The sequence below is a fragment of the Rhinatrema bivittatum genome, unplaced genomic scaffold (genome assembly GCF_901001135.1).
Source record: "Rhinatrema bivittatum unplaced genomic scaffold, aRhiBiv1.1, whole genome shotgun sequence".
Lineage (NCBI taxonomy): Eukaryota > Metazoa > Chordata > Amphibia > Gymnophiona > Rhinatrematidae > Rhinatrema > Rhinatrema bivittatum.
The window spans coordinates 66,529-138,617 of NW_021820903.1; the positions used below are offsets into that span (position 1 = coordinate 66,529).

At 44.1% G+C, this 72,089-nt stretch overlaps 2 long non-coding RNA genes across 2 annotated transcripts in view; both read right to left on the reverse strand.

Moving 5' to 3' along the window:
* Window positions 1–981, reverse strand: part of LOC115082269 — a 50,692-nt gene extending 49,711 nt beyond the window's left edge. The window contains exon 1 of the long non-coding RNA XR_003854116.1: window positions 109–981. This is a non-coding gene — a long non-coding RNA (uncharacterized LOC115082269). The remainder of the gene's footprint in view (window positions 1–108) is intronic.
* Window positions 982–24,896: 23,915 nt separating this feature from the next.
* Window positions 24,897–42,832, reverse strand: LOC115082270. The gene is made up of 2 exons (XR_003854118.1): window positions 42,591–42,832; window positions 24,897–25,798 (listed from the first exon to the last, which is right to left on the reverse strand). It is a non-coding gene; the product is annotated as an uncharacterized LOC115082270 (long non-coding RNA).
* Between the last annotated feature and the right edge of the window lie 29,257 nt (window positions 42,833–72,089).

Here is a 72,089-nt window from a genome sequence, read left to right on the forward strand (position 1 = left end):
CTCATAGGGGAGCTGTTCCATTCCCCTTATCATTTTGGTTGCCCTTCTCTGTACCTTCTCCATCGCAACCAGAATTGTACAAAAAGCCTAGAAAACTTGATAAATTACCATTTTAGTCGTACACTGAAACTGCTGAGAGCTGACAGCGACCCGAGGTATTTTCTTCCACCTAAAAGCAGAGCTGCTTCTTTTTCTTTTTCAAATGTTAAACACCTTCTTTCTTCTATCCACACTGGCAAAAAGCTCTTCTGACGTCCTGCTTGGAATTCTGGGCACCAACTAATAGTCACAAATTCTGAATTCTGTGCTCTAGAATATGCAGATCACTGTTAGTGAAATTTCACTCCAGCAGGCTGACATAGACGTTGAAGCTCCTTTACCAACTATAGACAGCATATCATCTGACTAAATATTTTACCAACTTCAACATTTGTCCTAAGCGGATCACAAAAAAAATGAAACCTCAGATTTACATAGCGTAAACATCATAAAGCAATATCAAATTTAAGGCATTACATTATGACAGTAGGAGTTAAAAGTGCAGCAGTTTTTGAAAAGGCTGGACACTGTGATCCTGAGATCACTCAAGCAAGGGGGGAAATGCTTAAATAATTAGATTTTATATCGAAACATTGACTGAAAGTTTGTACAGATTGGTATGTTTTTTGGCTTCCAAGTCTGAAGAATTCAGAATTTCTTTTCCATATTTTGATATGTTGAAATCTGGATTTCCCTTTTAAATAGGATACCTAATGTGTTCTCTTCATAGCTGTGCAGATTTTTTTTTTGTAGTGCATCAGAAACTATGCCAATTTTTCTAATGTACAAGTTTAAGGGGGTGGATAAATCAGTGGAAGTTAACACTTGGCCTGCCAGACAACCTTCAAGTTTTCTGTCATCTCTAATCTAACCAAATTGGTAGTGCAGTAATAATGGGAGATTTCAATTACCCCAATATTGACTGGGTAAATGTAACATCAGGACATGCTAGAGAGAGAAAGTTCCTGGATGGAATAAATGGCAATATTATGGAACAATTGGTTCTGGAACTGATGAGAGAGGGAGCAATTTTAGATCTAATTCTTAATGGAGCACAGGATTTGGTGAGAGAGGTAATGGTGCTGGGGCCAGTTGGCAATAGTAATCATAATATGATCAAATTTGAATTAATGACAGGAAGGGGGATAGTAAGTAAATCTACGGCTCTAGCGCTAAACTTTCAAAAGGGAAACTGATAAAATGAGAAAAATAGAAAAAAACTGAAAGGAACAGCTACAAAGGTAAAAAGTGTGCAAGAGGCATGGACATGGTTTAAAAAAAACCAAACCATCCTAGAAACACAGTCCAGATGTATTCCACACATTAAGAAAGGTGGAAGGAAGGCAAAATGATTCCCAGCATGGTTAAAAGGTGAGATGAAAGAAGCTATTTTAGCCAAAAGATCTTTATTCAAAAATTGGAAGAAGGATCCGACAGAAGAAAATAGGATAAAGCATAAGCGCTGGCAAGTTAAATGTAAGACATTGATAAGACAGGCTAAGAGAGAATTTGAAAAGAAGTTGGCCGTAGAAGCAAAATCTCACAGTAAAAACCTTAAAAAAATATATCCGAAGCAGAAAGCCTGCAAGGGAGTCAGTTGGACCGTTAAATGATCGAGGGATTAAAGGGGCACTTAGAGAAGATAAGGCCATAGCGGAAAGATTAAACTATTTTTTTGCTTTGGTGTTTACTAAAGAGGATGTTAGGGAGATGCCAAATCACGGTGAACCTAGAAGATGTGGTAGGCCTGATTGAGAAACTGAAGAGTAGTAAATCACCTGGAGTGGATGGTATACACCCCAGGGTTCTGAAGGAACTCAAAAATGAAATTTCAGACGTATTAGTAAAAATGTGTAACCTATCATTAAAATCATCCATTGTACCTGAAGACTGGAGGGTGGCTAATGAAACCCCAATATTTAAAAAGGGCTCCAGGGGCGATCCGGGAAACTACAGACCAGTTAGCCTGACTTCAGTGCCAGGAAAAATAGTGGAAAGTGTTCTAAAGATCAAAATCACAGAACATCTAGAAAGACATGGTTTAATGGAACAGAGTCAGCATGGCTTTACCCAAGGCAAGTCTTGCCTCACAAATCTTCACTTTTTTGAAGGGGTTAATAAACATATAGATATAGTATATAATGGATGTAGTGTATTTGGATTTTCAGAAGGCATTTGACAAAGTTCCTCATGAGAGGCTTCTAAGAAAAGTAAAAAGTCATGGAATAGGTGGCGATGTCCTTTCATGGATTACAAACTGGTTAAAAGACAGTAAACAGAGAGTAGGATTAAATGGTCAATTTTCTCAGTGGAAAAGGGTATACAGTGGTGTGCCTCAGGGATCTGTACTAGGACCCGTTCTTTTCAATATATTTATAAAATGATCTGGAAAAGAATACGACAAGTGAGGTAATCAAATTTTGCAGATGATACAAAATTATTCAGAGTAGTTAAATCACAAGCAGATTGTGATAAATTGCAGGAGAACTTTGTGAGACTGGAAAATTGGGCATCCAAATGGCAGATGAAATTTAATGTGGATAAGTGCAAGGTGATGCATATAGGGAAAAATAACCCATGCTATAGTTACACAATGTTCGGTTCCATATTAGGAGCTACCATCCAGGAAAGAGATCTAGGCATCATAGTGGATAATACTTTGAAATTGTTGGCTCTGTGTGCTGTGGCAGTCAAGAAAGCAAACAGAATGTTAGGAATTATTAGGAAGGGAATGGCGAATAAAATGGAGGATGTCATAATGCCTCTTTATCGCTCCATGGTGAGACCACACCATGAATACTATGTACAATTCTGGTTGCTGCATCTCAAGAAAGATATAGTTTTGATGGAGAAGGTACAGAGAAGGGAGACCAAAATGATAAAGGGGATGGAACAGCTCCCCTATGAGGAAAGACTAAAGAGGTTAGGAATTTTCAGCTTGGAGAAGAGACGGCTGAGGAGGGATATGATCTAGATCTTTAAAATCATGAAAGGTCTAGAACGGGTAAATGTGAATCTGTTATTTAGTCTTTCGGATAATAGAAAAACTAGGTGGCACTCCATGAAGGAAGCATGTGCACATTTAAAACTAATAGAAGAAAATTCTTTTTTTCACTCAACGCACAATTAAACTCTGGAATTTGTTGCCAGAGGATGTGGTTAGTGCAGTTAGTATAGCTGGGCTCAAAAAAGGATTGGATAAGTTCTTGGAGGAGAAGTCCATTACCTGCTATTAATTAAGTGGACTTAGAAAATAGCCACTACTATTACTGGCATCAATAGCGTGGGATATTCTTAGTTTTTGGGTATTTGCCAGGTACTTATGGCCTGGATTGGTCACTGTTAGAAACAGGATGCTGGGCTTGATGGACCCTTGATCTAACCCAGTATGGCAATTTATGTTCTTATGTTCTAATCTCGATACCTGTGACCGACTACCATTTCAGACTTGTGAAATATTGTAACGAACTGGCTAAGAACAATTGCAAAGAATTCACTGTAATTAGTTTTATCCAGGATCCAGTAAGTGGCCAATGAAATTGTCAGTCAAAGAATCAATTGAATTAAATAATCAGATCTAATTAACAAAATTAAACATTCAAGTGACGAAAAAATCCTAATGTTCAAAGTAACACTCCCAGTCCCCAAATTAAGAAACTCCCTTGACTGATTGTACAGTCAGTGCTCTTAGATATTTCTTGAAATGGAAAGACTCACAGTCATTGGTTTCCACTGGACACTGTCCTGTGGGAGAGTAAACATGTCGCCAAATAATGCTACTTCATTTACTGGCCAACTGCCAGTCGACCACCTTGCTTTGACATACCTGCCTTTCACTGCCTTTAAATGCTACGGTGCCCTGCTGACCGATTTGTCAACTGACCTCTTGACATGCTATCTCTGCAACTTAGGGCATCAACATGCACCCCTGTTGCAGCTCCTTGTCCGAGCAGGTGGGCCTTTCCTCTCCTGGATTCACTCCTTTGGTAGTTTGTTGCTTGGGAAAGGATGCAGTTTTAGCCAGCTTCACGGCTCTTGCTTTTTGGTTCTTGCTGCTCGCTTCCAGATCACTGGAAAAAAAATGAAAGTATTGGAGACTGCTGCCCACCCTGTCAGCTCACTAACCACCAACTGCCACAGCAAGAATATCATCTGGGTTTTGGTTTGGTTTTTGAAAAGTATTGCAAGATTGCATTACCTGACACACAGCAGGATCTTGCACTGGCTTATAAAGGGAAGAAGGGAAATAATTAAAATGACTGGCCAAAGTTTGCATTGCAGTATATTGCAAACTTTGTTCCTAGAATTTTTTTTTATCTTGCATCCCAGAAAAAGTCGACACATCCATTCTATGAGCCCAATAATAGCATATGGCTTTGGTGCATCTCATGCTGCAAAGAGCAGCATGAGATGGGGAGAAGCAGAAGGACACTGGAGTATGAAAACAGAAATAAACAGAGGATTACATCAGGAAGGAAGCAAAGGGTTGATGTGTTACTGATGTCCTGTTGCGGTTTAATGTAATATATCGATTTGTAGTGTCACTTCAGCATTATATATCGCAAGACCCTCGTGCATGCAGAGAAGTCCTGTTCTCAAAGGCTATCTTTAAAAAGCTATTTAAGTTGGCTTCAAATTTAGGAGCTCACAAAAACTCCTAAACCCAGAGAGTAACCACAAAAAATGTGTTTAAAAGCATAATGTGAGGATGGAATTCAGGAGAGCCAACCACAGATCTCTGCCCATCTTAAATCATCGGGGTGTGATCTTTGATTTATCTATAGCAGTCTGTCATTTTATAGTTTCCAATATGTCCTTCATTTCTATGTGCGAGTCTGGACGCCAGAAAGTTTTAAAACTGATCCTAAAGTACTTACTGGGCAGCAGTGGAAAGCCAGAGAGAGACTGCAACTTTCTTTCCTGCGACTAATCCCACACCAAAAGCACCCGGGAAATCTTTAGAGTTTTATTGCCAATTTTGCTAGGCTGCGCACTGTCTCTCTAGTTTGAAAACTTTGGAATCGCATGGAAGGAGAATCTGCAAACTGATCTTATTTCATTTCTTACTAAGCAGGCAGCCTAACCTCAGGATTAGTAGGGGAAGGTATTATGGATTAACCAAAACCTTTTCTAAGCCCTCTTAACAAAGGCTCTTCCAGTCTTGTTTATGTATCTCTTATTCCAGAGCATTCAAGGTTGTCTTGTCATTTTTTTTTTTCCTATTGAGCGTTCTGGGCAATAAATCCCAGAATGCTTTAGGCAGTTAGAAAACATGCTGCTCCTCAATGATTTGGAACTAATTGGTCATTTTGGTTGCTACCCTATGCAGATTTAAAAGTGTGGTAATCTCCACATGTGCCATTTTGAGCTATGCTTTGGATGGGAGGTCACTTTGTTAAAATGAAGTTGTATGTGTGGGTGTGTTGCTCGGTGATTTCAGAGGATTTGAAATCTTCGGTGGTGCAAGAAACGCCATTGCATTGCTGTCAGACAAAGCAAAAGGACTGAATAAATAAAATGAAACGGCTACAGCTGGATGGGGTTCCAATGGCAAAAACTTTCAGTGCTTGCTTGTTTTTTGTTTTTTTTAAACACGCCAACTTGTTGCAGGAATGTAAATAGAATGAGTTAATCCTATAAAGTCAGCACAGTGTGCATTTGAGACAGTGTCTGCTTCCAGACCTTGAGGTCTGCCAACAGGTCTAGCTTTCATTATATATCCCAATTGCTATTTGTCAGGTATATGTACAGCATGTACATTACAATCCCAACACCATTGTCAGTTTTAATAACTTTCTATAAATAACTTTTTTTTTTTAAATTTACTACTTCTTTTTCAAAATCTTAACTAATCAAGGTAAAGTACTGCTCTTAAGCAATGTGGAAAGGGAAAATCTCAGATAGCACCGCCCACAGAGGTCAGAGCGGATGGCAGTCGCTGATAGTCTTCTCAAGCGTGGGCCCTGAAGCAGCATGGATCACAGTGAAACATGGCCTTGGTGGCGTTCTTTCGTTAAAGATTTTGACTTTCTTGGGCCGGGATAAAGCCATCTGTCCAGATGCTTATAAAGTCTCTTTTGAAGGCATTGAAGTATCGAAGAAATTCGATACTTCCCTGAAAACTACAAAATTTTAAATTTTGTATTGGTGCAGTCTCAGGTTTTCCCTTTCCACATTCCTTAAAAACAGTACTTTATCTTGTTTAGTTTTTTCTCAAAACCTTAATTTTTTTTTTTTTTTTTTACAATTGTTAAATTTACTTATAGAAAGGTTATTAAATTGACATTGGTGTTCTAGCTGTTTGGATTGGTGGCATTATGTACATTAGACATGAGATTTAAGGAACCCGGTAATTTGTGTATTTTGTTGTTTTGAAAACCGGACCTGGTGGTACACCTTGGAGACCACTTAGAGGAGCTAGTGTATCTTGATATTTATTTCAGCACCTTTTATCTGATCTTTCATCCCCAGATAATGCATTCTCCTCCTGGGTGAACTGTACGCTCAGCATTGCCAATAATCATTGCTCCCTAGTAACAAAGACTATCAATCCCAATCGCAAAAATAGAAAACCTTGGTACACACCTCTCCTCAGAAATCTCAAAACCCTACTCAGAGCCTCCGAAAGGTCCTGGCGCAAACACCAATCCCCTGCCACCAAAACCCTCTACTATCAACGCATGCATGAATATAGAAATTCCATCCTGCATTCCAAACGGGATTACTACGCCAAAAAAATAAATGGTCTGCAATACAACCCCAAGGCCCTTTTCACCATGGTTGCTGACCTGACCTCTCCCATACACACACAACAACTAGCTAACTCCTCCACAAATCGTTGCAACGAACTAGCTCTATTTTTTAAAAACAAGGTATCTTCCATCACAGCACAGTTTTCGCACAATAACCTCAATATCTGTCTTCCCAATATCAACTCTCCAGTCTCCCTTTCATTGTTTGAGTCCGCTTCCCCCCTAGAAGTGGAGAACATACTAAAGAAAATGAAACCATCCACTCACCCCTCTGAAACCATCCCCTCTAAACTCCTACTATCCATACACAATGTGATCGCCAAACCCCTCTCAAATATTCTCAACTGTTCACTAGAGCATGGCACCGTCCCAGACTTTCTGAAACAAGCAATTGTGAAACCTCTACTTAAAAAATCCAACCTTGACCCCAACACTCTTTCTAATTACAGACCGGTGTCCAATCTACCCCTCCTAGCTAAAGTTCTTGAAAAGCTAGTGAACTCACGTCTATCCGATCACCTTGAACAGAACAACATCCTCCCTTCCACCCAATATGGTTTCAGGAAACACTTAAGCACTGAAGCTCTGCTCCTCTCCCTACACGATACCCTTATCAAAGGAATCGACTCAGGATCCTCCTATCTCATCGCATTACTTGACATCTCAGCTGCGTTTGACACAGTCAATCACGATGTCCTACTCAACATTCTCAGAAATATTGGGATCACAGGCAAGGCCATTGATTGGATTCAATCTTATCTCCAGAATCGCTCTTTCACTGTCTCAATGGACAATAATGAATCTGACCCCATCATTCTTCCCCAAGGTGTACCCCAAGGTTCCTCACTCTCATCTACGCTTTTTAATATATACATGCTTCCCCTGACCACGCTTCTCACTAACCTGCATATCAAACATTTTATTTATGCTGACGACGTTCAGCTCATTTTCCCATTCTCTGACTCCATCCAAACTGCTTTACATAGCTGGGAATCCTGTCTTTCCTCAATCAACCAACTCCTAAAGGACATGCACCTTGCTCTCAACTCTAACAAGACTGAGCTTTTAATCATATCGAATAGACAACCACTCCCTGACATCCCTCTTGCTTACTCAGCTACCAACTTCCCTTCGCACACTCGCAACTTAGGAGCTATTATTGATAATCACCTCTCATTCAAACCATTCATCAAATCCATAATAAAGGATTGCTATTTTAAACTTCAAACAATAAAGAAACTCAGATCCCTACTACACTTCAACGATTTCCGCACAGTCCTCCAGGCTATTATTTTATCGAAGCTCGACTACTGTAATGCACTCTTACTCGGCATTCCTGCATCACACACCAAGCCCCTTCAACTCCTACAAAATGCCTCCGCTCGGATATTGTCAAACACAAAAAAAAGAGACCACATCACCCCCACACTTATTCAACTACACTGGCTCCCTATACAGTCACGAATTCTTTACAAAACACTCTCGATCATTCACAAGAGTCTAGTAAATTCTAACCTTAACTGGATTAACCCCCCCATCTCACCCCGTTCCTCCAATAGACCCACCCGCCCAGCACTCCAAGGAACACTCCATGCCCATTCTATCAAATCTTTTAAACTCTCCTCTACTATTAACAGAGCCTTCTCTCTTGCCGCCCCCACCCTATGGAACTCACTGCCCCATGATATTCGAATAGAGACTTATACCCCCATTTTCAAAAAGAAACTTAAAACCTGGCTCTTTCGGCAAGCCTACTCCATTTCACCCCCTATTACATAAACCCCCATGTGAATTGTTAGATTGATATCCTGGTATGAACGCCTTTATGTCTGCTGATTCTGTACTGTGCACTTTCATGTATATAGTTCTAGTTATAATTATTATAATCAGCATCTCCCCATTGATGCTTGTTATATCTAAGGGCTCCTCCCGAAGATTATCTATATGTTACTGAGTTCACCATCTTTATTTGTTATATGTAAGGGCAATGCCCAAAGTTTTATGTTCACTGTGAACCGATACGATGTGCGAACGGATATCGGTATATAAGAAATGTTAAATAAATAAATAAATAAATCTATTATCTGGAAACTCCCAATATCTTGAAAATCATAGTCCCCGGGTCATGTTCCCTTATCTAGATATATGTTTGACCCCCAAATATAACCTCCTTTAGATTCCCCAGCTGCAGATACTTTTCCCTTTCTCCCCTGACATGCTCCCTTCCCTCCCCCCACCTCTCCATCCCCGTGGCCGGGCCTAACAAGACTCTTTCAGCCACACGTTTGTCATACCCTCTCCTTTGGCGCCTCTCCCTCCTGTCTGGTTCACAGTCTCAGATCAAGTGTTTAAACTAGAACAAAGGGGAAAGCCGACAGTCGCTCAGCAGCGCATGGTTCGGAGAGATGTATCTTTAAAGGATACTAATGATGCACTAGAATTAGGGCATCCCGACAGTGAGGTTCCAATAATTAGAAAAGTAGTCCAAATGCCTGTAACTAAAAACTCACCTGAGCTAAAAAATTCTAACTTATCCCTATCAATTAAAAAGCAGAATAAAAATACAATCAAAAAACAAACTTTGAAATGTTTGTATGCTAATGCCAGAAGTCTAAGAAGTAAGATGGGAGAATTAGAATGTATAGCAGTAAATGATGACATAGACTTAATTGGCATCTCAGAGACATGGTGGAAAGAGGATAACCAATGGGACAGTGCTATACCGGGGTACAAATTATATCGCAATGACAGAGAGGAGCAGTCGGGAGGAGGTGTGGCGCTTTATGTCCGGGATGGCATAGAGTCCAACAGGATAAACATCCTGCATGAGACTAAATACAAAATTGAATCTTTATGGTTAGAAATCCCTTGTGTATCAGGGAAGACTACAGTGATAGGGGTATACTACCGTCCACCTGGTCAAGATGGTGAGATGGACAGTGAAATGCTAAGAGAAATTAGGGAAGCCAACCAAATTGGTAGTGCAGTAATAATGGGAGACTTCAATTACCCCAATATAGACTGGGTAAATGTATCATCGGGTCACGCTAGAGAGATAACGTTCCTGGATGGAATAAATGATAGCTTTATGGAGCAAATGGTTCAGGAACCGACGAGAGAGGGAGCAATTTTAGATCTAATTCTCAGTGGAGCACAGGACTTGGTGAGAGAGGTAACGGTGGTGGGGCCGCTTGGCAATAGTGATCATAATATGATCAGATTTGATTTAATGACTGGAAAAGGAACAGTGTGCAAATCCAAGGCTCTCGTGCTAAACTTTCAAAAGGGAAACTTTGATAAAATGAGAAAAATTGTTAGAAAAAAACTGAAAGGAGCAGCTACAAAAGTAAAAAATGTCCAAGAGGCGTGGTCATTGTTAAAAAATACCATTCTAGAAGCACAGTCCAGATGTATTCCACACATTAAGAAAGGTGGAAAGAAGGCAAAACGATTACCGGCATGGTTAAAAGGGGAGGTGAAAGAAGCTATTTTAGCCAAAAGATCTTCATTCAAAAATTGGAAGAAGGATCCAACAGAAGAAAATAGGATAAAGCATAAACATTGGCAAGTTAAATGTAAGACATTGATAAGACAGGCTAAGAGAGAATTTGAAAAGAAGTTGGCTGTAGAGGCAAAAACTCACAGTAAAAACTTTTTTAAATATATCCGAAGCAGAAAGCCTGTGAGGGAGTCAGTTGGACCGTTAGATGATCGAGGGGTTAAAGGGGCACTTAGAGAAGATAAGGCCATCGCGGAAAGATTAAATGATTTCTTTGCTTCGGTGTTTACTGAAGAGGATGTTGGGGAGGTACCCGTAATGGAGAAGGTTTTCATGGGTAATGATTCAGATGGACTGAATCAAATCACGGTGAACCTAGAAGATGTGGTAGGCCTGATTGACAAACTGAAGAGTAGTAAATCACCTGGACCGGATGGTATACACCCCAGAGTTCTGAAGGAACTAAAAAATGAAATTTCAGACCTATTAGTAAAAATTTGTAACTTATCATTAAAATCATCCATTGTACCTGAAGACTGGAGGATAGCAAATGTAACCCCAATATTTAAAAAGGGCTCCAGGGGCGATCCGGGAAACTACAGACCGGTTAGCCTGACTTCAGTGCCAGGAAAAATAGTGGAAAGTGTTCTAAACATCAAAATCACAGAACATATAGAAAAACATGGTTTAATGGAACAAAGTCAGCATGGCTTTACCCAGGGCAAGTCTTGCCTCACAAATCTGCTTCACTTTTTTGAAGGAGTTAATAAACATGTGGATAAAGGTGAACCGGTAGATATAGTATACTTGGATTTTCAGAAGGCGTTTGACAAAGTTCCTCATGAGAGGCTTCTAGGAAAAGTAAAAAGTCATGGGATAGGTGGCGATGTCCTTTCGTGGATTGCAAACTGGCTAAAAGACAGGAAACAGAGAGTAGGATTAAATGGGCAATTTTCTCAGTGGAAGGGAGTGGACAGTGGAGTGCCTCAGGGATCTGTATTGGGACCCTTACTGTTCAATATATTTATAAATGATCTGGAAAGAAATACGACGAGTGAGATAATCAAATTTGCAGATGACACAAAATTGTGCAGAGTAGTTAAATCACAAGCAGATTGTGATAAATTGCAGGAAGACCTTGTGAGACTGGAAAATTGGGCATCCAAATGGCAGATGAAATTTAATGTGGAAAAGTGCAAGGTGATGCATATAGGGAAAAATAACCCATGCTATAATTACACGATGTTGGGTTCCATATTAGGTGCTACAACCCAAGAAAGAGATCTAGGTGTCATAGTGGATAACACATTGAAATCGTCGGTTCAGTGTGCTGCAGCAGTCAAAAAAGCAAACAGAATGGTGGGAATTATTAGAAAAGGAATGATGAATAAAACGGAAAATGTCATAATGCCTCTGTATCGCTCCATGGTGAGACCGCACCTTGAATACTGTGTACAATTCTGGTCGCCGCATCTCAAAAAAGATATAATTGCGATGGAGAAGGTACAGAGAAGGGCTACCAAAATGATAAGGGGAATGGAACAACTCCCCTATGAGGAAAGACTAAAGAGATTAGGACTTTTCAGCTTGGAGAAGAGACGACTGAGGGGGGATATGATAGAGGTGTTTAAAATCATGAGAGGTCTAGAACGGGTAGATGTGAATCGGTTATTTACTCTTTCAGATAGTAGAAGGACTAGGGGACACTCCATGAAGTTAGCATGGGGCACATTTAAAACTAATCGGAGAGAAAGTTCTTTTTTACTCAACGCACAATTAAACTCTGGAATTTGTTGCCAGAGAATGTGGTTCGTGCAGGTAGTATAGCTGTGTTTAAAAAAGGATTGGATAAGTTCTTGGAGGAGAAGTCCATTACCTGCTATTAGGTTCACTTAGAGAATAGCCACTGCCATTAGCAATGGTTACATGGAATAGACTTAGTTTTTGGGTACTTGCCAGGTTCTTATGGCCTGGATTGGCCACTGTTGGAAACAGGATGCTGGGCTTGATGGACCCTTGGTCTGACCCAGTATGGCATTTTCTTATGTTCTTATGTTCTTAACCGCATGTGGCTCCATAGTACACTGGGGATCCTCGACTAATATACTGCGACTGTTTGATTTAAAATCTGTTGTAGCCCACATTGGTAAAAGGCAGAATATCAAATCTCTCTCTCTCTCTCTCTCTATATATATATTAAATGACTTGGTGTTATTTCAGTAATTAGACCAAGGGTGTTTGTGTTATAGGATTAGACCACACCCAGGTGATAGAGACACAAAGTAATGCCTCCCATCATAAAGCTTCCAGTTATGTTGTAACCTAGTTGATTGCACTTAATTATTATTACTTTTTTAAAATTCCTTTGTTTATCAGTTTGACATGTATCGAAAACTAATTCTGTGTAGTCTAATCCAGTGGCTTAGTGGCCAGTACTACCTGTTGCCATACGGAGGGACCCAGATTCGATTCCTGACTTAAGAACATAAAAGGCTGCCATACTGTGTCAGACCAAGGGTCCATCAAGGCCAACATCCTGTTTCCAACAGTGGCCAATCCAGGTCGCAAGCACCTGGCAGGATCCCAAACAGTAAATAGATCCCATGCTGCTTCTACTCACCAGACTATGGCCATTTGCATCCTCCAGGGAGAGGGAATTATAGTCCTTGTGCAATAGCAGCACCTAGTGGCCAGATTTAGGACCCATGATTGCCCAGGCACCTGGTCCCCAGCCGAGGACCTTTGCTACAATAACTGGTCCACAGTTAGTTGAGAGGAGATATAAAATAGTCACGAATGAAGGTTCATGGTGCCAGATCCCAGCCCTGGTTCCATCTGAGCAGGAGGAACCTGCCAGGGTCAAAATGAAGAGAATTCTTCCATCTTCGTCTCCATTCTAATTCTCCGACGCTTACAATAAACAAGAAGGCTGGAAGGGACTCGCTGGTATCTGCTGTCAAGCACTTCTTTTGCAGAATCCAAATGGCAGTTCCTTTTCTTGAGCCTGCCTGGTTTCACATAAGTTAGTGTGCATTCTGGAACTCCAACAACGACTCTTTCTTCCTATTTTCCAGACATATGTTTTGAATTGAAGGGTTTTTTTTTTTTTCTTCCTCTTCACTATTGGAAGAGCTGCGAGCCAACTCTCTCCCCGCTTCCCTTGCCAGGAAAACTCGGACCGTTTCTTCATCCGCTGTTCACCAGATCTGATTTTTTTTTCTTTTCTCGTTTGAAAGCCACCTTGCAAGTGTTTCAGACTAATAAGAGAGAGAGAGATTCAGAAATAGAGGGTGGAGACCCTGACGGGGAAAGGTTACCTATGTTCAGAATTCAAACTTAAATGACTAGCGAAACAAACCCACTAATTAAAGTAGTGTAGTATGGTGCTGAGGATAGTCAGATGACAGAAGGAGGAGCACTTCCCCTTCCAGTTTAACAGGATCAAAAGAGAGAGGCACCAGAGACAGGGATGTGCAGGCAGTCTTGGTTTCATGGCGTAGTAAGGCTTAAGAAAAAAGAAAGCCAGAAATGGCAAAATCTGACACAGAAAATCTCTTATGCGAGTAGTTCAGCAGAAACCAGATTTATTTTAAACACCGAAGCGTATTTCTTATTCCCTTTGTGGTGCGGTACAAGAGGCTGTCCCATGGCTGTGGGGTTTCCCACCACAAGAGACATTTAAACACAGAGAGGTCGATGTTCAAACCTGGATAAATCTTTGTTTTTACAAACGCCCTCCCCCCCCCTCCCCCCAGTTCAGCAGGCAGATAATTTACCTGCATAAGAAGAGGTGGAGTTTGGAGGGCCCAGCAAAGCTTTAGCCAGACTGCATTAGATATTCAGCGCTGTCTGGCTCAAGATATCCAGACAAGCCTGATTGGGGTGAAGGCCAGGCCTAACCTCAACCAGATAACTTTATTTGGGTATATTCAGCAGCACTGTTAGCTGGATAAGTGCCACCAGATATCCGGGTAGAGCAGGGGTGGGCAATTCCGGTCCTCGAGGGCTGCAAACCGGTTGGAGTTTTCAGGATATCCCTAATGAATATGCATGAAAAATATTTACATATGACTGAGGCAGAGTGCATGCAAATCTCTCTTGTGCATATTCATTAGGGATATCCTGAAAACCCGACTGGTTTGCGGCCCTCGAGGACTGGAATTGCCCATCCCTGGGGTAGAGTTAGCCAAATCAAGTGTTAGGGTTTAGCTTCTGCTGCTCTCCATGCCACTGGATATTGGGCTCAGGGGAGATTAAGTAACAAGGGGGGCCACATAGCATCTGATGGGGAAGGGAGTGGAATTTGTGTCTTAATATTTCACAGCTCCATGCTCTAGCCACAGCAATTCATGCAAGCTGGCATAAAGGGCAGCGTCTGACTCTATTTTGTCCTCCAAGGGCTATTCTGCTTAATGGCTATTCTGCGTCAGCTCCATGTCTCACCCCCAAGATGCTTTTGTTTCTGTATCTCAAAATGTATCTCTTCATTAGGAGCCATAGGAACATGTGCTCAGCCTTGTTAGAGAGAATTTGAGCAAATTCACATCAAAGAAAACACTGTGACATCAGCCTTGATTGCTACTGTCACGTTTTTAATTATAGGGCTTATAAGGGAGTTGTATGTCTACAGAGGCGAAAGATGCACAAATCTGTCAGAATCCTAGCAAAGCACATTGGGTCAAGCAGGATCGTGGCCTGGGACGTACAGGAGGGTGTTTTTCTTTTTGTCCCGGTTTAGCTGCAGTTGGCTGAAACTCTTATTTTGTTTCTGTTCTTTTTAACTGGCATTTCTTTAGGGCGAGCAGCAGCCAAGGACAGCAGAGAGAAAACAGTCGGAAACGCACCATGATTCCTGTAACGCTGCAAAGGGCATTTTTAGTCAAAGAAAGAAACTAAAGCTCTGTTGATTACAGAAATTGAAGTTCTAAACTTATACGGTCCCTTTGCCTGTTCTGGGCCATAGTAGTGAAACCGTGTTAGTGTCCTACTGTAAAAATGTTCTCAGGGCTTTTATATATCTACTAGATAAGGGAGCCCGGACCGACGTGCCGCAAATGCGCAGTAGAGAGCAGCTCTACCGCACATGCGCGCACGTCGGTCAGAGCGGAGCGTGCCTAAAAAAAATGGCGCTGGGAGGAGCGGCAGCGGTAAAGAGCAGCGGCGAGAAGCAGGAGCGGCGGAAGGAGCGGCGGCGAGAAGCAGGAGCGGCGGCGAGAAGCAGGAGAAGTAGGAGCGGCAGCGAGAAGCAGGAGCGGCGGAAGGAGCGGCGGCGAGAAGCAGGAGCGGCGGAAAGAGCGGTGACAAGAAGCAGGAGCGGCGGCGGAAGGAGCGGCGGCGAAAAGCAGGAGCGGCGGCGGGGTGCGTGAGGGAGGGCCCCCACCTCCGGAGATCTTCGTTGTGGATGTGCTGTGAGGGGAGAGAAGTGAGGAGAGGGGGGAGTGACTGAAGGGAGGGGGGAGGGAGGAGAGAGTGAGGGGAGGGGGGAGTGACTGAAGGGAGGGGGGGGTGACTGAAGGGAGGGGGGAGGGAGGGAGAGAGTGAGGGGAGGGGGGAGTGACTGAAGGGAGGGGAGGAGAGAGTGAGGGGGAGGGGGGGGGAGAGCCTGAAGGGAGGGGGGGAGGGAGGGAGAGAAGTGAGGGGAGGGGGAGTGACCTGGGGGGAGGGGGGAGGAGAGAGTGAGGTGAGGGGGGAGGAGAGAGTGCCTGAAGTGAGGGGGAGGACGAGAGTGATGGGGAGGGGGGAGATGAGTGAGGGGAGGGGGGGAGGAGCAGAGTGACTGAAGGGAGGGGGAGGAGAGAGTGAGGGGAGGGGGGAGAGAGGTGAGGGAGGGGGAGGAGAGAGTGACTGAAGGAGGAGGAGGAGAGAGTGAGGGGAGGGGGAGTGACTGAAGGGAGGGGAGGGAGGAGAGGGGAGGGAGTGAGAAGGGAGGGGAAGGGAGGGTGAGAGGGAGTGGGGGGAGGAGACGAGAATGATTGGAAGGAAATGGACAGAAAAAATGTTATAAAATGTAGCCCGTTGTACGAGCTTAACGGCTAGTATATAATAAAATATACAATACATGAGAAAAGGTTTGTGAACTGCCTAGGATGATCTGCATTTTAGCACCAATTATTTTCAAAACATGATAGATCCTAATCTAAACCCTGATAAAAGAGACAGGTAACCCTATTCAACAACTGAGACAAAAAGGGAGATATTTTGAATATTTATTCAGCAAAAAGATTAAACAATGCACCTTTGTGTGAAAAAGTCTGTGAGCCCTTCATTCAATAACTGGTGGCACCACCTTTTGAGCAGCAATAACAAGGAATTTTGGCCATTCTTCCACCTATAACTGTTTCAACTTCCATTTCGTGACATATGGGGGCTTCCTTGCATTAACAGCTCACTTCAGGTCTTGCCACAACTCTGATAAGTAGATTATCGAAAATTCATTCCTCCTGGTGTTAAATTTGTCTCTTTCCAATCCATTACAGAAAAAAAGCAAAAATGCGGTCCCCTGTGTGCCGACAGTAAAATCCTCTGGGAGGGGAGGAATCTACCCTAACTGGTTTGCATTATTAACATTACACAGACACTGTATAATGAGGTCAGGGTGAGTGTTTATTCACTAGGGATGTGAATCGTGTGCCCTATCGTCTTAACGATCGAAATCGTCTGGCAGGAGAAGAAAATCGTGTTTGGCACGATTTTTTAGTTAAAAAATCGTTAAAAAACTAACAGAAAATGATACAATTTGACACTTTTCAGGTCAGTTAAGGTCAGTTTAGGAATGAATATGTATTCCTATTGGCTGCCCTCTTATTTATTCATGTTACCAAGGTTCCCACTGACAGTATATGGGGGATGGGAAATGGAAACAGTTGGTAGCTTGACAAAAAAAGTAATGTGATCAGTCAATGTGACTAGAACTTGTGCCCTAACCCTGATACCAGGGGTGTTGTGATCTTCCTGCACACAGTGCCCTAACCCTGGCACAAGCTGGAGTCAATGTGTGCAGTAAAGGAGACCTGCCTTTTCCACAAGCTGGAGTCAATGTGTGCAGGAAAGGAGACCTGCCTTTTCCCCAGCTGGAGTCAGTGTGTGCAGTAAAGGAGACCTGCCTTTTCCACAAGCTGGAGTCAATGTGTGCAGGAAAGGAGACCTGCCTTTTCCCCATCTGGAGTCAGTTTGTGCAGTAAAGGAGATCTGCCTTGTCCACAAGCTGGAGTCAATGTGTGCAGGAAAGGAGACCTGCCTTATCCCCAAGCTGGAATCAATGTGTGCAGTAAAGGAGACCTGCCTTTTCCCCAAGCTGGATTCAATGTGCTGTAAAGGAGACCTGCCTTTTCCCCAAGCTGGAGTCAATGTGTGCAGGAAAGGAGACCTGCCTTGTACCCAAGCTGGAGTCAATGGGTGCAGTAAAGGAGACCTGCCTTGTCCCCAAGCTGGAGTCAGTGTGCTGTAAAGGAGACCTGCCTTATCCCCAAGCTGGAATCAATGTGTGCAGTAAAGGAGATCTGCCTTGTCCACAAGCTGGAGTCAATGTGTGCAGGAAAGGAGACCTGCCTTATCCCCAAGCTGGAATCAATGTGTGCAGTAAAGGAGACCTGCCTTTTCCCCAAGCTGGAGTCAATGTGTGCAGTAAAGGAGACCTGCCTTATCCCCAAGCTGGAATCAATGTGTGCAGTAAAGGAGACCTGCCTTTTGCCCAAGCTGGAGTCAATGTGCTGTAAAGGAGACCTGCCTTTCCCCCAAGCTGGAGTCATTGTGTGCAGGAAAGGAGACCTGCCTTGTACCCAAGCTGGAGTCAGTGTGCTGTAAAGGAGACCTGCCTTATCCCCAAGCTGGAATCAATGTGTGCAGTAAAGGAGATCTGCCTTGTCTACAAGCTGGAGTCAATGTGTGCAGGAAAGGAGACCTGCCTTATCCCCAAGCTGGAATCAATGTGTGCAGTAAAGGAGACCTGCCTTATCCCCAAGCTGGAGTCAATGTGTGCAGTAAAGGAGACCTGCCTTATCCCCAAGCTGGAATCAATGTGTGCAGTAAAGGAGATCTGCCTTGTCCACAAGCTGGAGTCAATGTGTGCAGGAAAGGAGACCTGCCTTATCCCCAAGCTGGAATCAATGTGTGCAGTAAAGGAGACCTGCCTTTTCCCCAAGCTGGAGTCAATGTGTGCAGTAAAGGAGACCTGCCTTATCCCCAAGCTGGAATCAATGTGTGCAGTAAAGGAGACCTGCTTTTTCCCCAAGCTGGAGTCAATGTGCTGTAAAGGAGACCTGCCTTTTCCCCAAGCTGGAGTCATTGTGTGCAGGAAAGGAGACCTGCCTTGTACCCAAGCTGGAGTCAATGGGTGCAGTAAAGGAGACCTGCCTTGTCCCCAAGCTGGAGTCAGTGTGCTGTAAAGGAGACCTGCCTTTTCCACAAGCTGGAGTCAATGTGTGCAGTAAAGGAGACCTGCCTTATCCCCAAGCTGGAATCAATGTGTGCAGTAAAGGAGACCTGCCATTTTCCCCAAGCTGGAGTCAATGTGTGCAGTAAAGGAGACCTGCCTTGTCCCCAAGCTGGAGTCCATGTGTGCACATAATGCAATGCACAGGAAGCAATGATGTTACTGCTGGAGTGGTGCACTGCCTGCCTACCTAGGCATTTCACATGCCTGCTAACAAAAATAATAAACAAACAAGTTCTAGTCACATGAGTGATGATCATCACATTACATTTTTTGTCAAGCTTCCAACTGTTTCCATTTCACATCTCCCCAACCATTACCTCAGTGGGAACCTTGGTAACATCAATAGATAAGAGCACAGCCAGCCAATAGGAATACATATTCATTCCTAACTGACCTTCACTGACCTGGAAAGTGTCAATTTGTATCATTTTCTGTTAGTGCGCACTAACTGGGAGTTAGTGCGCACTAACACGATTTAACGATTTTTAACGATAAATCGTTAGAATTTCTATTGTATTGTGTTCTATAACGATTTAAGACGATATTAAAAATATCAGACGATAATTTTAATCGTTGAAAAATGATTCACATCCCTAGAAAATATGGGACCTATATCTGCAACATCTCTCTCCCCGGGCAAGTTTGGGTTTGCATGACCTTGCATCGTAATGATTGCTGGATGAACAGTGTCACCTGGACTTGGTATATCTTGCTATCTTCCGATCAGCAGAGGGTTGACTTTGGGTCGGGGGGGGGGGGGGGGAGGAGGATAGGGGGGGGGGGGGGGACAGGTGGTACTATTTGATGTATTTCATGAATTTGAGTGCTGGGATGTAGAAGAGTACCCACACCCCGGCTTGGGTGCTCATTGTTAAACTTAAACAAATTTAACCATAAAAGCTAATATAATTATTTTAATATGTTTCAAATACCAATAAAATATTTAAAAACATCAGACACATCAAATGACAGTCAACAATTTAAATTAAGAAGGAATACAAAAATTCTCCGCTCTCCATACCTGGGTGATTACCAGTCACCTTGAGATTGTTGTGGATTAGTAGAGGTGGGACACACAAACTCCTTTAGACTTTAGCCGCTGGAAGGATGGGATATGCCAGCAGCTCCATAGCCTTTTTTAGTCTTCAGTTGTTGGTGGGATGGGGTACGCTTGTGGCCCCGCATCCTCCTTCAGTCTTTGGCCACTAGTGGGATAGGACCCTCTTGTAGCCTCATAGCCTCCTTTGTCTCCATCTGCTGGCAGGATGGGATATACTAGTGGCCCCATGGCTTTCTTTGGTTTTTGACCACTGGCAGTTGGGGTCCACTGGCAGTTGGGGGTCCACCGGCAGTTCTCTTGCCGCTGTTCCCGCAAGCTGCTGCCCTGTGCAAGTGCATGGCTTGCACAGTGGGTTGCACCTGCCCAGCCTGAAAGATATCTCTCCTTATCCAGGATAGTCTATTTTTTGTCTTCCTTCTTTGTACGTAACCATTTTGGGTAGGGGAGATACAAGATCCTCACTTACTGTAGTTCTCTCCAGCCCCACTATGCCTAAGCCTCACTACAAACCTTTATAAACCTTTCACTCAGATAATGAGGCATAGAAAATCTAGGTGAAGAATGCAGGCTATGATCCTGGTACCTCTCTAAAGCTAAGTGAGCAAGCATGCTACCATTTGAGCTAATTCTCCTGCCTCTTTTCTGAAAATATATTGAGTAACACATTTTTCATGAGGGTTTTTAAAAAAATTATTATTTTGCTTTCATCTGTCTCAAAAACTATTGAACCAATTTTCTGAAATTATGGCATAGCGAGAGGGATTGGAACTTCCATACCAATTTTGGGGAAATGTCATTTGACAGTCTTGCTAGATTAAGGGGGGGGGGGTGCAGGTGGAGGAATCTGATCATGGTGATGCAGGATCATATGAAGCCAAACAAATGTAATACCGTCAACTAATCAAACCCTGATTCCACTGTCTTTACAGTCAAGGACATGCAATATCATTAATATTTCATTATTGTGCAAATATTTTATTGAATAATACATCCACAAAAGATTTTATAATGGAAATAAAACACTTTTGTAAGCAGCCATATGCCATGAAATGTAACATATCTGTAATCATTATCCAATTAATACATGCCTGGTACACTGGGTTCATCTGTATGATTAAATCTACTCCCTCTGGCTAACAGAAACATTTCTTCAGATCATCCTCTCGCTAATGTCATTACTCCAGGCTGCAAGTTCTCTCTCAGCTTTATTTCTCGAGACTTTGGAAGAGGGTGGCAGGGGATAGGGCGCAGATGAAGCGCGTGAGACAGACCGAAGAGGAAGTGCCCCTGCATTAATGTGCAGCGGACATGCTGAGGTCATGCTGCCAAGAGAGCAGTGTCCTGTCTCTCTCTCTTTCTCTCTCTCTCTCCAAGTCATGCATCAGACAGGAAGATGAAGCTCGGTCCTAATGAGAGGCAGGCATAGAAACAGGCGTAGCTGATTAACCATCCCTTCAAAGAAAACAAGAGAGCGAAGAACAGATGTACTAAGGAGTAATTAGCTCTGTCCTAAACGTCCAAAGTGGCAGTGGGAATTGGTTGCCCACATGGCTTATGTTGGGATATAAAAAAAATATGTTATTTAACAAAATCTCTTCAATAAATGCATTGTCATATCAAAGGTAAAAAAGCTGACACAACCAAGCTCAGTTGTAGTAAGCTCCTATTTACCACGCATACAAAGTTCCCTAAGCTAAGGAGAATATTCTGTATTTGGGAGGGACAGTGTACACCTCTGTTCCGCATTGGATACATTATAAAAAAGCTGTGGCTCACAGGTTGTCTTGAACTAAGTGTATGATTAATGAGTAGCAAATCTATCATAATGCCCTATAAGGTCAACGTGAATTGTGTTCTAATTGTATTTGAAAATACATTTAGTTGAGTCTTTAAACTAGAGCTGGATCATCCAATAGGATGATCCAGCTCTAGTTTTACCTCATTCCATGGCTGGAAGTTCTAGTTCTGATTTCAGACAAAAGGCCTATAAGTTTAGCTATGCAAAGAGGTAAAACTAGGACTGTTGGTTAAAAAAAAGAGAGCCAGTTGAGAACCCCGCTTTAAAGAGGTGCTTTACAATATCTGTCTTATCTAGTGACTGCTCACAAACATGGGTATTGTTGACAGCAGCTGGAATTAACTCCATTCAAATGCACTAAAGAAAAATAGAGAGATTCATTACATTATTTGACTCACTGACTATACTATAACATTCAGTGGGGCGGCTGTATTAATTTGTAGCAGCAAATATGACACAGAACTGGCTGCACCTTATAGACCAACAAATTTATTGAGGCATGAGCTTTCAAAGCTGAAAGTCAATTGCCTAATTAAATAAACAAACATAGAAAGTGCCACCAGCCTCTGTTTTGTCTATACTGTGGCAGAATTCACTGTACAAGGGTTTTACTATATTTTGAAATGTACTTTATGCATTTATCTTGCAATTCAGGTCCCTGGCATGAATCTGTTAAGCTCTGCAGAGGAATTTAAATATACCTTCTCTTTTTCACATAACTGATAACCAAATTTGGGGCAAAAGTTTTTAAGAAAGGCCTGAGGAGATTAAAAGGATCGGAGGTGCAATCAGACTTTCTATCTACTTGACCTATGAAAAATGAAGATGTGTTAGATGTACATAAGTGTGGCTGATCGACTGACCCTTCTGTTTGATGCCCAGTTTTGCTGATATCTGATCATGGAGGAGAATGGTGCCATCATATATGTAGAAAATATTTTTCTAATATTAGACTGGTTGGCCAATGATTCTAAAATTGAGCTACTTTGGTTTAGTGTAAACTATGTTTAACCTCACAGTATGACAATCCCAAGAAATCAGTAAACAGAAAGAGGGTTAAATGCATATGAATGCTGAAGTTCTGGTAGCAGATATCTAAGCAAACATTGATTATTTATTTATCCTGCTGTGTTCTCAGCATTTATGAATGGGCTAAATGAGACATAAGTGGCATTAGTCTGTCCTCCATATGCAAATATGCATGTGGGCCCAATTAATGCAAGCTGTGGACTGGTGGAAGGGAGATGGGGAGAGAAAAGAGCACCAATATGGGGGATCTCTGCCCTCCAAAACCTCTCCAAGTCAAGTCACTCTACCCAACATACACACTGAAACCCCCCTCCCCCTCCCCTCACCTGCAGAAGTCCCTTACTCACTCCCCATCCACCCCATCTCCAGTACCAGGGAAGTAGCAAGAGAAAAAGGAGGAGGAGAAGAGTAACCTACTTGGCTTCCTTTGCTTCACTGGTCCTGGACTGAATGGTTTTGCCGCCCTATAGTCTGACCTGCATGCTGCAATACAAGCTAGATAAATTGAATAGATCATTGCAAATGCTGCAGTAATGAGCTCCTTACTATGGTATTTACATATGTAATTTGGCAGCTGTATAAAAGGCTATGATGTCATTTTTAATGCAGCCATGTAAGTGGTAGTAATGCTGCATTAATGGATCAAAATTATGTGATGCGGCTTAGCAGACAGACCACCAAAGGGCATTTAAAAGATTTTTCTGTGATACAGATGAATTATAAATTATGCTTTTAACACGAGGCTTTTATTTTTATTTGAAAAACAACTTTAGGCCATACATATTTGTAAGCCACATAACTGGTTGACTCAAGCACTCTTTCTATGGTTTCTGGTGTGACTGTAACCAACTCCCCCTGCACATCTTGCTGTGACTTGGGAGATGCCAATCCAACAAGTCACACAGGGATCTCAGCACTGCTCCTGGCTGGAATCAAGTCTCTTACTGAGGTAATAAGCCACACAGCCCTGCACAAAAGACAGAATGGACTCCAACTTGTATTCTGTTGCTGCTACAACACAAGCACAGTTGACAGTTCAATACATCAACAAAATGTCAGAGATTAGCTTCTCTCCACTAATCAACATATTTGGACTAATAAACCATAGTGTGACATCACAAACAGGCATTTGGTATTTTGGGATTGATTCTTTAAATGTAAATGCTTTCAAACCCAATTCTCCTTTCCAACCCAAATGGAAAACAGATTTTCTCACAAAGATTCTTCACATATACCTCTCTTATCATAGGTGCCAGCTCTGTGGGTGCAGTTAGTGCTTAAGCAACCCCAATATTAAGTAAACTCCTTCACTGTGTCCAGAGAGGAGTAATTTGTGTTGAGTTTAGTACTAATTCTGAAAAGTTGGCCCCCATGTCCCTTATGAACACTGTAGTGCATGACTATGTTTCATCAAGTCTCACTTCCTCTGGTAAAAGTCAAATAAAGATTTTTATTTTCTTATGTCTGGCCTTTCCTGGCCTTGCTGTTTGAAAGCCCAGCGAGAATTAGAATTGTACTATTTATACAGTGCCTGTATCAAGCATTCATCCACCTCAGTGCATTCATCCACCGCTTTCATGTTAATGTCCTAATTTACTGTGGATCCTCCTGCTCTGCTCTGCTCTGCTCTCTCTCTCTCTCTCTCTTTCTGTGATTCCTTGTTCCTTTTCTTTTTGTCAGATGCCCTGGACCCCACACACACTAAAACTCCCCCATATTTTTAGGGTGATCATTTAATCCTTCCTCCCTGCACCTGCATATTTCACTTATTCTACTCTTTGGTTTTTAAGCATGAAACACACTTTCCTGTCTCCTTCCTCTCTCTGTTTGTCATCCACAGCTCCCTGCAAACTCCAAACCTCCCTCCTCAAAAATAAAATTATGAGCAAATTCATGGCAACTGGTAAACTCTTTCCACCCATTCCCTAAACCACCTCCCTGTTCCCAAGTCTTGGATACATGATAACTCATGACATAAGCATAGACCACCACTGTTCTCAGTTCCGAAGGCTGCTGCATCACTGGTAGCATGTTTGTTTTGTGAAATTAAATAAAGCTTTTCTGTCCTGGATTTGTCTATCCAGGACTCAGGAGTAATGTAAGGCAATATTTCTTCCACAATGAAAAATGTTGCTCTTGTTCAAAAAAATCAAAATAAAGATAAAGAGAGACAAAAAAAACTATAACATTTATAGCAATGCAACTGTATTTAAATCTTACAACACCTTTGAAACTTAATATAGATCTTATGAATACAATAGTCCAAATATTAAAGGGGTTTCAGCAAGCCAGTAAACATTGTCTGGCCAACAAATACGGGTGATGCTGGATCTCTCTATTATTAACCCCTGAAGTCACTTTTTTTTTTTGTTAATATTTTTAATGCTGTTGAGCAAGCTTCTATTTTATAAAACCATAAAACATGAGTATTCTAGGTTAACTGCATTCAAAACAGTCCCAGCATGTGAGTATCATCCAGAAATCCAAAGTGTCTAAATTCCAACATGATATCCCGACACCAGCTGGTGTTTCTTATACCGACTGCATCAGGGGAAAGTTTAAAACTAGAGAAACGAAAGTAGTTGTAGGGTTGAAACCTCTCCATGTCTAGTGGTCAATGTTGAGCCTGAACCTCTCGTCTTGTACAAATAGTAGTGTCCTGGGTATGTAAATAAGTTACTGTCATGGAGGAACTTAACGACTTGATGACATCAAAATCAGCTGACTCACATCTCTTTGCGAAGGACCAGCTGTGCCCCATCTTCAATATACTTCGCCAGCATGTTGATGTCTTCGCAATATAACCAATGTGATGGTGAAATATCACACAAAGTCCAACTGACATAATGATAAAGTGTCACTCAATATCAGCATATTAATTCTCTCATGTGCATATCAAAATCACAAATCAGGGGACCTGATGATCCATATAATCAATATATATATTGCCAGCATGATGACATCCATGTCCACATCTCAAAGTCGTATGGTGGAAGATCAATTAATTTACATAACTAATTTACATTGTCCACATCCACTTTTCAGAATTACATCCAGGAGGACTAGTTGATCTTTGTAACATACTGTATGTATGTCACCAACCTGATGATGTCCACAAAAAACAACGGATGTCATAATGAAATGTCCCCCCGTGTTAACATTCTGATCTGGTCATATCCATAACAAACTACAAAAAGAAAAAGAAAAGCAATACATGTCATAAATGACAAATAGACCAATCAATGAAGTGTAGCATATATGGGGCTATCCTTCATATATGTCCAGATCCACATTGCTCCCAGCAGGTATAACTGTATTCAAATGGTAGATCCATGATTGTTCCCTCTGCAGTAATCTTGTGGAGAAGTTTCCCCCCTCGCCAATTGGGGAACACTACATCAGACACAGAAAATCTCAATTCATTAAATTAATGTTTTAATTCTATGCAAAGGGCGACTATAGGAGCTGTCAAAGATTGTTTGTTAATATAGTTTTGTTACTAAAGCTCTGTTGTTAAAGCTGGGAATTAGCAATCTGTTATTAGAACTCTGTTGCTAAAGCTGAGAGATAGCAATCTGTTAATAACGGAGTTGCTGGATATAGCAATCTGTTATTATTTAGAATAGTTATGGGTGGATCCTTGGACCAGTGGCAGGTGACCACGCCCTCAGGGGAAATCCCAAGAGGGACCACTGGTCAGGCTTAATGTAGGAGACAGACACACACTAGTTCTTTTATTAGACAATATATTACATAGAAACATAGAAATGACAGCAGAAGAAGACCAAATGGCCCATCTAGTCTGCCCAGCAAGCTACGCACTTTATCCATTTTTTCCCCTTTTTTTTCTCTCCCACCTGTTACTATTGGCTTCCAGTACCCTCCAGCCCTAATTCCCCTCCACCCCACCACCAATTTAGAGAGCAGCGCCGTATCTGCATCCAAGTGAACGTCCAGCTCAATTAGGGGTAGCAACTGCTGTAACAAGTAGGCCACACCCTTACCCCATACTCTTACCCACCCCTGTTTTTATTTTTTTGTTTGTTTTTTTTGTTTTTTGGGGTTTTTTGGAGATAGCAGCCCTCCATCCTTCCGCTCCGTGAAGGTGGAACACCAACTACTGGCCACTGGCATCCCGCTCTGTGAATGCCTCTGTGGCTACTGCCGCTCCTTGCAGTGTTTGAATGCCTCTGTGGCAACTGCCGCTCCGTGCAGAGTTTGAATGCCTCCTCTTTATTCACGCCCTCTAGACTTGATGGATCCACAGTGTTTATTAAACCACCAGAGGTGGCAGTAGTGAGCTGGAAGCGCCCGGCTGGGCTGTAGTCCCTCAGGTACTGGAACAGCGATCCCAAGGTGGCTGAGCTGTAGAGAAACTAAGAAAGTGAGTAGGCAAGACATGCAAAGTTCAGGAACAAGTCCTTGATGGTAACACTTACAATAGTCTTTTGAGGCAGCCCAGGAGTTGGCATGCATTAGGCCCTCAAGGAGCGAGTACCTGGTTCCAGGGAAAGCTCTGAGAGATAGATAGAAATTCATATTATAAGTAACAAAGACTTCTTAGTAAGCAGTATGTTAAACCACCAAAGGAGGCAGTAGTGAGCTGGAAGCGCCTGGCTGGGCTGTAGTCCCTCAGGTACTGGGAACAGCGATCCCAAGGTGGCTGAGCTGCAGAGAAACTAAGAAAGTGAGTAGATAGGATATGCAGAGTTCTGGAACAAGTCCTTGATGATAACACTCACACCCTAGTCTCTTGAGGCAGCCCAGGAGTTGGAATGCAGTAGGCCCTGGGACCAGGAGCGAGTACCTGGTCCCAGGGAAAGCTCTGAGAGATAGATGGAAACTCATTAATGTTGTAAGCAGCAATGACTTCTTAGCAGAAGTGGTATTCAGGAGCTGGTCCGGGACGTGGGCCCTTGAGGAGCGAGTACCGGTTCCGGACTGCGACCTGAAAAGAAAAAGAGAGAGCGAGGCCCCCGAGGAGCGGGTACCTCTAGTGAAGTCTGAGGAGGCAGAGTAGCTAGGTTTGCGGAGAGCAAGTCCCATCCGCAACGATATCCGGAGGTAGCGAATCCCATACCTTGCTAACTCATCTTGTTAGCGAAAACAGAGACCTTAAATATCTGGAGCTGATGACATAATCTCAGGGGGACACCCCTGAGGTTCGTGCCAACGCCTGTACATCAGTTGGGCCGCGCGCGTGCGCGCGCCCTTAGGCATCTGGTCAACATGGTGGCTTGCAGCGTCAAGCCGGTCAGGGAACGCCGGAGGAGGACAGCCTGGAGACACCGCAGCAGCTTGCCTTCCATCAACCCCAGAGGGAGTCGCTAATGAGGTAAGGTGGGCGGAGCAGAGACGTCGGACAGCGACGGACACAATAAGCTTCTATGTTCCACCATCCTAGTGTCTACAGTATGTGTAGTCTTGCCCACATAGACTTTATGGCATGGGCATTTGATCAAATAGACCACCCCAGAAGTTTTACAGTCAGTATCATAATGAAAGACAACCGGATAATCAACAGATGCAATCTATACCCTGTTGGTCTGTAGAGAAACATCACAGACTGAACAGGTCCCACATGGTTTGTGGCCTCTAAATGTCTCTCCTCTAGCAGCTCATATGTGAAGTCAGAATGTACCAACTTGACTTGTAAATTAGAGCCACGGGTGTAAGTGATCTTGGGAGGGTCATGAAACTCAGGATTTAACTATAGCATATGCCAATATTTTATACTGGATTCATGGACCAACTTCACCCGGGCTGAGAATGGTAAAATGCAAGTAAGGTGTTGATCATTTGATGTCGGTCGAGATAGAAAAAGCCATTCCCAGTGACAGTATTTAACATGGAGGAAAGCATGGCAAACCGTGTGTTTGGGGTAGCCCTGTTCAATAAACCATAGTATCATGATCTGTGACTGAAAAATAAAATCTTCTTGAGTAGTGCAGACCGACATAACCTCAAAAATGAATTGATAGGCAGCCTGAGTTTTAGATATCTTGGATGAGCACTATCAAAGCATAGGCTGTTCTAATCTGTAGGTTTGCGAAAAAGGTAATCTGAAAACCAGTTTCAGTTTTAATTTCTTTACAGAAAGGGTGGTGGACATATGGAACAGCCTCTAGTGGAGATGGTGGAGACAAGGACAGAATATGAATTCAAGAAAGCATAGGATAAACACTAGGGATGTGCAGAGTCCAAAAATCTTGTTTGCTTTATTCATTCATTCATTTTGTAGATCATTGTCATTCATCAGACTCATTTGGAACAAAAAAAGCAAGCTCCTTTCTTTCATTAATTTCTTTTGCTTTACCTTGAAATCATTGGGGGTAGTTCCCATCGACTTCATTGTAAAAGGGAAAAAAGGGCCAGGGCCCAGTCTTGATGCCAGGATCTGCTCTGAAACTGGGCCTCATCACCAAGTTATGGGCCTGGGCCTAAGTCTGGGCCAAACACCAGGGCCAGGCCAGAGGCCAGGTCCCATCACCTAGGCCCAATTCCGGTGCCAGAGACCAGCTGAGACTGGGTCTCATCCACAACGCAAAGGCCTGAGCCAAGGCCTGGACTTGGCCATAGACTCCAGGGCCTAGCCCAAGCTGGGACCTGTTGCTGAGACCCAGGTCTGATGCCAGGCCCCGATCAAGGCTGGATCCCATCGCCAATGTTCGGGTCTAGGCTTAGGCCCAGGCTCAAGGCCTAGCCTTGGATGCTCAGGATCAGGCCTTCTGCCATCTTCTTTCTTCTTCTGAAAACGAAAAATGATCTTATCTGCATGAAAGATGTGTCACAATGATACCACTATAGTGCCTTCCTCCAAAGTTGATGGTGCAATTTTGATGTATAGCCATCAAAATGTACAAATGTACAACTAAATGGCATCATCTGCTCTGAAGGAAGGCGTTGCAGCGGCATCACTGTGGCATGTCTTTTAGGCGGATGATGTTATTTTTAGTCTCCAGTGGAAGGCCTGGTCCTGGGCCTCCAGGCCTAGCTTTCAAGCTTGGGCCTGGGCCTATGCCTGGGCCCTGTTGATGGATCTCAGCTTTGGCCCAGGCCTAGGCATCAGCGATGACACCTGGCCTCAAACTAGGGCCCGTGTTGGGTCTAGGCCTGGGTCTCAGCCAGGCCCTGGTGTTGAAGCTGGCCTAGGCCTGAACTTTGGCAATGGGAACTAGTGATGGAACTAGGCTGAAGCCTGGTCCCACTGAAAGCCCGATTTGGTAATAGTGTACCCTATATGTTAGAGCAAACAATTTCCTGCTCGGAGCAGGAGTTAATAGTTAAGTGCTCCTTAAACCAGTACAGAAAAGCAGAAAAAAATGCTTTTCTGTACTGCCTCCTACTTAATATTGTTGCGATATTAAGTAGGAGGAAAAACAAAACTAATTTAACTTAAAAAAAAAAAATGCCAGTAGTGGGTTGCAGGAAATGGACGCTCAATTGACAAGCGTTGTTTCCTGAACCTCCTGGCTGTGCGGCTATACGGTTTTCCTAATCAGCGGATGGCCGATGCCGATTGGGTCCTTGCTAATGTGACCCCAAATTTAAATATTTCATGGCGCCCCCAGGAGGGGCACCTGGGGCTCCACCTGGGGCTGCACATTTTACTTTCTGAATCGCACGGGCATAACTAATAGGGCCATCATCATCCATTTGCATGTTGCTGGCGCTATTAATTTCAGGGGGGTTGTGCTCCTACCATGTGACAGGGACTGACCAATGGCACCGGTAGCCCCTGTGACATAGTAAGGGCAAAGGCTATCGGCGCCATTTTGATTACTGGCAGCCGATGGCCCGAGTGCAGGAGATCGTTCCCGGACCCCCGCTGGACCACCAGGGGCTTTTGGCAAGTCTTGGGGGACCCTCCTGACCCCCACAAGACTTGTCACAAGTCCAGCGGGGGTCCGGGACTGATCCGAAGGCACTGAGGAATGGTAGCAAGGCCCTTTTATAGGGCTGAAGCAGGAACAGGTGGATGACATCATCAGCGAGGGCTGCGGGGCTTTTCCCGCCGCTGGCCCTTTAACTACTGGGGAGAGGCCCGCGCCCGTGCCTATAGTGAGGCCAGGAAGAGGACAGGCTCGTTGGCGGCATCCCTGCTGCGTGGGATGCCTGAAGAACAGCGGCGTTGTCGGCGGCAGCCCTGCTGCAAAGGTGGAAGAAGAGGCAGGCTGCAGGAGTGGCTTCGTGCCGTGAAGAAGAGATTCTCGCTGGTGGCTCTAGGACCGCGGGAGGCCCGGAGCATTGCGGCTCGGCCTGCTGTGGGATGGCATTGGCATTGGCAGCGGCCTGGCTGGCCGCATTTGTAGCAGCAAGTAAGTGGGGGGCACTGCCCGCGGCTCGCGGGCAGTGCCACAACAAATGATGTCGCTATGATAAGCACTGACTGCACTCAGATGAACCCTGACAAAGGTGGTTTTGAGTTCAGCATCGAAGAGGTGCCATAAGTAATTCAGAAACTTTGGAATGGGGCAAGTGAATGGGTCCAAGCCATTCCCCTCGCACCAGACGGAGAACCTCTTCCACTTCAAGCTTTAAGACTTTCTGGTGGAAGGTTTCCTGGAAGTTGCCAGCACTTGAGACACGTTAACAGCAAATCCAGGACTGGAGGACTAAGCGCTCAACATCCAGGCCGTCAGGGCTAGTGCTCACAGGTTCGGATGGCGCAGTGCGCCCCGATTCTGTGTTATCAGGTTGGCCGTAGTCTCCAGAGTGATGGGATCCCTGATAGAAGGAGAGGGAACCAGACTTGTCTGGGCCAGTAGGGTGCCACCAGGATCATGGTCCCCTGGTCCTGCTGGAGCTTCAGAAGAGTTCTCATGAGCAGCAGAATAGGAGGGTACATGTATAGGAGGCCTGTGTCCCAATGAAGGGCAAAAGTGTCTGAGGCTGGGCATGCGTCCATCCTGAAAAGGGAGCAAAGGTCTGCGTATATAGAGTCTAGCCTAGTACTGCGGTTCCTCATGGGGCTCCTCCCCGTGGGAGTGGCCAACACCGCAGCACCCAAGAATCCACTCCAGGGAGGCTTTCCCCGTGGAGACATCGCGCTTGACTGGCGTTCAGGTGAGAGGACTGATTGCGGCAGGTGAAAGATCTTTACCCTTACCTTATCAGAAGAACCGGAAGTGAATTGCTGCTCGATAAAAAGCTGAGAGCAGTGAGATAACATCAGAGGCTTTCCCCGCGGAGACATTGCGCTTGATTAGCATTTGGGTGAGAGGACTGATTGCGGCAGGTGAAAAATCTTTACCCTTACCTTATCGGGAGAACAGGAAGTGAATTGCTGCTCGATAAAAAGCTGAGAGTAGCGGCGCGCAGCCGCCAGCACGCTTCCAAAGCCGCCTGCCAAAGGGGCGCGCCCCTGGGGGAAATTCTGCTGCTCAGATACCGACCCTGTTAGATGGGGAAAAAGTGCAAGATGAAGATCGTCGCTTCCACGCCGGTACCTAAGGAGGTGAGGGGACCGATGGACTCACATGTGAGAAGGGTTAGTCTAGTCTCGAAAGAGACTGTTTGATACATCAATATCTTCGGGGGCCTCCTCGAGTCCTGCCCAAGATCAAGCTTCCAATGTAACTCTTGGAAGTGAAGGGGATAGTTTCAAAGCTACCCCTAACTTAAGAGATGTAACATCTAGAGAATCAGCAGTGGTTTCAGATACAAATAATGCAGAGAAGGGAGAGATGGGAAAGATCGAAAGAGAGATCCCTGTTGAAGGGGATCAGGAAGTAGCTGCATCATCTGAACCTGAAAACATCACACTGCTAGATGTCTGGAGGGTTGTTAAGAATATGGAGGGAAAATTATCCCAGTCCATAGCTCGATCTTCAACTAACTTTATGAAAATTAAAGAGAGGTTGGAAGACCAAGGAAAACAAATAGAAGTTCTAGAAGCTGCAAGTGTTTCCTCTATATCACAAATTTCTTCTTTACAATCTACTGGGACTGCTTTTTTGAAGGACTCATTGACTATCGGCAAATGGAAAATTTAGATAATCTAAGAAGTAAAAATTTACATTTCCTGAATTTCCCAAGTACAAGACTTTTGTCTGCATATGAATTATTCAGGAAATATATTAAAGAGATACTGGGAATATCAAAGGAATTGTTAATTTCTAAAATGTATTATCTTTCAAAACAGAAAAGAGCTGTATTAGCCCCAGAGGGAGGTATAGATACTTTGTCAGAGCAAAATCCTAATTAAACAGCTTTCTTAGAAGCGTCAGTTGATGACATACAAACTAGAGCAATCACACAAATAAACCCACACACACCAACCAGTGTGTGTGGGTTTATTTGTGTAAACAAACCAAAAATACCAATGTACTGGTCTCTTATTAATATAGCACACTGACGCCAAATAAACTTATGTAAGACACTCTAATCACGAGCAGGCAATTATATGATCAACTCGTTTGTCATAGGGGTCTCTGTTACTTTAATTAACAATCCTCCGTGTATTTAGTTTTCTTTGTTTTTTAGGTTTTTTTGAAAAGTTGCCATGATAATTATAGGGAAAACATCCCAACTAAAGTCATATGAATAGTATTGAAACGGATACTTATCCACACTGAAAGGGTCCCAGATAACCCGACATGGCCATGTTTCGGACAGCAGTCCTGCTTCAGGGGAATGTTGGAAACCAATTCAGAAAACCATCTTCATTGTGGCTCAGCAATCCATCTTCATACGGCGCATTTGTCCGTGCCAATCCTTTTTTCAGAGGCGAGCTGGGACCCTTTCAGTGTGGATAAGTATCCGTTTCAATACTATTCATATGACTTTAGTTGGGATGTTTTCCCTATAATTATCGTGGCAACTTTTAAAAAAAACCAAAAAAACAATACAAACTAGAGCAACATTAATTGTTGTTTTTAGTTTGGAGCAAAACAAGTATTTAGTCCTGCAAAAAATACTTTAGAAATAAGGTATTTAAATTTTGTGGGCAAACAATTCAGGTATTTCCTGATGTTTTAAAGAATACCCAGATGAGAAGGAAAATTTTTCTTGGTTTAAAAGAGAGAGTGTTAGCCACAGGAGCTACATTCTTTCTTAAATTTCCTTGTCGATGCTTAATTATGTTTAATAAAAATAAGTTTGTTTTCTTGGAGCCAACACATTTAGAAGTTTTCCTAAATGATAAAGAAGGATGAGAAATTTTTAACAGCTCAAAATGGAAAAAGTCTTGGTCATTGCCTGAAGATGGTTGTATTGGATGTAACTCAAATTGTCTTTTTTCTTTGTTCATTGTAAAATGTATTAAGAAATTCAATAATGATATAAATTAAAAAAAAAAAAATGAATCCACTCCAACACCTCAAAACCATAACAGATTGCTAACTCCATGGATTCGGCTCAGCTCACTGCTTTGCAGGCTATTTCGGGCCTGGCCCAGCGAATCTCTGAACAACAGAATTCGTTGGCTAACTTGACTGTTGCCTTTAATCAGTTACATGCACAGATGAATACACCGACCACTGCAGGTAAAGAAATTACACCGCCAGAAGTGACGGTCAAGACTGCAGTGCCTCTGTCTGCTCCAACTTCTCGAGTGAAGTCTGGAGATGTAGAGGATTTATTAATCAACGTTGCATGCACTTTTCTCTGCAACCTAACCATTTTCCTACAGCTTATGCCAAGACTACCTATACGCTTTCGTATCTGGACGGAAGAGCGCTGGCTTGGGCCTCACTGCTGTGGGAGTGCAATGACCCTATCCTGAATGATCTTGCCGGGTTTCTTGAACTGTTCAAATCTGTATTTGATGACCCTGCCCAGTACTCGACAGCAGGATCAACCTTGGTTCATCTAAGACAAGGTAATAAACCTTTACCAGACTTCGCCATTGAATTCAAGATGTTGGCTTCTGAATTACATTGGTACCCTAGATGCCTGAAGACCCTCTTCTTTGAAGGCCTGAACTCCTAGTTGAAAGATGAGCTGGCGGCTCATGAGATGCCTGAAACCTTAGCAGAACTGATGAAGTTGGCAACAAGGATTGATCACCAACTTCGCGACAAGGTTCAAGAGGTCAAGAGCCCCAGAAGACCACCTCAGGGAGAGACTCGAGTCAAGTCTGTATCCAGGCCTATACCTCCAGGTCCTGTTGCCGGCGAAGAAGAACCAATGCAATTGGGCTGTAGTCATTTGCCTTCTAAAGAGAGATGAACTCGAAAGAGGTTGGGACTATGCATGTATTGTGAACAAGCTGGTCATGCTGTTCAAACATGCCCTATGTGTCTGGGAAACTGGCAGACCTAAGTCCTGTGGGAGGACTCTTCTTAGCTCTAACTGCACCCTCTCTTCCACTCTCTCTTCCAGTATCCTTAATCTGCAGACCTCTAGAATCCCAGACCCTTGCCTTAGTGGATTCTGGGGCAGGGGGAAATTTCATTTTGAAATGCCTAGTGGAACATTTGCAGATCCCCACCACTACCATGACGTCTCCCTCTACTTTTGTCCTCTATTCATGGGGAGCCCTTACAGGGTGAAGTAACCGTGCTTACAGAACCAGTGAGCTTACATACTGGTGCTCTTCATACAGAGACTATTTCTTTCTTTGTGCTAGAGAAGGCCATGCACCCTTTGGTACTTGGGCTACTGTGGCTGCAGAAACATATGCCAAAATTCAACTAGGCCACTTTGGAGCTTTCACTTTGGGGTCCAGATTGCCATGGCAAATGCTTGATGGAAGTCTCTCCAATACCATGCATACCAACTAACTTGTTGTTGCCTTGGTTGCCGCCTCAGTATGCATCTTTTCAAGATGTGCTCTCAAAAGAAGCCGCTGATGTATTACCTCCACACAGATCATATGACTGCACCATCAATTTGAAGCCTAATATGGAACCACCCAAAAGAAGGGTTTACCCTCTCTCTGTGGTAGAGAATAAAGCGATGTCAGAGTACATCCAAGAGAATCTCCAGAAAGGCTTCATAAGACCGTCCAAGTCTCCTGCCGGCGCAGGCTTCTTCTTTGTGGGGAAGAAGGACGGAACATTACATCCATGCATTGATTACAGAGGTCTGAATGAGTTCACCGAAAAGGATCGCTATCCCTTACCACTTATCTCGGAGCTATTCGACAGGTTACAGGGAGCCAAGATATTCTCCAAGCTTGACATCAAAGGAACTTATAACTTAGTTCGCATTCGCTCTGACGATGAATGGCAGACGGCTTTTAATACCCGGGATGGGCACTTTGAATATCTGGTGATGCCCTTCGGCTTGTGCGATGCCCCGGCTATCTTCCAAAACATGAGGAACGATATTCTGCGTGATTTACTCTATCAATGTGTCATTGTCTATTTAGACGACATCTTGATATTCTCCCAGGACCTGCAATACCATCAGGAAGATGTCAAAAGAGTTCTGCAGAGACTTCGCGAGAACTGCTTATACGCCAAGTTGGCTAAATGCGAATTCCACAAGGAATCCGTGCCCTTCTTAGGGTACATTGTCTCAAACAAAGGTTTCCAAATGGACCCTCAGAAGCTTGAGGGTATTCAAAAATGGACACAACCCACTGGCCTAAAAGCTCTAAGACGATTTTTGGGATTTACTAACTACTACAGGACCTTCATCAAAGATTATTCTTCATTGACTGTTCCATTAACAGCGATGACTAAGAAGGGAGCCAACATTGCCACTTGGTCTACGGAAGCTATGACAGCATTTCAGAAGTTAAAAGATGCCTTCTCAAGAAAACCATGTCTCCGCCATCCGGACCCTACACGACGCTTCATTGTGGAAGTCGATACCTCTGACGTAGGTGTAGGAGCCGTGCTAAGCCAGGCCAGTGACTAAGATCTTGCACCCCTGCTCATTCTCAGTGGAGAAGAACTACGGCATTGGGGATAAAGAATTGCTGGCAATAAAAATGGCATTTGAAGAATGGCGCCCCTGGCTTGAAGGTGCACAACATCAGATCACTGTTTACACTGATCACAAAAATCTGGAGTACCTCCGTCACGCTCAACACCTTAACCATAGACAGGTGAGGTGGTCCCTGTTCTTCAACAGATTTGACTTTGTGCTGAAATATTGCCCTAGTGATAAGAATGTCAGAGCAGACGCATTATCTTGCTCTTTTCTCTCTGAAGACATACCTGATGAACCTCAGCATATCATCGACCCGAAGAGAGTTATTCTGACAGCTACTCATCCGTTACCCCAGTGCAAGACCATCGTACCCTGCAATCTAAGAAAGAAATTGCTAGCATGGGCTCATGATTCGAAACTGGCCGGACACCCTGGTCAACGGCGAACACTGGCTAAGCTACAAAATTACTATTGGTGGCCCACCAAGAAGGAAGACACTTTTGCGTACGTAGCTTCCTGTTCAAATTGTGCCAGACAGAAACCTCTGCCCAGACATCCTTGGGGCCTGCTTCAACCCTTGCCAGTACCAGATGAGCCCTGGACCCACATTGCAACAGATTTTGTGGTGGACTTGCCCTTTCTGGAGGTAACAATACCATCTGGGTTACAGTGGATCAATTTTCGAAAATGGCTCACTTTGTGGTTCTCCCTGGCTTGCCTTCAACCATGGAACTTGCTAAACTATTCATCAGTCACATCTTCCGCCTACACGGCATGCCTAAACACATTGTTTCTAACAGAGGAGCTCAATTTACAGTAAATTTCTGGAAAGCCTTGTGTAAGAAATTCGACATCACACTTGACTTCACCTCTGCATACCATCCTCAGTTGAATGGCCAAACTGAGAGAATGAATAGAACTCTCAAACAGTTCCTCCACGCCTATGTTGGTTCACGACAGAATGACCAGGCTGAACTGTTGCCCTGGGCTGAATTCGCCATCAATTCGCATCCAGCATCATCTACTGGATCTACACCATTTCAAGTGGTCTACGGACGACAACCCTTGCCTCCTTTACCACTTCCACTTTCTGTGTCGTCCCCGGCAGCTCAAGCTGCTGCCAAAGATATACAGCAGCTCTGGAGAAAGACTAAAGAAATGCTCCAAAAAGCAGGACAAAGAGTTAAGAAAGGCTGTGGCGCTCACTATAGCAAGGCTCCTGAATTCCAGCCTGGTGATAAAGTCTGGCTGTCTACCAAACATTCAAGACTCAAGCTTCCATCTGCTCGATTTGTTCCACGCTTTGTCGGACCCTTTCCTATTCTCCGACGATTGGGCTCACTCACCTACAGTCTGAAACTTCCTCCAGCTATGAAGATTCATAATGCATTCCATGTTTTACTGCTGAAACCGCTTGTTCTTAGCGAGTTTTCCACCAAGACACCTGAACCTACTCCTGTTGATGCAGAAGAAGACATCGAGTATAAGGTTGATGCCATCCTTGATGTTAGAAAGAGAGGCAGAGTTTGGGAATACCTCCTGTCATGGGAGGGATACAGACCAGAAGAAAACTCTTGGGAACCATTGACTAATATCATGGACAAAGAGATGCTTCATCAATTTCATCGATTGCATCCTCAAAAACCAAGACCAGGTAAGCGGTCTGGAAGGGGCCCTTTGAAGGGGGGTACTGTTGCATCCATCGGTCTCAGACAGCTTCAACCTCTGTGCCTCACCTTTCTTCCTTCTCTCTCCTCAAGCCTTGGAAAGTTGGCTGCTGCCGCGTCTTCATGCCGCTCTCTCCGGCGTCCCCGAAACAGTAACGGTGTTCACCATGTTTCTCCTGAGGGCCTCCTAGGGTGCGCATGTGCACGCCACTCACGTCTTTATCCATGTCATGGCGAGAACCTCGGGGGCGTCCCCTCCGAGTGACGTCACAACATCCGGGTATTTAGCCTGCCCTTCGTTTGTTAACAAACTGAGTTAGCAAGGATCGTGAATGGATTGGACTGCCTCCGGTCTAAGCTGCTCTGCCACTTCCTTGCTGCCATTGGAAGCTCTCTCTGCCCTTCGGGGTAATTCATCACTAACCTTGGTACCTGCTCCTCGGGGGCTCTTATGCTTTCTTTCAGGTACCTGTCTGGGATATAGGGTACTCGCTCCTCGAGGGCCTGCTCTCCCTATCTTGGTGCCTACAATTCATCTACTTCTGCCTGCCAGGATCTTCATCTATACAGCTATCTACTTCAGTGAGTAACTAACCTTGTCAGTCTGTCTCACCTTCGGCTTCAGAGCTGCGAGTTGTCCCTGCATCCGGGACTTTCTCTACTACCTTGCGCAGCCTACCATCTACCTGAGTGTGGGACTGGTCTCCTCTGCTGAGGACCCCTGGACTACTTCTATTGGGTTACCTCACTGCTGCCGCCCCTGGGCAGTACCACCAAGCTGTATAATAAATACGAATTCTCTGTGTCTGCGTGTATAGAGACTAGCCTAGTACTGCGGCTCCTTATGGGGCTCCTTCCCGTGGGAGTGGCCATCACCGCAGTATCCAAGAATCCACTCCAACACCTCAAAACCATAATACAAAATTTTTCACTTGGCCATTATTCCAGATCCGGAGTTTGGCTGGGAACCCCAAGGTAAATTTAATCTGTTTTTGAAATAAACTCGTGCACAACGGAGAAAAGGATTTGCAGAGTGCTGCCACTTTCGCTGAATAATCCTGCGTAACTCGGATCTGGTGGCTTAGGTAGTGAATGACTGGCTGTTTCCTGACAGCCTGCGTGATTTTGGCTTTATGTGCAAAGTTTAGTATTCTGGCGATGACAATCCTATGGCGATCTTCCGCACCTCGCTTCAGGCCTAGCCTATGGGCCTGCTTGACAGTGAGTTTTCCCTTCAGGTCAGGTAGTTGTAATGCATCAGGCAGCCATGTTTGCAAAATATCTGTAGCTTTCCTTCCTGCCTGTTAGCGTCATCTTCTAACAGGGAAATTTGCCCCTCTGCTTGGTCCATCCGCGGGCCCAGCTCCGCCAGAGCTGATTTTACCTCTTCTAATTGGGAGCCAATATCTGCTAATTTTTCTTCCAGGGCCGAATGTATAATGTCTTATTTCTGAGAGCAATTGGTCATTGCGAGACTACTCTGGGGGGATACTTTTCTCTGCAAGGGTTCCGGCTGCCATTTTGTCCTCCTGGGTTCGTTGTTTGTCTTTGTCCCGTCTCCCACCTCTTATCGGTTTAGACGGGGGTGTTTTGTTCATAAAGGACACTATCGACATGAGCAAGTTGTTACCTGAACAGGCCGGGTAATCATCGGTTTTGGGTGGTGCGGCATCCGGAGCTATGCAGAGCTCGTCCAGCCTAGCCCAAGCACATCACGTGACCCTCCTTGGCTTTTTTAAGAGCCGACTCCAGTACAACTGACTGATGAGGGAGGTGGTGTCATTCGAACCCTAAGGCTTGCTGTATCAGATAGGTGGCATCCGCCTTCCTATTCATGGGAGGAATCAATATCGGGCGTTCCCACATCCCACTGTCTCCTTTGGGGCATCGACGAACTGGAGCACTTCCAGCATCTTATGGCAGGCATCCTCTTCTGTGAGGAGTTGGAAGGGGATGGCTTCAACTGTAAAGGAGAGATGCTCCAGAGGAGACCGACGCTTTTCTTCTGGTGGCGAGGGCTCCGAGAGATCACCAGAACCTTCAGAAGAGGTCTCAGAGGAGTCATCTCCCCGAGGGTCATATGGGCCTTCTTCCTTGCTGAAGTCCCCGGGGGGGCTTGCATGGGAGAGTCCTGCCTAAATCCTGAGGCCTGAGCACAGAAGGTCCTGGCGATACTGAGGGCATTGAGGGTACTGGGAGCCCCATCGGCAGTGATGGCGCTGACGGCCGTGAGAGACCTGATGTCCCTGCCTTCGGCTTTGGGAACTGTGGTCTCAGGATCAAAGGACCAGACAGTATTGATGGCCACTGCGTGTTCTCATTCTCGGAGATCCCCGTGATGGGAATTGGTCCCAAGGAAGGCATTGGGGCCACTGGGGAACCAAAGAGCCCCTGGGCACCGGTTGCGTCGGAAGGACACGGAGTAGGACGTCCAGACTCTCGAACAGGGGCGCCAAGAGAGATGGCACAGGCTCCGGCACTGGTATAGGGCCAGCGCCAGTGGTGGCTTGACGCCCTGCAGGGCTTGGAGCACCGCACTCTGCACCCTGTGGTCCAACTCCTCCTGGAAGTCTGGTTAAGACAGGACTGATGGAGAGGGTTGAGGTTTCACCGGAGCCTCCACAAAACCCCGAGGAGGCTTGGCGCCCATCACTGCTAATGGTGGGGAATGCCTTGGACTCTTGGGCCTGTCGGAGAATGGGGCCTCCTCGCCATGGGGTCTCTTTGGTGGCAGCATGGCTACCACTGGTGCTGCACCGGAACCGGAGTTGTGCGCCGACAGCAACTGGTGTCGATGCTTATGGGACTTCCCACAGTGCTTGGTCCAGTCTTTCCCTGGCACTGCGGAAGCTGAGGATCCCGAAGTCCTGAAGAGCACTGAAATCAGTGAGGGTCAATCACCGGCTCCTCACTTCTTGGATGAACTCGCTGGGGGCATGGACAGGGGCAGGGTATCACTCGGTTCCCCTCAACCCCCAGGCGTCAGAGAATCCAAAGCCGGCGTGGATGAAGTGGACTTCTTCGGCCTAAAACGTTTCTCCATTTTATTGAGCCAAGCACAATGGCCTTTGAGGGTCATCTGATCACACAGCTGATACCCTTGGACTTTGTGCGATGCCCCCAGGCAGAGGATGTAGACTTCATGCGGATCTGTGATAGACATGGTCCACGGGCACTGGGGGCACCGATGAAAACCGGACGATGCCATAAAAGTAATCCGGCGAACAAAGGTAGAAGTAAAAATACCTACAGCGCCGGGAAAAGCACCGACCAGAGAAGGGGGACCTGACGTAGGATGGGTTAAAAAAAAAAGCTGTTTTAAGCACAAAATATACTTGAAGAGCAGAGCTCCAAAACCAGTGAGGCAACTATCACCGAGGAAAAAAAGAGACTAAAGGGGAACCGTGCATGGATGCGTGGATGCTGGGCATCCTCAGTGTGCTAGTCAAAGTTCTAGAAACTTTGACAAAAGGTTTCTGTGCTGGCCTCCACCCGATGATGTCACCCATCTGTGAGGACTACCATCCTGCTGGTCCTAGCAGAAAACACTAGTCAAGGAAGATTTTTGATTAAGGAAGTATTTTTCTCTTTTGTTGTGAGGAGGTTTTTAAACCATCCCTTCCCACTGGGAGCCAGGCTGGTATAGCAGGTTCTCGATCCCTAAGAAATTTCTGCATGAGGAGTCCCCTTCTAAAAAAAAAATAACTAAGGAGACGAAGTAAGACCTGGAGACTCCCATCTGGATCTCCACCCATATGGGACCAGGACACAGGCCTGAGTGTTCGGGAATGTGCTGGAGACCCAGGTAGGACTGTTTTTTCTGTGTTCGAGGAGACCTCCCCAATAGGATTCCCGTTAGGCTGTTGAGAGTGTTATGCGGACTTAAATATCACCATGGGAAGCTCTGCCTAGACACCTGAAGTGAAGGGCACCTACCCAGAGGAGGAACATAACCTGTACCCAACTCAGCTGTATCTTTATTTTTATAGATAAAATGGACTTTAATTTGACTTTTAACAAATCAGTAAACTTATATTTTAACACCCAGTGCCTTGTCCTGCCTGGTTTGTCCCAGCATCTCCTCCCATGTGTATACTATCAATACACACAGGGAATAACACTCCATTGCCTGGGCCATAAGCAAGAACTTCCTCTCAATAAAAAGAATTCACCTCTGGGATAGAGAGTACAAGCCATGGGAGGAGCGCTAGCTGGAGAAGCTCAGAAAATATACATATGTTTCTGTGCCCTTGTGATTAAAAACCCTGGTAAGGGTTACACTTGCATACATCTGCACACACACACACACGCACACACACCCAGAGCAACTATATCACAGTCCCACGCCCCCAGAACAACTGTAGCAAATGCGTGCACACATCTACACACTCGCACAACCCCCAGAGCAAGTGTAACACACACACACACACGCACCCACACCCACCCACCCACCCACACACCCATACCCCCAGAGCAACTACAACGTACCTTTGCTTTTCATAAAACTTAAGTTGCCACTCAATTCTAGACCTGTATTTTTATCATTAAGGACAAATCACTGTTTCCTATTTCCTTTATGAGTGGCTTAGGTTCGTCTATTACATCATCTGAAGGGTCTTTATTCCCAGCTGGTCACCTCATTACAGTGGCTTTGTTTTCCTTTTGTTTTCAAATTTTCCTGCCAGGGAAGTTCTAGCTTCATCTGCAATTACAGGTTTGCCCTCAGATGTTTACCTGAAAAAAATTCAATAAGCAAAGTGTCAAATGGAAAAGGGGAAAGGAATCATTTCCCTTCTTTTCACATTTCTGGCGCTTCAGATATCTGAATTACATTTTCTTAGGAAGGGGAGGGGGAGGGGGAGGAAAAATGGAAGAGAAGGAGGAAGAAAAAGGGAGAGTGAGCGAGAGCACACGGGAGGAGAACCAGAGGACAAAAGGGAAAGATAGGGGAGAATGAGAGAAGAGGTGAAGTAACCGGAACGGAAAGAGGAAGCTACATAAACAGGTGGAGAATGGAAGACAGGTGATTTGGGGGGGGGGTGGGGGTAGATGAAGAAGCAATTAGAAATTTATCTAGAAGGATCTAGCATGGGGCTGACATAATATAACCCTGCCTGAAATTCAGCACACAGTTTCTTAATGTGGGTGCTAAAAAAAAAAAAAAGAAAAAAAACATTAATTCCCGATGCAGTAAGCAAATAGTATGCTAATGCACCGGGAGTTAAAAAATACATGCAAACACAAAAAGGCAGGCACAAACCTGAGTTAGGATGTGCACTCAGCAAGGATCGATCGCATTTTTAACTCACGTGGAGGGGGAGGGAGTCTCTTTGACAGGACTTAAATGTACAAAAATCATATTTTTTGTACATGATAGAGACCTGGGTGTTCTACTAGATAACCGACTCAGCCTCAGCAAGTTCGTAAACAACACCACAAAAGAATGCTTCTATAAACTGCAAGTATTAAAAAAACTAAAACCACTTTTACTCCACAGAGACTTCCGCCTGGTACTACAATTCATCATACTCCCGAAACTGGACTATTGCAATTCACTCCTGCTGGGCCTTCCTGCCAGCACCATCAAACCACTCCAGATGGTCCTTAACGCCACGGCCAGAATTCTCACAAACACTAACAAACGGGATCATATCACCCCCATCCTCCAGCACCTTCACTGGCTGCCGATTAAACACAGGATACACTTCAAAACCCTTATGATGATACACAAGGCCCTTCACAACATCTCCCCTCTCAACCTAACTTTTCCACTCCAACAGCACATCACCAAGAGACCAACTAGAAATGCGTACAAGAACTTGCTACTCACCCAACCGGCAAAATCTTCCCTGAGGAAACGCGCTCTTTCTACGGCGGGTCCCCTACTCTGGAATTCGCTCCCTCCGGACCTTCGCCTAGAACCCTGCCATAGGACATTCAAAAAGAAGATAAAGACTTGGCTTTTCACCCAAGCTTTCCTGGAGAACTAAGACCCAAGGATTTCAAGGACATTTTAGACCCCAATCCCTTTTGCCTAAATCCCTGCCATAGATCTCTCAAAAAGTAACAATAGTCTTAGCTTTTCACCCAAACTTTCCCAGAATCCTAGACCCGAGGAATACGAATACATTATAGACCCCGATCCCTTCTCTTGCTGTACATATGTTTCTTAATAGTTCTACTTTGCAGTTTAATCAGGCCTTTGTTTGTTTTCTGTAAATTCTTTAAATTCTTTATTGTTATGTGTTTCAATGTAAGCTGCCCCCGAGGCAACAGTTATATTTCCTTGTAAACCGGTGTGATATGTATATTATACAGGAACCTCGGTATATAAAAATTAAAAATAAATAAATAAATAAATGTTTTGTGAGCATGAAAGACTTTTATGGGCGCAAAACATGATTTATTCTTGTTTTGTGTGCATAAAATATGATGTAAGCGCACCAAAATGCTTTCAGTGTAAATCATATTTATACGCAGAAAGCCTGCTTTATGTATGCAAAGCATATTTTCTGTGCATAAACCCCAACTACAGGTCCTGGCACTGGAACTCTTGCTTCTGCTCCTAGACTAACACTATAAACTTTACTCCATCTCCAACCAGTGGTAAGAAAACATGAGTAACATACTAACATAGTAAATGATGGCAGATAAAGACCCAAATGATCTATCCAGTCTGCCCAGCAAATTGCTTACTGTAGTAACTGCCGATCCATGCATGTTTACCCCCCCCCCCCCCCCCCGTGCCTTCTGTTAAGGGTAGTAACTGCTACCCTCCTTTGCCTTCTGTTAAGGGTAGTTATAGCCTTTCCATGCAGGTTACCCCCGTGCCTTCTCTTACAGGTAGTAATTGCCGCTCTATGCAAGTTACCCCCAACCTCATGCCTTCTATTAAGGATAGTAACTGCCGTTCCATGCAGGTTAACCCCTGTGTCTTCTATTAAAGACAGTAACTGCCGTTCCATGCAGGTTAAGCCCCGTGCCTTCTGTTAAGGATAGTAACTGTCGTTCCATGCAGGTTAAGCCCCGTGCCTTCTGTTAAGGATAGTAACTGCCATTCCATGCAGGTTAACCCCCGTGTCTTCTATTAAAGACAGTAACTGTCGTTCCATGCAGGTTTACCCCGTGCCTTCTGTTAAGGATAGTAACTGTCGTTCCATGCAGGTTAACCCCGTGCCTTCTGTTAAGGATAGTAACTGCCGTTCCATGCAGGTTAACCCTGTGCCTTCTATTAAGGATAGTAAACCTCTGTTCCATGCAGGTTAACCCCACGCCTTCTGTTATGGATAGTAACTGCCGTTCCATGCAGGTTAACCCCTGTGCCTTCTGTTAAGGATAGTAACTGCCGTTCCATACAGGTTCCCAACCCCCGCGCCTTCTGTTAAGGATAGTAACTGCCGTTCAATGCAAGTTAACCCCCGTGCCTTCTGTAAGGATAGTAACTGCCATTCTATGCAGGTTCCCCACCCCCGTGCCTTCTCTTAAGTGTAGTAACTAATGCTCTATGCAGGTTACCCCCCACCTCTACCCCATGTCTTCTGTTAAGGATAGTAAATGCCATTCTTGCAGGTTACCCTCATTCAGAAATGTTGCATCTAACGTTAGTCAAAGGTTACCCCTTTTCTTCATTTCTATTATCTAGCCATTAGGGATCATCTGTGTTTATCCCATGCCCTTTTTCAATTCCTTTACTTTTCTGGTCTTCACCACCTCCTCCAGGAGTGCATTCCATGCATCTACTACCCTTTTCATGAAGAAATACTTCCTGATGTTTTTCCTGAGTCTTCCCCCTTGGAGTTTCAGATCATGATCCTTTGTTCTACAGCTTCTTTTCCTTCGTAAAAGGTTTGGTTCTTGTGCATAATTTATAACTTTCAGGTATTTGAAAGTTGTATCATATCTCCCCTGTCTCTCCTCTCCTCCAGAGAATACATATTTAGGTCATCCAGATTCCTTTCATAAGGCATCTGGTGCAGACCCCTCTTCACTTTGATTGCCTTTTTCTGGACCGCTTCTAGTACATCTCTACTATTTATGAGATAGGCTAGAAGCGGTCTTCAGAGCTAAACACAGTTCTCCAGGTGAAGCCTCACAAAGACCTGTTCAAAAGCGTTATCACTTCCTTTTTCCTTCTGGTTATGCCTGTTACGAGGAGTGGACCCTTGGGCCGGCTGAGACTGATGGAGTTGCACTGTGGGGACCCACAGTGGGCGTCGCAGCCAGGATGCGGGGCTGAAGAGGTGTTCCGAAGAAGGCGTCACCACTGGAAACCCGAGGTCCCCCCAGGAGGAACCTGTTGGGATCCAGGCCTCTTGGACTTAGGTGTGATCCTATGCGACCAAGGACCAGAGAAGCTGCTGAAGAGGTAATCGAAGGGAGCAGAAGAGCCCAGGAGGCAAGAAGAGACTTCATCCTTGGAAGCCCGCGGTCCCCCTGGGAGGAGCCCTTGAGGACCCGAGCCGCTGGGACTTAGGAGAGACCTCCGGGCAACGAAGAACAGGTTACCTGTAAAAGAGATGAAGACTGAAGATGAAATCCAGGGACAAGCCAATGTCAGAAGTCCGAAGTCTGATACCGAAGCCAGGAACGGAAGCTGAAACCGAAGTCAAGGACGAAGTAGGGTTGGAAGTCAGAAGCCAAAACCAGGGACGGAAGCTGAAGCCAGAGTCAGAGGACGAAGCAGGGTCAGAAGTCAGAAGCCAAAACCAGGGACGGAAGCTGAAACCGGAGTCAGAGAACGAAGCAGGGTCAGGAGCCAGAAGTCAGAAACCAAAACCAGGGACGGAAGCTGAAGCCGGAGTCAGTGAACGAAGCAGGGTCAGAAGTCAGGAGCTGAAGACAACAGGAATCCAAAGCAGCAACTAGTAACTCAAAGAGTGAACCTCGTTGTAAGGCAAGGTCTAGCTGTGGCTGCAGGGTTTAAATAACCCGGTGGCGTCTGATGTCATCGAGGAGGCTGTCCTTCATTTCCCGCGCTGGCCCCTTTAAATCCTGCGCCTAGGGGGCGGGGCCAGCAGCGGAAGATTGGCGGCATCTCCCTCACAGAGGGAACGCTGCAGCGGGCCGCATTTCAGGCCTGGACGGCCGGAGAAGGGTTCCCGCGATCTGGTCTGACCGCAAGGTGAGTGAAAGTCCCGGGGCACGGCCCGGGACCGTAACAATGCCTCTCTCTGTGCCATCCAGCATCCTTCGGGCCTTAGCCATTGCCTTGTCACATTGCTTTGCTACCTTCAGATCATCAGACACTATCTTCTTCGATGTCTCTCTCCCAGTCTGTGCACATCAGCCTCTTGTCCACCATCACATACAGCTCTTTTGGATTATTTGAACACCAAATGCATAACTCTGCACTTTTTGGCATTGAATCCCAGCTGCTAAACCTTTTACCACTCTCCTGCTTTTTTAGATAATTTATCATTCTCTCTGTTCCTATAGGCGTGTCCATTCTGTTGCAGATCTTGTCGTCATCTGTAAAAAGACAAACTATACCTTCTAATCCTTCTGCAGTATTGCTCAGAAAGTTGTTGAACAGAACTGGCCCCAGAACCAACCCTTGAGGCACTACTTCATTTATTACCATTCTTTCTCTTCAGTTAAGCCAGTGCACCTCTTTGACCTCATTTCCATTATATTTGCATGCAAGAGCGCTAAGCAGTATGCACAGTTATAGACACACTTTTTTGTGTGAAAAACTCCTTGGTGCATTGGGAGTAAAGTTTGCGCACAAAAGATTTGTACACAGCTGTTGGTAAAACTGTGCTTTGCCCAGCGCACCTTATTACCTCAGCCTCATAATGTTTAATTCTTTATTTTCTTACCTTGATGCGTTGGGGGTCAGAGAGATGACATGCACAGACTGTCATTTCTATGTCTCTGAGTGCACAGGATTTCCCAAGACCCACGGGGTGGAAAGGAGAGCTGGGATCCTGCAATCCCAGGGGAGGGGAGAGGCCACTGCAGAAGTCTGAGAACCGATGCATGAATTCACCAGAGACAATGCACCATTGAAAGGATAGTAACACCGAAGTTGATGGGAGAAAAGGACCCATCCAGTCTGCCCAGTTATTCCTGTCCTCGCTGCTAAGGATATATCCCAGCTGCCAGACATGGAGCATGACCCTCTTGCAAGATATGTCTCCTTATCCAAAACAGTTTTTGTCGTGTTCCTTCTTAGGTAGACGGGAATACAAGATCCCTCACTTAGTTCACAACTTTGTGTGATAAAAGGGTTTCATGTGTTTCCTGAGTTAGGGTGAACTTTTTAAGACTTCAGTATCTGTGCTGCCAAACTTCGCCAGCACATGTACAATAATTGGAAGGACAAGAGATTAACATGAGCTTTTTTAAGACAAACACAACTTTTTTTTTTTTTTTTTTACAAATCATTGATCTAGTCTCGGGACTGCACAAAGTATGGGATCCTGAGAATCAGTGTTAAATAACAATGAATTAGTGAAAAGCAGTGAACATGAGAGAGGCTGAGAGAGAGGAGTGGAGCAGGAAATGAAAAGTCACTTGACGCAGGCAAAGTAGAGAAAAACTGCATTAGTTTCCAGCAGAACAAAGGGGCTCCAGGTTCATATGTACTTCACTCGTCCATCTGTGGCCTCCTAAGAGTTCAAGATTAAACTGAAAACTAACATTAAACCAGCAGTAGAAGCTATAATTAAACTGCTCCCCCATGCCTGCCTGAGTCACCATCTGCTGAGAGTAACCTTTTATCTGTAGACAGTTGTTGGAGGAATGGAAAGAAAATATCCACTCCACAGGTCTATGCCCTTTTTTTTTTTTTTTTGTACCAGCAGGTAGCCCTTATGGAAATGAGAATCTTACAGAACCAGCAAAACTGAAAGCCAGTAAGGCAGTGGAGCCACGACAGACCCAGTGATCAGTGGTGGATTCAGTACCCCCACCCCGTTGTCCTTAGGCTTTTAGACAGCCAGAGAAAGGGGTGGGAGTTCCTCTCTGAAGTCACAACCATCCCCAGGAGTTTCTTGCATTACCGCAACCTGCTTCAAGGGGGGATTGATACAGGTAGAGTGGCCAGCCCCTGTGACCGCCACACCTAGGCACTTGCTTACTCTGCCTATGGGGAAGTTCGTCCCCACCAATGATACTAAGGGAGATTTGAGAGGTGATGACAGCACTACTGAGCATCTTGTCCAGTCACGCTTTGGAGACAATAATGGTTCCAAAGGACTGGAGCTGGGCAGATGCAGTCTCTCCATACACAAAAGCTGGCATTTGCAGACCAGTTATTCTGACTTCCGTGGAAGGGAAATAATTGGAATCATTGCAAAGAGCTTTGGCTCTCCCCTCCTCTTCTTTTCCCCTTTTGTTGTTACCTTCATTTTTTTCCCCCTTACTTTTCAACTTTATATTTTATTGATTATTTATAATCATTTGTTATATGTTTAGAATAATGCAGTATTTTCCATCGATAAGCAGGCTGAATTAGCCAAGCTATTTGGGGTGACACCACTGACGGCACTCTCATGGACATTCTCTTCTCCAAGTCAAAGTTTTGAACTACTGCACCTGCGCAGCACTTCCCGCGCAAAGTGCGAGACCCATCTCTTCAGTTTGTTTCTTTCCGTGCTCAAGCACGGATGTTTGTTCTTCTCTGAGCATCTCTTCAGGGTTTTTTTTTCTAGTTCTTTTCTTTTTTTTTTCTCTATTTATCGCATAAGCGATTCCCCAAACAGCACTTTTCAGTGCTATAATGTCTGGCCCCAAAAACTGGGCTTTAAATATTGTCAGTACGGACACATAATGTCCATCATTGACAACTATACTTATTGTTACATTTGCCTAGGTCCAGATCATGACCAGGCAAAATGTAAAGATTGTGGCCGCATGTCCCCCAGAGCAAGGAGACAGAGAGCAGCAAGGATCGCCAGCCTCCGGGACTGGGTAGGTGCCTCGTTGGCCTCAGGTAGTTATGCAACTTCACAGAAACGCTCTGTCCACTCGTCGGGACATTAAGTGGCCAGGAGGGCTTCTTCGGAGGAACCAAGGGGTAAGAAGCACCCGATTTCTTCAGGGGTTGAGGTTGCTATGGCACCTAAGAAACCCAAATCTACTCCAGATCCGAAAAGTCCCGAAGCGAATGCGTCGACGGCGCCATCGGAAGACTAATGTGCAAGATGCATCTGTTGCGTTCGTGCCTGTTCTCTCCCTCGCTCCACCCTCTCTACCTTTGTGGCGACTCCCTTCGGGTCTGATGGACAGATGCTGCCGCGGCTTCTCCTCGCGGCTTCTCCCCGGAATCCCCGGGCTGGCCTGACACTGCGGATCCGCCATGTTCCTGATGACGTAGGACACGTGCGCTCCAGAGTTTGTACCAGCTAGGGCGCGAACCTTGGGGGCGTCCCCCTGTAGTGACGTCATCCACTTCCAACTTAAAAGGTCTTTGCTTGTAACTACGAATCGAGTTAGCAAGGGGAATTCTTTCTCTGCCTCCACAAACTTACCAAGGGGTACCCGCTCCTCAGGGGCCCTGCTCTCTATTCTTGATTTCAGATTGCTAAGATGGGATCCGGTACTCGCTCCTCGAGGGTCTACGTCCCTGAATGCTCAGAAGACTCCTTACTGTCTGGAAGCAATCGCAGGCGTGAACACTGTGAGTTTTATTACAGATAGGAACTGGTACTCGCTCCATGAGGGCCTATGTTACTAATTTCTGAAGACTCTCTTCTGTCTAAGACGTTATCGCAGGTACGGAGATCGTGAGTTATTATTGCAGATTGCCTAGATCTTTTTCCTGGGTGGTAGCTCCTAATATGGAACCTAACATCATGAAACTACAGCAAGGGTTATTTTTCCCTATATGCAACACCTTGCACTTGTCCACATTAAATTTCAACTGCCATTTGGATGCCCAATCTTTCAGTCTTGCAAGGTCCTCCTGTAATGTATCACAATCTGCTTGTGATTTAACTACTCTGAATAATTTAGTATCATCCGCAAATTTGATAACCTTGCTAGTCATATTCCTTTCCAGATCATTTATAAATATATTGAAAAGCACCAGTCCAAGTACAGATCCCTGAAGCACTCCACTGTTTACCCTTTTCCACTGAGAAAATTGGCCATTTAATCCTACTCTCTGTTTCCTGTCTTTTAACCAGTTTGTAATCCATGAAAGGACATCGCCTCCTAAACCATGACTTTTTAGTTTTCTTAGAACCCTCCCGTCAGGGACTTTGTCAAATGCCTTCTGAAAATCTAAATACACTACATCTATTGGTTCACCTTTATCCACATGTTTATTAACCCCTTCAAAAAAAATGAAGCAGATTTGTTAGGCAAGACTTCCCTTGGGTAAATCCATGTTGACTGTGTTCCATTAAACCATGTCTTGCTATATGCGCTATGATTTTGATCTTTAGAATAGTTTCCACCATTTTTCCCGGCACTGAAGTCAGGCTCACTGGCCTAACGTTTTCCGGATCGCCCCTGGAACCCTTTTTAAATATTGGGGTTACAATGGCCACTCTCCAGTCCTCAGGCACAATGGTTGCAAATTTTAACTAATAGATCAGAAATGTCATTTTTAAGTTCCTTCAGTACCCAAGGATGCATACCATCTGGTCCAGGTGATTGTCTACTCTTTAGTTTGTCAATCTGGCCTACTACATCTTCCAGGTTCACAGTGATTTGGTTCAGTTTGTCTGACTCATCACCCTTGAAAACCATCTCCGGAACTGGTATCTCCCCAACATCCTCATTAGTAAACACGGATGTAAAGAATTAATTTAGTCTTTCTGCAATGGCCTTATCTTCCTTAAGAGCCCCTTTAAACCCTCCATCATCTAATGGTCCAACCGACTCCCTCACAGGTTTCTTGCTTCGGATATATTTAAAAGTTTTTATTATGAGTTTTTGCGTCTAGGGCCAACTTCATTTCAAATTCTCTCTTCCCCTGTCTTATCAATGTTTTACACTTAACTTGACAATGCTTATACTTTATCCTATTTTCTTCAGATGGATCCTTCTTCCAATTTTTGAAGGATGTTTTTTTGGCTAAAATAGCCTCTTTTACCTCACCTTTTAACCATCCTGGTAATCGTTTTGCCTTCCTTCCACCTTTTTTAATGTGTGGAATACACCTGGACTACGCATCTAGGATTGTATTTTTAAACAATGTCCATGCCTGTTGAACACTTAACCTTTGCAGCTGCACCTTTCAGGTTTTTTCTATTTTCCTCATTTTATCAAAGTTTCCCTTTTGAAAATTTAGTGTTAGAGTTGTAGATTTACTTATTGTCCCCCCTTCCAGTTATTAGTTTTAATTTGATCATGTTATGATCACTATTTCCAGTGGCCCCACCACCGTTAACTCTCTCACCAAATCCTGTGTTCCACTAAGAATTAAATCTAAAATAGCTCCCTCTCTTATTGGTTCCTGAACCAATTGCTCCATGAAGCAATCATTTATTACATCCAGGAACTTTATGTCTCTAGCAAGTCCTGATGTTACATTTACCCAGTCAATATTGGGGTAGTTAAAATCTAGAAGAACACTGGTGCAGGACAAAATTTGTCACCACCAACAGTTTCAATAAACACTTTATTATAATTCCAACAGAGATAAGTGTGTCAGAGTGGAAATGGCAACTCCGTAAGTCTGATAACAGTAATTTTATAACGATCCCCCGACACGGTCCCGTGTTCCGCTAGGCTGCATCGGGAGGGACCAAGGGTACGATTATAATCTTTAACAGTGATAGCCGGAGCGCTATCGTACCCTTGGTCCCTCCCGATGCAGCCTAGCGGAACACGGGACCGTGTCGGGGGATCGTTATAAAATTACTGTTATCAGACTTACGGAGTTGCCATTTCCACTCTGACACACTTATCTCTGTTGGAATTATAATAAAGTGTTTATTGAAACTGTTGGTGGTGACAAATTTTGTCCTGCACCAGTGTTCTTCTATACTTGCGGATGTGCAAGGTTTTGCTTCTTCCTTACTTGGTAGTTAAAATCTCCCATTATTATTGCACTGCCAAATTGGTTAGCTTCCCTGATTTCTTTTAGCATTTCATCATCTGTCTGACCATTTTGTCCAGGTGGACAGTAGTATACTCCTTTCACTATACTCTTCCCCAACACACATGGGATTTCTACCCATATAGATTCTACTGAGCATTTAGTCTCTTGTATGATCTTTATCCTGTTGGACTCTATACCCTCTCAGACAGTGCCATACCCCCACCAAGTTGATCCTCCCTATCATTGTGATATAATTTGTACTCTGATATGGCACTGTCCCACTGGTTATCCTCCTTCCACCAGGTCTCTGTGATGCCAATTATGTCAGTCTCATCATTTACTGGTATACACTTTAACTCTCCCATCTTACTTCTTAGACTTCTGGCATTGGCATACAAACATTTCAAAGTGTGTTTTTTGTTTGTATTAATAGCCTGCTTTTCAGTTCTTAGGGATAATTTGGAAATCTTTAGCTCAGGTGATTTTTTACATATAGGACTACATTTGCTTTTATTAGAACCTCTCTGTTGGGATGCCCTAACTCTCCTGTTTCATTAGTATCCTTCAAGGATACAATTCTCCGAACCATGCACTGCTGAGTGACTGTCGGGCAGACGGTGTGGTTGGGCAAGGCGGGGAACATATTGGTTTGTCCAGTAAGGAAGGCTCAGGATTTTGTTAGATTGCAGCCTGCAGCGGGTGGTCCTTTTATAGTGCATGAGGATGGGTCTCCTTTGACTCATTTTCAGTTTGCATATGCATATGCATATGCATATGTCATATGTCAGTCTCATCATTTACTGGTATACACTTTAACTCTCCCATCTTACTTCTTAGACTTCTGGCATTGGCATACAAACATTTCAAAGTGTGTTTTTTGTTTGTATTAATAGCCTGCTTTTCAGTTCTTAGGGATAATTTGGAAATCTTTAGCTCAGGTGATTTTTTACATATAGGACTACATTTGCTTTTATTAGAACCTCTCTGTTGGGATGCCCTAACTCTCCTGTTTCATTAGTATCCTTCAAGGATACAATTCTCCGAACCATGCACTGCTGAGTGACTGTCGGGCAGACGGTGTGGTTGGGCAAGGCGGGGAACATATTGGTTTGTCCAGTAAGGAAGGCTCAGGATTTTGTTAGATTGCAGCCTGCAGCGGGTGGTCCTTTTATAGTGCATGAGGATGGGTCTCCTTTGACTCATTTTCAGTTTGCAAGGATGCTTTCATTGGTCATTTCGAGTCTGGGATGGAACCCTAGGGTATTCAAGACCCATTCTTTTCACATTGGAGCAGCTACCACTGCTGCGGAGCAGGTCATGGGTGTGAAGGATATTAAGCATATTGGGAGATGGAAGTTGGGGGCTTATGCAACTTATATTTGTTGAGGGGTGGGTATTGAGAGTCCATCCATTTTGTGACGGCTTGGTATTACCTCACATACTGTTTCACAATGTTGCAGGATACGTGGGATTTAACATTGTTTTATGTTTTTTGCAGAGTCACGGGAGGGCTTTATGGAGTTTGGGTGTGCCTGGGTCATGGGTCACTTGTTATAAATTGGGCATATCATAGGGCACTGTCCCGGTCTTAAGGCATACATTTGGGCCTGGAGGCTGAGAAGTGTCAGCTGATCTGGATGGGTCTCCGCGGAATGAAATGGGGGCAATTACTTCCAACGATTTTCCATCAGTCAGTGTGGAGATGGCAGCTGGAGCTTCTGGTCATCCATTTGGGCAGTAACAATGTGGGAAAGGGGTCTTGCTGGGACTTTATTATGGCAGCAAGAAAGGATTTAAGGTTTATAGTGAACCTTTTGAGGGGTGCTAAATTTGGTAGGTCCAATATTATTATTAGGGCTAAGTTTAGAGAGTCGCCTTTATGGAAGTGAGGTGTTAAGAAGATTAATAAGCAAATGTGGGCGTGGTTGGTAGCCCAAGGGGGTGTTTTGATTAAGCATGAGTGGTCTTGGGATGATTGCTTGGGTTTGTTTTGACATGATGGGGTGCATTTATCTGATGTGGGGATGGACCTTTTTAACAACTCGCTTCAGGAGGATCTCCAATTGGCTTTCAGGTTAAGCCAGTAGGCTGCAGTGGGGGGACAAGGATGTTTTGGCATCCTTGTTGTGGCGGATAACCCAAGCCAATGGGTCGCAATGTATGGCACTTTTGATTGTGTTGCAGGACTGGGGGGGGGGGGGGGTGAGCCCGTGTAGCTGGGGGGGCTGATGGCAGTGAGGTCACTGCATGAATTGCTGGGTCTCTATTGCTGGGATGTGACCTAGAGGCCTATGCTGCTGGCGAAGGTCCTCTGTTGGGGGTGGTGGTGACGGTAGAGGTCAGTGTGGCCACCTCTGGGGTGTGGTGGAGGTCGGACAATAACTGGTGATGAATGTTGGGGGTTTTGGGGGTTGGGGGATATATTATTTGTTAGGTTTGGCTCGGGTTTGTTGTGGTTTAATAAACTGCAGTGTTTGTTTAAACCCATTTTCTGTGTGATGTGTATTTTGTGAAAGAGAGTGAGGGTGGAATGCTTGCCTAAGTTAGTGGAAAGGCTGGGGGTCTTGTCCAACTAGCCGCCTTTAATATGGCAGTGGGTAGGCAATTCTCCAAGCCTCTTTTGTGGGTGTGGATTTTGTGATTAGGAGCTGGTTGCTGGGGCAACTGATTTTTGGTATCTGATTGGTCAGACACGCTTATGTTTGTTCAGGCGGGCTTTTTGTTAACGTCTCTCTCTGACAGTTACCTCACTTTCGCGGTGGTGACCAGGTAGCTTTTTTTCCCTCCCTCCTTCTCTCCCTGTTTGATGTATTGTGGGGTTTTGTTATTGTTTTGGTGGAGCTTATTAATTGTTGCAGTTTGATGGGTAACCCGAGCCAAGGGGTTGCAATGTATGACACTTTTGATTGTGTTGTGGGGGGAGGGGGGGAGCCTGGTAGCTGGGGGGGGGGGGGGAGCTGCTACATGGGCTGCATGAGTTGCTGGATCTCTATGGCTAGGATGTGGCCTAGTGGCCTATGCTGCTGGCAGAGATCTGCTGTTGGGGGTTAGAGGTCAGTGTGGCCCCCCCCTCTGGGGTGTGGTCGTGGTTGGACAATAGCTGGCGACGAATGTTGGGGGTTTGGGGGTTGGGGGATATATTATTTATGTTAGGTTTGGCTCGGGTTTAATAAACCGCGGCCTTTGTTTAAACCCATTTTCTGTGTGGTGTATATTTTGTGAAAGGGAGCAAGGGCGGAATGCCACGGAAGTTCCACTTGCCCATGTTAATAAACTCATGAGTGGGGTAGAATGGGTAAATAAAGGATGGTTATTTACCCTTTCAAACAATACTAAAACAAGGGGAAACTCCATGAAACTAACAACCAGCAGATTCAAAACACATCCAGGGCCAGTGCTAGCTTTTTTGCTGCTCTGTGCAAACAGTTACTGGGCTGCTCCCTCTCCCCCCCATGTCCCCCAGTTCATTCATCTCCCTCCAGTAATATAAATTTCAAAATCTGATATTCCTCCCTACCTTGGTCCACACCCTCTCCTTTGGAATCCCATGGCCAGTGCAGGGGTATTAGATGTTCTAGGAGAACTTTAAAGCCCCTACCCCAGCCCTCGACACACACATACACACTTAAAAATTATGTATTTGTAATAACAGATTTCACATTAAAAAGAACATTCAGAGCACAGACTTCTAAGGTTAAATATCACTTAACAGCAACCTGTACATCATGTTTACATGCACAGTTGTGGCACCAACCAGAAAACCCTGTAAAAAATACCCATATGGTATTAGGCCTATTGTAACATGCGTTGGATGTGAGCTTGACCCTCAGAAAGCCATGAGTGAACAATTACAATAAAGTAAACCTCCTATACCAAATCAGCACTAACTGCCAGGACTCAAACAGTAACCGTCTTGCCTATTAAAAAGTAATGCTGCATTGGAAAACAGCCTTGTTGGAGGTAATCAAGAGACACCGTTTGTGGGCTTCACTGCTTTGGATGCTGTGGTTGGTGAATCTTCTGCTTCTCTCATGAGTCGTCCCCTTCAGCCTCTGGTAAGAGCAACTCAAATCTCTTTGGATTCGCTCTGGTGAGAGTGGACTCTGCAATCAATGGCTGTGCCTCTGACATTCGTCTGTTAGTGAAATCAGAATCAGAACTTTGGGAAGTTCACTTGGCAAAGGCTCCGAGGGATTTGAGTCTAGGATTGTGGACATGGAAAAACACGTTCAGTTCCAAAGGTGAACACTGTTTTTGGTACAAGACAAGAATTCTAGTCATGGGAAAACAGAACAGTTGGAAAACTGTTCGAGGCGCTTAAATTTGCGATTTTTAAGCTTTCCTAAACTTCCTGGGACTTCTATTAGAGACACGCTGAAAATATATTTTATTGAAATCGTTGGATTGCCTGCTGAAGCTTGTCCACTGATTAGTAGAACTTTTTTTTCTACCTACACGTAGAAGAGAAGAGAAGAGAAGAGAATGGCTAATCCCATTTCACTTAAAGCACCACTGGATATATTAGAGAGTTCTGTTGAAGAGGTCGTGAACAGAGAGACTCTTTTGTATCATTTGTATTTGAGCAAGACTTAAATGTGATGTTAAAATTATGTTTTCGTAAAGCCCATACTCTCTTTTATGGGCATTGTATCTGGATTTATCCAGATGTGATTAAAACTACTCAAGAGAGAAGAAAACATTTTCTTGTAATGCAGCCGGAGGTTCTTTCTTTGGGTGCTACTTTTCTTCTTAGCTACACATGGAAGTGCATGGTTTCATATGCTGGCAATAGAAACCATTTTTTTCTTCCTGATTAGCTTTGTTTCTTTTTGGATCAGAAGAAATCTCTTCTATTAGCAACTGATGGCTCAGTTTAGTTAATTTAATGTATTTCAATCTGTACCACGTTAATGCTTTGTTTCCTTAAATTTTTACTTTTAGCTCTATTATGCCTTTATGTCTACCCCCTTTTTTTATTGTGGTCCATGATTATTATTGGAGATGCTATGAATTAGAATTATGTTCTTATGTTCTAGATTGATCACTATTGGAGACAGGATGTTGGGCTCGATAGACCTTGGCCTGACCCAGCATGGCAATTCATATGTTCCTATATTTTTATGTCTAGGCCTTAGAGCTAGGACTAGGTATTGGGTTTGGGTCTCAGTGCTGGGACCAGGCTTCAGGGCTGGGCCTGGCCTGGGCCTAGGTCTTGGCGTTGGATCTGGCTTTGGCCTAAGCCTTGGGCACCTGGTCTGGTCTGGGCTAGGCCTCAGTTCTTGGCTGCCAGAAGCCCATGTTTTGTTTTGTTTTTTTAAAATGCAACAATATGAAAATACCAGAAACGTTTGGGGTATTTTCGTCAGAGGCTATCTTCAGTTTTTTTCCTTTCAAATTGAACAAAAAATGGCCTCATTTGTTGCATTTTTTGCATTTGTTAAAAACTAATGCATACCCCTAATAGGCAACTCCCTTTAGTCTTGCACCTGTAACCTTGTCAGAAGAGAATAAGATGGATAAATAATTCTTTAGCATATTAGTTTTCTTTGATGAGCAAGGCAGAAAGGAAGATGCACTAAAATAACAAAAATTTGATACTCAGAAGGGAAGTGCTTGGAATAAGTATATTTATATGAGGTAGAATCAAGCACTCTCACTTCTATAATTTGACAATTTTTTTTTCCACAACCGTTTTGATTCTAGACCAGTACCCTGAGAAAGGTTGGTTGTTTAATTTTTTTTTTTTTAGGTCTGTATTGTATATACTAAACCATTACCTAATATTCACTTAATCTCAATCCTGTAAATCACTGGTTTGCAGTAGATTTAATGGTGGATGGTATAAGATGAAGATTGTGCCTTTAAGTCTTGGTGATGTCTTAGGAAGGTGTCTGATGATATAAGGGGGTGAGACTTGCAGAGAGAGAGAGAGAGAGAGAGAGCGAGCCTTTTACTTTGCCAGCTTGCTGTGATTTTTCTCCCTGGTGCAGGGACCAGGAAGGGAATTTTTTTGTTGCTATGAAGGGTATTAATCTTACACTCTACTTCTAGCCCAAGGTCTAGCTTACTTTGGAAGAGGCCCTAGGAAAGAGGAGAACAACTCTGGTCCTCGAGGGCCACAAACTTTTTGGATTTTCACGATATCCCCGATTAATGTAAATGAGAGAGATTTGTATGCAAATATATTTCATGCATATTAGTTATGGTTATCCCGCTGTGCGGCTCTGCTAGTTAGCTAGATAAACTTATCCGGCTAAATAGTACTGTATATTCAATGGAGTCTTTGGAGCAGACTACTACAATGATCACTGTATTAAGCACAATAATGTCCACAAATGCAACTGATGAGGCTGCATCTTTCAACAGAATCCTGCTTGTTTAATGCCTTTGCTTACATATGGACCCTTCTGCAAGGCACACAGAGTTTAGAAGCAGACATCCTCAGATACTAGGATGGTGCTCATGATCTGAGCTCCTGAAAGAATCATCCAAAGTTCTGCCTAGATATTTATACTTTACATTGACTAGTAAACCACCCATAAATGTTGATGTGTGGTATAGAAATGTAATAAATAAACATTTATTTATTTTATTCTAAAAACTTTTGTATACCGCTGTTCCAAACTGGAAAGGAGATCAAAGCGGTTTACAACTAAACATCATAATGAGGTGACTTAAAATAAACAGCTATCACAATATCGTCAAATCATAAACACATTAAAAATAAAAAAAACAAAAAACAGATAAAATCTTAAAAATATGAAAAAGTAAGGAAACAAAAAAGACACATTTACACTCTGGAATGTATAATTATATCAGGTATGTGTTGGAAAATCACTGAATGACCTTGTGACAACTCTCTGAAGTACTTTATTTTTTCCAAAAGTTATTTTACTGCTGGAAGACCTCTTTCTATGGTTGTGTGTGTCTTGTTAAAGGAGGCACGCAAACAGCTTCTTATTTCTTCTCCCCCCCCCCCACCTCTTCCACAGTACAACAGCAGGACAGTATCATCACACTCCCACAAGCACATGGCCTTATCATTCAATACTACCATATGCCGTTGATGATAAACCTCTCTCTGGAAAGCCACTTTGCCCAATGATTCTCTGAAATAATTTCCTCCGCTCTGCTACTTTCACTTCTGTTGCTCATTTACTGTCCTGTGATTCTGCAGAGCAAAATCAAATTGGTGCAGGCAATATGGCTTCTGAAGCAGCAGGAAGCCAGGCCAACCAACAGATGAACATCTAGGCTTGAACATAACTCCCTGTGTTGTCATAACAACCGCACGGGTAGACAATTGGGCTGATAGATATTGAGTGATTTTTGCAGTCCTCTGCAATTGCAAAATCTAAAAGTCTTACCAAACCTACACTAGAACACGTCTGAAGCTAATTAACAAGAGGGTGATAATTGGGGGGGGGGGGGGGGGGCGGTATCATGAATCATACACCTGAGATCACTGGGTTTCCCATGGTCATGCATCAAAGTATCCCCCTTCCCTGCAAATGCACCAAAACTAGTGATAAGGTTGCCATGGTTTCATCTCATCTTTGAGACAATTCTTCCAGGAGTAAAATCTAGATCATTCTTGGAAGTGTTCTTTCATATGTTGGGCTGATATTTGTAAGAAAGCTTGTACTGCTTAGTGACCAGTATTGTGACAGTCTGCCATCAAAAGTTAAATTTAAAAGAATGAAAAATACAACACTAATGAATAGGAATCTGAAAATTAGTAAAATAAGCTGCTAAACCAGAAAGTGAGTTTACAATAAAGACAATCTGCAAGACAGGCTTTCTAGACTGTCCACTGCTTACCCTTCTTAAGTTCATCACCTTCATTTCTCCTACTGAAACTGGTAGGGATGTACATTTGTTTGACATGATGGGTAAAATGTAACATATGGGACCCTATTTATTTATTTATTTGTTTTTGTATACAGACATTCGATCGAGATATCACATTGGTTCACATGTAACTGAACAGTAAATAAGGCATTGGCTGCTTATTTTTACAGTGTAACTTACAGAATAACTTAGGTTAATTTGCAGAATAATTTAGAAATGTTAACATTTTAAAAGGTGATTTGTAAAAAAAACATTCAACTATTTACAGTGATTATTTACAATTAGAGCATTTAATCCAGTTGATTGGGGGCTGAATATTGCATGTGGGTCAGGGAAGAGGGGTAGCTGGTGATAGCGTGACTTTGGGCGGTTAGCATTTTACAATATGAAGTTGATTTATGGGGAAGATTGGGTAGGATGGAGAGGTTAACAGGGTAGTGCTTGATACACTTGTGCCAAAGGAGGGAGAGGTTTCATTCATGACCCCAAAAGAAATGGAGGAGTCCCACAATTGAAACAAATATTTGCTTAGGTTTCCCATTAATTTCTATAGACCTTTGAAGTCTATGGATCTGCAAAAGGTGAAAGTAACCAGATCTTACCTATATGACCTCACCACCCTACAAGAGCTAAGTCAAGGCACCTTGTGAAAGAAATGACACCGATGACAAATTACAATTGAACATTTTTCTAAACTAGCCTATTGCTGTTATCTGGATCAAGTGAAGTACCTCAGATCAGGGATTTCCTTCTCTACATCCTTGGGGCTAATGCGCACTGTTTGCTTAAGTTATTTCATAATTTTAAAAAAAGTGTTTTGGCTGCTTCTACTCTATTCTGTACTGCATTGATCTGTTTTACTGTGGCAGCCACTAGAGAAAGACAGGCAGTGGCACTTGCTGCTAATTTTTCTCTTCAGTGAGGGGAGGGTCTGGGTGAGGATGGGAGATAGTATGGAGAGTTGGAGCAGAGCTAGTGGGGTTTTTTTTGTCTCCGTCTGTCTGGGCACCAGTGAGATTACTGAGCAATATACAGAGACTGAAGCGAAGAGTCTATAATAGGCTGCCAGGTTTTTTTTGTGTGTGAAGTCAGTACTAGTGCATGGCATGGCACTACACACAGCACAATACACATACATATACACTGTACTCTGTGTGTGTGTGTGTGTGAGAGACAGATAGTTCTCCACACACACAGTAGAGAGGGTATTATGATTGGTAGTACAGTTACAATACCAATAAATAAAAAATTATTTTTAATATCCAAACCCTCAGTAGGCAGTGAACTAAATAAACAAATTCCATCATGTCAGGTTAAAACAAAGAAGGGAATGTTGGCAGAGTTGGCAGGGGCAGCAATAAAAAAAAGGTAGTCCTGCACCTAAATTGAAGAGGAATTTTTTCAAGTTTAGAATGGCAAGAAAAGAAAGCAGTTCCAGGCAGAAGAAATTGAAAATTGGAGAGGATGTACTTACATTACCTGTTCCTCTTTCTGTTGTTTTGGAGCAGAAGGAAACAGTGGGAAAGCCATCCATAACAGACAGTAGCAGGGCAGCAGGTGTAGAAGAAGAGCAACACACAAAACCATCAACACGCTTTTCTTTAGTTACTGCTGCTTAGGCAGTGAAGGCAGTATTTGCATCAACTGATTCTGAAGAAGAATCTTGTATAGCATTTCCTGAATCAGATATTGAAGAGCTACTAGCTAAAGAAAAATTTGGAGGATTAGTTAGTAGTGTCTTAGCCTCAACTTCAATGATGGAGGAGATAGAGAAAACTGAGGATGGTGAGGAAGAGCAAGCATTGCAGCTAGAGAGTGTGAGTGATACCCTGGCATTGTTCCTCAGGGTCTCCCCTCTACTTCAACTCCAGTGCCAGCATTAGCCCCAAGGATGTAGAGAAGGAAATCCCTGATCTGGAGGTACTTCAAACTGAGGGATGGCCCACATTTTGCTCAGTGTATTCAGTGCATGAAGGATATCAGTCAAGGGAAGCAAATGGAGCATCTCACAAATACTGGAATACTGGTGGCAGTACTAGGTTAAGGACCTCTTCTACCACTCCAGGTAAAAGCCAAAGCTGATCCCACAGTCCCTTCTAGCAGTCAGGTGGCAAGTCAGCAGCCCCCTGCCATGCATTCAAAGCAATAACCCACCATGGAGGAAATGGGATGGGGTCCCATAGCACGGTCTTGGGGCAAGAGGCAAGCAGCATGAAAAATTGTAATGAGGAGCATTCGGGGAAATGATTGCCCTTGATGACCAGCCCCTATAGTTATTGGGGAATATGGGATTTAAGTGTCTGCTGCATGTGTTAGCCCCCACTTACAAATAAGGGCTACATTTAGTAGGAAGTTCATTCCCAGCCTATAAAACTAGTGCTGTAGGCACATCCAGGTGCAGCTGGCTAAGGCAGAGGGGAGTAATGTGCATTTCACCAGCAATATCTGGACAGCCATGAATGCTATGCATGCTTACCTCTCCCTGACAGCACACTGATGGGACCTGGCTGAAGCAGGGATAGGCAGTAGCTCTAGTGAGGTCACAGCATCAGGGTTCAGGTGAGCTTTGCTGCTCTCCCAGTTGATGTATTGCCCCCATACCTTGGCCAATATTCTATTAGCCATAAGAGAGATGCTGAAAGTTGGCAGCTAGACCAGAGAGTCAGGAGTCTAAATGCGGGTTTCTTTGTGACAGACAAAGGCTGTGAAGAATGCCCTGGGGCTGGGGTCCAGGACCACAAGAATGTATTCCTGCAGGAGATGATAGAGAAGTGCAGGAAATTAGCAGGACATTTCCATGCGAAGGAGGGCAGCTTCTCTGTGAAAAGCAGGAACAATTCAGAATGCCTCAAAAGTGTCTGATTCAAGATGTTACCACAAAAACAATGCACAAATATCTTATTAAGGGATATGAATATCTTCAACAAATCAACAAGATATCACCTCTAATATGTGATTGTCCATGAACATTGGCAAACGAACATAGATACAGATAAGTTGAAGAGAAGTTGTCTTGTCTAACAAACCTTTGTTCAATTTGGAAAAATAACATATGTCGGCATTTTTGGGTAGTTCGGTGTCTTTTCAAGAAAAGGAAGAAAAATAACTCATAGAAACACCAGTTTGGTGAAGAAAGAGTTTTTTAAAAAAATGTTTTTGATTTGATACACATTCACTATCATTTGTGCACGCAAGAAAAATATAAAAAGAACTTTGATGGATGGGAGGAGGTTGGTTCGTGATTAGAATTACGATACACTGCTGGATGCAGTGATATAATGGAATTATATGAAACCTTCCTCTTCTTTCCAAAAAATTTTTTTTCCTTGGTGAAAATTTAGTTTTTGGCTGTATTAAGACGTAAAAAGACATATTATTGGTTAGAGAATAATTCTCTCAAAAAGATATTTAATAGACAATAATATGATATAATTCACATATTGGAGGTGATATCTTGTCGATTTGTTGATTCAAGATGTTGGCACTCGCTGGAATTTCACCTGTTTTATGATGCAGAAATTAGTAGAGCAGCAGATTCCCCTCCATGATCTGTCTTTGGAAACAGAGATAGGTATGGGTTGCCCCTGAGGCATCATGATTGAATAATAATGAAGCAACTGGTACAAATCCTGAGGTCCTTCAAGGATGCCATGGAGAATCCAAGTTCCAGAAGTGCCACCTGAGTGAGGTCATCCCTATAGTAAATATTCTGGTGGAAAAGCTAGAGGGCTTCCATGAAGAAGAGGGAATGGAAGAAAAGGTGTTGCAGTTTGTGGACTCCTTGCAGCAGCAGCAGGAGGTGAAGAGAGACTGAAACCTCTCACAGAAGACAATACATACATACTTGCTACATTCTGTGACTCATGGGTGAAAGGGAGTTTTGCTCTCCGCTCCCAGATTCTTGCAATCATGAAGGAGATGCTGGTAGCTAAGGTGTATCAAGAAGAGCACCAGAGGTAGAGGCACAGTGGGGGTTTAGCACAGGAAAGAGTGACTAGCTCAGAGAATAGTGCAAGCAAAAGCAGCCCCCTGTCAGCTAGCACTTCCTCCCCCACCTCGGCGTGCCACAGCCATGTTGGCCAAAAAGAACCATTACGCCTGGCACAGGCCATAGCTAAAGCAGCTGGCACTAGAGAGCCTCCAGGGCCAGAATTTGCATTTTTTGGCTGGGATCAGCAAACAGTAACTGTGCTGCCTTCCCCCCCCCCCCCCCAATTCATTAATAATCTGTCCTGGGCCCACCAAACAAATCCCAACTCCCTCCAGCAATTCAAACTTTAAAAACTGACTCCTCCCCCAACCCCTGGGTCTTCACCCCCTGCCCTGAATCCTTGGCCACTGCAAGGGTATTAGGTGTTCTAGGTGGAACCGTATAGCCTTGCACCACCAGCTCTCTCCACATACACAGGTATGCATTTATAATAGATTGTATGTGAAAAATAAAGTATTCTGAGGTAAACTATCTCTTACATTATATATACATGCACTGCGGTCTCTGCAAAAAAGGAACTCATAGGATATAGGATTGCCTTTAAGGTCATCAGCTTTATCAACTTGAGAGCATTTGCATTCTTATATGGACTGCACCATGAAGGACTCACTGAATAATGTATAAGGGAAAAGAAAAACTTGTCATGTGATTGGTGATTAACCAGAAAGCAGAACTTTCCAATTAGATATTCGTTTTGTCTGCACTTTTTCATATGCAGCATGTATTTGCAATAAGGTTTTTTGCCCATGACTATTATGTGATGTGATTAGAGTGTTTATATGTAAAACAATTAATAAAATAAATTTTTTTTTTTGGTAAAAAATACCAGTTTGATAAACTAGTCTATTATGTAATAGTGTTCCATATTTGTAGTGTTGTACATAGTCTGTCTCTCTCTCTCTCTCTCTATATATATATATATATATATATACCTAAACACACAGATATGTTCTCACACACGCTTCCTCTCTCACATACACCCGGGCGTCTCCAGCTTTTCTTTGGTTGGGTTCCACTTGTAGCCCTGGGCCTCTCTCTCTTAATTGTGGCTGCTGGCAGGTTGGGATCCACCAGCAGTCCCATTCTCACCCCTCCCCAAAGCAGGCTCCCAAGTTCTATCTCTCTGTCTCTCTCTCTCTCACACACACACACACACACACACACACACACACAGGCAGGTCCCCATGTTCTCACGAAATACACCCTAAGGAAGGCTCCCGTGCTCTTATACATGCACACACACACGCATACTCCCAGGCAAGCTCCAATGCTCTCTCTTACAACACTCACACCATCCCAGGCAGGGCTCCAATGCTCTCATACACCCACACACACACACTCCCCAGGTAGGCTCCCATGCTCTTTCTCTCTCTCGCATACACACACACATAACTCAGACAGGCTCCCATGCTCTTTCTCCCTCTCTCTCGCATACACACACAACTCAGACAGGCTCCCATGCTCTCTCTCTCTCACACACACACACACACACACAACCCAGGCAGGCTCCCGATCTCTCTCTTACACACACACAATCCAGGCAGGCTCTCTCTTTTCACCAGCAGCTCTAGCAGTGCCTGTTTTACTCTTCCGCTGCTGCTGCTTCTGCTGCTGGTGACTCCATGATGACAATACAAGAGCTGTTCAGTTGCTCTTCCTCCTGTGCCAGCCCACAGTATTCAAAACCTGCAGAGCTAGCACTTCCTCTTTGCTGATCTCATGCATCGCTACCAAACATTACTGCACACATTTCCATGCTTTCAGGCTTGCATGCCCTTGGTGATGCGCGTGCATGTGATGACGTCTGTGGACTGCTGAACAGCTGCTATGCTCTAGGCTCAGCAGTAAATGGTGTAGCAGACTTCTACTGTTTAGTTGTGAGCAGGCCAAATCTGTCCTACACAGTCCATGTAGTCCTCTGTGTATTGCATTCTGGGTTTGACCAAGTCTGCTCAGCTGAACTGGTTATGAGCCTACAAGCTGCCTCCATAGTAAACACCACACAGTGCTGAATGTATAGACCTACTGCTCCCACAGATGCCATGTGCTTGCCATGATAATTGATGGCCTTTATGTGCTGTTATCTTGACAGACCTATGTTTTGTGCCACTAAAGCCCTTCAGGGGCCCATGTCAGAACCTCACACTAAGTAGGGGTGATATATGCCTCAGACAGAAGTGTTTCCTGTGGGCTGCTATAGATAATATTGGAATAGGAAGGATTCACACAGCCTCATTATCAGTTACTGCAAGCTGCCACACACCTCTATGTTGTTTTATGACAAACATTGCAGGAACATAGGCCTTGCACATGTGTAGGTGCAGGAACTGGAGCATGTAGTCCCTACCGCTAACTTAAGTGAGTGTGTGACTCTGTGACTGACGTGCTGTGTGCGGCTTGTTCAATTGTTGCTCATGTCATGCACAGTTCAAATAGAGGTTGCCACACCCGCAACCATTTTTTAACACTCTGTCTGTGCTGTGTAGACAGTGGAACAGTAGGCCTACTGTCTTTTGCTCATATAAAGCAAAACCTAGATGTGCAAAACCTAGATGGGCAAACCTAGATGTGCAAACCTAGATGTGGTGCGCCTATATCTGCCTATAAAGGGAGAGGCCACCGTTTCCTCCTAAAAACTGTACGAGCTTCACTTCTACAGTAACCAAACGTTAACTTCCACAACACTGTGTACTTTGTGACTCTTGGAACACAGTGTCAGCTGCTGGTGTGAGAAGTAGGAAGGAGGAGTGAGTGAGTAGTGTGTGGTACACAATCTGCACAGGTATTGAGCACAGGACATAGAGGGGTGCTGCCGGTGCTGTGGCCCAGGCAGACTTCCACAGACTGACATTCCTGTATTGGCCTGCCTTTGGGATCTGGATGCTAGCTGTAAGGTCTCCTTACCTTACACGTATTATACAGACCCCCAAGCCATACCAGTACAGGTGTGGGAGCCAGGGGGCAGCTGCACCGTCACTGGATGACGCTTTAAAGATGGAAGATGGAATACGGGAAGAGCATGGTAAGCCTGGTCCCCAGCTCCTGCAGCACCCCCTCACGGACCTCTGGTGGTTGCCCGTGGACATTGTAGAGCAGATGGTACTTCCTCACACCTCATCCCTATGTGTGACCCAGAAACCGAGGGTGTGTAGCAACACTCTGCAAGTACACATCGTATTAGGTTTACTGTGTAAGCTGCAAATATATCTGATCACATACCCTTGCACTCCTGATGGGAAAAGGAGGCAGAAAATAAACCTGTTGTGTCAGGATGACTCCAAGTTCTTCTTTACATCACCCAAGCTGTACATGCACACTATATAATGTTTTGCCCCTTAAAGTACTGAGCAGGTCACATATAAGGCGCATGTAAGCAGGAGTTACCAAATGGTATGGTGTGTGAAAAAGGCAACAAGAGCCAATAGTGAAGGTCCCCAGTAACAAGCTTTTTCTTTACCTCTGACTGTCTTCTTTACCAGCAGACACGCAGTTTTCATTGTTATGCCAGAGCCCATATGGTCTTGCATGCATGCTCAATAATTGCACAATTGGAATGAAACAAGCCATTCTAGCATGCAAGGTCATGTGGAGAGCAAACCTTTAACCTTCAGTACCATAACCACTAAAAGCACCCAATGAAACCAGAAAGTTTCATTGGGGGCTCACTGTTTTGAAAAAGCAACCAGAAAGTTGCTTTTTCAAAACAGTGAGCACTTTATTAGCAAACACATGTAGTGCACTGCACTGTTTGAAAAAAAGTCAATGTCTTAGGTAATCACATTCTGCAAGGACAAGATAGCAAATAGCAAAAAACATTGTACATTTCATGAACAGCACATGCAGTGTACATCTGTACATTCATTGATTGAAATGCCATTGCATCTTATCCTTTAGGCACAATCATGATTATGACAAAGAACATAGAAAGAGGAAATGGCACCCTTAAAACTACAGCACTACTGTAAAGTTACAGCTACATGCAGCACTACTATGTGTTGTCAATCTAAAGGCCCCAGAAGGTCCATGTTGAAAGAGTGAGTCAAAGGGGACAACCTAAGGGCCACTGCAGCAAAGTTCAACTAAAGGCAGTAGGACTGGAAGCGCAGCATGGAGACAGAAGCCCCAGTGGAAGACGCAGCAGCATGGAGACAGGAGCACCAGGTGAAGACGCAGCACCTTGGAGGAAGCAGCATCAGTAGGAGTGGAGATGAGAGGAAAAAACAGCATCCAGAGCAAGAGATGAAACATGATGAGAAGAGGCAGCAGCTGCACCGTCACTGGATGACGCTTTAAGGAAGATGGAATATGGGCAGAGCATGGAGGAAGTTAGTCTGCAGGACCCCAAAAAAAAGCACAGATGAAACTCCCTTCTACATACCGGCACAGGAACTCTGTAGAGAGGACGGGCCCAGCAGGCTTCTTCCATCTAGCCGGCACAGGAACTCTATGCAGAGCCCAGTTCCTATAAGTGTGGTAGTTTGACCTTAGAGGTCAGGTGTTTATGTTCTTCATGGCCCCCTTTCTATGTCATAGCCTGCCAGTTGGGGGGGGGGGGGGGGCATGGTTTTGGGGGGCCTACCCCTTGGCCGTCTCATCATGGGAAATGCTGTGCGGTGTTGAGTCCAGTGATGGTGGTAACCGACTCAGATGCTGGCTTGGGCATCCTTTGTAGGATCTGCGTGAGCACATTAGTAAGGGTATTAATTGCTCCTGTCAGTGTTGTGACATTGCGGGTTTGGGTTACTGTTTGCTGTTGCAGGATCCTGTTTTTTCTCTGTTTCCAGCCCTTCTTAGCCCCACTAGCTCTGCCTGTATGTGTCTCTGGTGTTCAACGTTGCTCCTTTGCAGCTGGTGCAGCTGCTCCTGCATGGACTCTTCAGGTGGGGTGTGATGCTGATGGTGCTGGTGCTGCTGGTGGTGCCAGTGTTGTTGGGTGGTGCTGGGCTTTGTGGATGCAAAATAGGCATTACGGGCTTGTGGCCCTCCTTCTGGCAGACTAGTGGTGGTTCCAAATGGTGCTGGGGTTGTATTAATCCTCTGTGATCAAATCTCTCTGCTTGCCCATGGAATTTCTGTGCAACTGTGAGCAAGTCACTTATGGTGTCTGCATGTGCCTCGGGTTGTAACAAGTAATTGGGTAATATATTAAAAGTGAATTATGGGAGTGATTTTACAAAGCCTTGACATGCATAAAACCTGATTTTTATGTGCGTAAAACAGCCCAGGCCGAATGTCTGTAAAAGTACATGCATAACACTGTTACATGTGTACATTTCCGCAAAACTGCAGACAGGTATTCTTGGGGAGTGGAGACAGGGCACTTATGCACGTACTTTTTTTCATTTTCAAAAGCATGCATGGGCGTGTATGTGTATAAGTTGTGCTTTCTGAAGAAGAGGGGTAACTTTATGGGAGTGACTGTGTCCATGTACTTGGACAATTACTCAAGTATTTTCAAAGCAAACTTATATGCGTAAGCTATCTTTGAAAATACTCTGTAAAGTCTGCATGCACAGTGTAAACCCAGACTTTGCCACTATGCAAGCTGTTTGAAAAATTACCCTCCCTATGTAGATATTTATAGTTTCTTAATTATTTCTACTACAGAGGATGACATTCACTGAAGGCATTATAAAGAGAGATTACATCCACCAACCCATATAAATTCATCACCTTGACATCCTACACAGAAGGTATTCTATAAAAATCAATTTTTGATACACTTGCTGCAGCTACAATGAGTATTCCTACCTGATAGCAATGGATCGAAAGGACAATCTTTGGCAAAAAAAAAAAGTGAAGAAGGAACAATTTCTCTTAATTAATCCTGGCATTCCTCAGCAGTTGCCAGCCTCTCTGCTTGAGGAGGGATGGGCTCTCTGAAAGAACAGGGGACTCCCGTCTTACTAATTAGGAAAAGCTCTCAATACAGACTCGCAAGGAAGCCCTTGCAATTAGCCAAGTCCTCTGCCGGAGATTAATAGCTGTGGGCTGCTACAGCGTATGCCATTAAAATGTGGTAATTCAGCATAAAGAGGAAAGTAAGCCCTCTGCTCGTTTTGTGCTCTGATGGATGGTCTGACTGCTGTTATGGAAACAAAAAAGACGGCACATGGACAAGAATCATATGGAGAAAGAGATTATTATGGGGGGGGGGGGGGGTGTGGAGGAAGGGAGGGGACGTGGTAAAAACCATTCCACAATTTAACCAGGGTGGAATGGATACGGCAATGTTCTGTTCATCTCAATCATATCCAGTCTACATCAGAATTATTTAAAATATAGTCATCTGTCCAAATTTGTGTTCTGAAAATTCATTGCAGATAACCTGTTTGTAGCCATCTAAAGCTGGTAATCCCTCCATCCCCCCCATCTTTAACATAAACTGTATCCATACTTCCGAATTCAATTCATCAAACTCATACCCAGTCTCAACACCCCAATCTATCCTGACATCTCCTTATACCTCTCCCATATCTTATCCATCAACTGACACTCTTTCCACCTACTGACATTCGAATCCTCTTTGGGAGAGGACAGTCATTCTCACCCATATGAGCCCTCCTAGAATGTATTAAAAACCTTTTTGTGCTTCTGTGTTGCTTAGGTGTACTTCCTGCAGTGCTGGAATACTATCAACACCATATTCTTGGCATAAGGCAGGTATGCACAAATCTAAAGTTCGGAGTCAAAACTATAAAATGAGAGGCTGCTGTAATAATGTGTTTTTTCTTCTTTGTCTTGCTACTCTGGATTGTTGTAGCTCCTCATATATCTGTTCAAGGCATTTCTTGAGATATCATTGTAAATTTCATAAATAAATCATACCAAAGAATTCCGTAAGCCCCTGGATAGCTTTAGCAGTGGTGCAATATGTAGAGTCTAGTCTGCATGCAAGCAAGCGTTGGTTATGGTTCTTTACGATTTGATCCGTTTGAACGGCCCGCAGTCATACTTGGGATTGTCTTTGAATTTCCACTTATGGAAGAAATACAGTGTGCACAGCAGTTGGCCCAAGTTCTCCAGCAATTTACGGAGCACCACATTTTCTTGTAGTAGCCAACACCATCAGCACTATATAAAAATAAAAGAGCCTGCTTATGAAAGGTCAATTGCATACTCACTCTCTGGGAGAAGATAAGGGACTTTG